This window comes from Melanerpes formicivorus, unplaced genomic scaffold (genome assembly GCF_026170545.1).
Source record: "Melanerpes formicivorus ecotype bairdi unplaced genomic scaffold, bMelFor1.0.p_v2 SCAF_24, whole genome shotgun sequence".
NCBI lineage: Eukaryota > Metazoa > Chordata > Aves > Piciformes > Picidae > Melanerpes > Melanerpes formicivorus.
In genome coordinates this window covers 5948689-6019012 of record NW_027142376.1, presented here as the reverse complement: position 1 = coordinate 6019012, position 70324 = coordinate 5948689, and the positions used below count along the sequence as shown (strand labels likewise).

At 46.7% G+C, this 70324-nt stretch overlaps 2 protein-coding genes across 7 annotated transcripts; one reads left to right on the top strand and one right to left on the bottom strand.

Moving 5' to 3' along the window:
* The first annotated feature begins 22501 nt into the window (after nt 1–22501).
* On the top strand, nt 22502–44174 carry STARD3NL (STARD3 N-terminal like). Of its 6 annotated transcripts, none has more exons than XM_068152721.1 (9): nt 22517–22578; nt 29063–29165; nt 35052–35348; nt 36212–36289; nt 38139–38216; nt 39847–39900; nt 40011–40128; nt 43120–43218; nt 44105–44174. In XM_068152721.1, exons 3-9 carry the CDS (start codon nt 35124–35126, stop codon nt 44155–44157), a joined length of 705 nt encoding a protein of 234 aa, XP_068008822.1. In that variant the 5' UTR covers nt 22517–22578; nt 29063–29165; nt 35052–35123; the 3' UTR covers nt 44158–44174. The 6 variants fall into 6 exon arrangements, with proteins under 6 accessions (XP_068008824.1, XP_068008827.1, XP_068008822.1 ...); XM_068152722.1 differs by lacking the exon at nt 22517–22578 and adding an exon at nt 22901–23196; XM_068152723.1 differs by lacking the exon at nt 29063–29165 and having other exon boundaries at nt 22502–22578.
* A 2360-nt stretch (nt 44175–46534) lies between these two features.
* MLH1 (mutL homolog 1) lies at nt 46535–69810 on the bottom strand. The gene is made up of 19 exons (XM_068152718.1): nt 69342–69810; nt 68514–68604; nt 68281–68379; nt 66470–66543; nt 65087–65159; nt 61776–61867; nt 60455–60497; nt 59249–59337; nt 58004–58116; nt 56478–56571; nt 54424–54577; nt 53013–53365; nt 51690–51838; nt 51266–51374; nt 50443–50506; nt 48623–48787; nt 47812–47904; nt 47431–47544; nt 46535–46933 (listed from the first exon to the last, which is right to left on the bottom strand). The coding sequence occupies exons 1-19, from the start codon at nt 69446–69448 to the stop codon at nt 46766–46768; spliced, it is 2244 nt and encodes a 747-aa protein (XP_068008819.1). The 5' UTR covers nt 69449–69810; the 3' UTR covers nt 46535–46765.
* Between the last annotated feature and the right edge of the window lie 514 nt (nt 69811–70324).

Here is a 70324-nt window from a genome sequence, read left to right as displayed (position 1 = left end):
CCAGCTCCCAGGGCAATCACAGGAGGCCAGTGGGACACCTTGTTAAATAGTCACACGTGTATTTCTCAGCAGAGGTGGTCTGGCCATGGAGATGGTAGTGGAGCTTCATAGCTGTGTCTCCTCAGCAGGGACAGACGATGGTGTTGGATAAAGGGCAAGGCCCTGGCTCTTGAGCATCCACACATAAGCCTGTGCTTAATTACATTCAGAAGAGAGAGAGATTGGATTACTTTTTCTATCACGCGTTTGATGTGATTGCCATTTTCATCTAAGCAACAATAATCTGAGACATTTTCATGGGGATGCTTAAGTTTTGATCAATGGATCATGGTAATGGAAGACTTTAAATCACTCACCAACTCATATACCACTTAAATGCGCATAGCAAATAAAACCAGTGGAGTATGATGTTAAATGCCCCTGGAGAAGACACAGCTAGAGCCCTTTCAGTAGCAAGAGAAAAACATGAAAGGAGTTTGATATCAGAGCAAGCAAACTTCACACGGGTGGAGCAGCAGTAATAAAAGCCTTGCTGTCTATTCATTTGAAGCATGATGGCAACCTTCTAAGTAGCATGAATCTTGACACAAAACTTTAACTGCACCTAGTTGAGGTTCCTTTAGGAGTCTCAGACAGCAGCAAATCCTATTGTGCAAGGAGAGTTTTGCTGTGAGCTGGAGAGGGAAGTAAGGTTCAACAACAGAAAGGAGAAAGTTATTCTCAGCTTAAACAGTTCCTGTTCAGAAACTCTGTAGATCCCAAATGTTCATTATATATATAGACAGTACAACTGAAGGGAGACTTTTCGGCAGTATATCACTAGCTGTGCATTTCTTGCAGGAGATACTTTTCCCTTGATGCTGGACACTGTCACACTGGTGAGCTGAGTAACACAGCTGACCCTGGCACCCTGCCCAGTTTCCTTCTTGAACTGAAATCTGTGCCTTGAACAAGCCTGGGAGCTTGACCCCTGGAATTTCACATACTAAAACATGAAAGGACAATCTGGCTTGATCAAGAGAAACAGAAGCAGTGGCATAGCACAAGGGTCTTCATATATTCTGCCTTATCCTCCAGACGTTGACAAAGTGCTGCAGGATGATTCACACTAACTAGAACAAAAATACCACGGAATATATGAGTACCAGGTGAGTGATTTTTCATCTTTCCTCCCCATCCCGGCCTTTCTTCCCTCCCAGGTCCAAGAGGTTAGCTGATGAGGGACCTGTAGCATCAAAGTATGTAATTTCAACTTCTGCTACAAGAAGTTACAAGATTTACAAATGGCAGTGTAAGCCAGAACCTCGTGGTCCTTTTCTCAGGCTATCTGCAACAAGCAATAACCACACCAGAGTCAGGCACTTCCTTTCATCCATTAATCTGCCTAAACCCAGACATTTTTCTTCACCTGAATGTCTCTTAAATGCCTTTTTTTTCCCCCATCTGTGAAGGTGGTACCTCTGAAGTCCAATGTGAGAAGTACTGAAATATTAATAAAACCCAGGATCACAGAAGGGTCTTGCAAGTACCAAAGGCTCCTGTGAACAACCCCTGTTGTTTGTAAACTCTGCTTTGTGCCAAAGGATTACACAACACTAGAAAGCTCTATATTCTGACTTGCACTCAGGTCTGGCAGGTGGAAGAGTTATAAAAAGAAAGGCTGCAGTGCCTGGAGGTTTCATTTTCTTGTACAAACACAGGAGTACATTGGAGCATGTGGTGCTGATGATCCTGTGGGGACAAAGCATAAACTACCTGGGTCATTAAAAACCCACATCCCTAACCTATGCCACATGTCTGCACAGAATTAAAACCAAGCTTTTTCTTGCTAGCACAAACCAATTAAACTATTTTTAGCTTCTACAAAAACAAAAAACACAGTTTAAAAAAAAAAAAAAGGGGGCAGCCAAACTGGTCACTAAGACAATAAGCATCTCTAAGATTAGTCTTGAAAGCCTCTAAATACATGCACCCCCCCCTTCCCCACCTCCCAAAAGGAAAATCATAGTAACCATTAGGCTGTCTGCACTTATGACTAAAGCCCAATGCAGATGAAAGGGTGAAGTCTTGACTTTTCATGCTGCTGAGCAAAAGCAGTGGGTTTACTCATCTTCACTCACAGAGCAATGATCTCTGTGGTCATGTTCTGTGACTGCATATTTAGCAGTGTGAGCTAATGGATGCCCATATTATTTGCACCAAGCACAGGAAATTGAGGTGTTAAGTCTTCAACAGTCTTTGCACCTGGCTGTCGGCTTCATCACAGTATCATTAAGGTTGGAAGAGACCTCAAAGATCATCGAGTCCTACCTGTCACCACAGACCCCATGACTAGACCATGGCACCAAGTGCCACGTCCAATCCCCTCGTGAACACCTCCAGGGATGGTGACTCCACCACCTCCCTGGGCAGCACATTCCAATGACAAATTACTTTCTCGGTGAAGAACTTTCTCCTCACCTCCAGCCTAAACTTCCCCTGGTGCAGCTTGAGACTGTGTCCCCTTGTTCTGGTGCTGGTTGCTAGAGAGAAGAGACCAACCCCTTCCTGGCTACAACCACCTTTCAGGTAGGGAGCAATGAGATCACCCCTGAGCCTCCTCTTCTCCAGGCTAAACAATCCCAGCTCCCTCAGCCTCTCCTCACAGGGCTGTGCTCAAGGCCTCTCCCCAGCCTTGTTGCCCTTCTCTGGACATGTTCAAGTGTTTCAATGTCCTTCTTAAACTGAGGGGCCCAGAACTGGACACAGGACTCAAGGTGTGGCCTAACCAATGCAGAGTACAGGGGCACAATGACTTCCCTGCTCCTGATGGCCACACTATTCCTCATGAGACAGTTGCCCAAGATGTGCACTGTTCTCTGCTTCCTCTGCCTTTACCATGATATGGTTTTGCTTTTAGACTTTCACTAAAGAATAGTATGCCAGAACAAATCCAAACAAGTACAGAGTAAAGAAAGCAAGCATATCCTGGGTATGCTTTATTTTATTGAGGAACAAGTTAATGTGTGTTTCCTTTTGTGGCTGCATATAGATGTGCACAAGTCATGAATGGGTTAGGTTGGAAGGGACCTTAGAGATCATCTACTCCAAGCTCCCCTCTCTTACCCTGCTGGCTACATTCCTCTTGCTGCAGCCCAGCACACAATCTGCCTTCTGGGCTGCATGAGCGTACTTCCAGCTCGTGGTGAGCTTCTCATCAATCAATACACCCCAGGGTCCTGTGTACGGACAGCAGGACCAAAATGCAAGAACAGGAGACTAGAAAAACATTCTTTCATAGCCTCTGACTGGGCTTAAAAGTAGTCCTGAGTTTGTTAGGGGGGTTGCAAAGCACTGTGCAGGCTCATGCAGTGGTGCCATGATAGTACTCATTAAAGAAACATGACTTGTGGAAGACTTTACAGTTGATTGTCACCTGAATCCCAGAAACAACAGAAGAAAAAACAGTGGGACTTTAGATAGCAGTTGTCAGTGTCCTTTGGGAATTTCCCCTAATGCAGCAGAAGGTGAAAATGCTGTTCCTCTTCATTACCATGCAGTGACATGAGCTGTTACTTCTATGACCTGAAATTTATCTCTGACGATGGCTGTGGTAAACTTTGCAGAAATATAGAGAGAGCTATAGATCTTTGCACTCTTTGCATCCAGCTTCAGCATGTGTGGCAGGTTTAGGCTATGCCTTTAAAACTTAGCTGCAGATTTTGAGCAGAAAAATATCAATAAATCACTACTGGGAGTAAAAAGGAAAACAAAAGATTATTCTAGACAAATTCAGTGGAACATCTCCATTCTGAGCAAAGGCTGAGGCAGCTGGGGCTCTTTAGTTTGGAGGAGACTGAGAGGTGACCTCATTCATGTTTATAAAGGTGTGCAAGGCAGTGTCAGCAGGATAGAGCCAGGCTCTGCTCAGGGATGTCCAATGACAGAACAAGGAACAATGGGTGCAAGCTGGAGCAGAGGAGGTGCCACATGAACATAAGGAAAACTTTTTTCACTGTGAGGATGAAAGAACACTGGAACAGGCTGTCCAGAGAGGTTGTGGAGTCTTCTTTTCTGGAGACATTCAAAACATTTTTGTTCTCTTCTCCCGTGCAACCAGCACCAGAACAAGAGGACACAGTCTCAAGCTGCACCAGGGGAGGTTTAGGCTGGATCTGAGGAAGAAATTCTTCCCAGAAAGAGAGATTGGCCATTGGAATGTGCTGCCCAGGGAGGTGGTGGAGTCACCATTACTGGAGGTGTTTAAAAAGAGCCTGGATGTGGCACTTGGTGCCATGGTTTAGTTGATTAGATGGTGTTGGGTGATAGGAAGGACTTGATGATCTTGAAGGTCTTTTCCAACCTGGTTTATTCTGTATTCTGTAACATGCCTGGATGCATTCCTGTGTGAGCTACTCTAGGTGATGCTGCTCTGGCAGTGGGGTTGGACTGGATGATCTCTGGAGGCCCCTTCCAACCCTTAGCATTCTGTGATTCTGTGTAATATCCTTTTCATATCCCTTGTTAGCAAAGCTGTTTTGTCAGATCCTTGGCTCTGAAGTCAAATTTCACAGTAGCTAAGCAATCACTTCCTTAGCAAAGGATGGTCAGAGATGGCAAAGGCCAACAGCCACTCCACTGAACACTGAACACTGAACACTGAATCTTGTGAAGATGCACAATACAATTAAAAAAACAATAGTTAGCCAGTTGCTTGAATGTTTTTCTTTGGCTCAGGATTTTCAGTTAGCTGTGCTTATCTGCAGAATTTTACTCTGGTGAGTTTCAAGTCTCCCTTCAGTTCATGCCAATATTCATCCCAAATCCCTGCCCTCCCAATTCCTACTGCTGACGCTAGGGAAAACAGAGCTGCTTACTTTAATTAAAAGAAATTATTCTATGATCTGAGTTAACAATTATTTTGGAAGACCACAATTTCATGGATTTTTATCTGCCTTCTGCTTAAAATTTAATGATGACTTTGCTGTCTGTCTTCCCACCTCATCCTTCAACAGCCTGCTCCCTCAGTGAGTCATTTCAGAAAATTCCCCTGCAATTGTCTGGTGTCCTGATTTATGTGCAACCAAGGGAGCAGCTGCCTGGGCTACTGCTCTCTATCACACAAACACAGCACATATGGCAAACTGACCATAGCACAACAGGTCAGTTGCACAGGAATCACCTCTAAACTCAGCAGCAAATTGCGGCCAGCAGGAGCAGGGAGGTCATTCTGCCCCTGTACTCATCACTGGTTAGGCCACACCTTGAGGACTGTGTTCAGTTCTGGGCCCCTCAGTTTAGGAAAGATGTTGAGTTGCTGGAAGGTGTCCAGAGAAGGGCAACAAAGCTGGGGAGGGGTCTGGAGCACAGCCCTGTGAGGAGAGGCTGAGGGAGCTGGGGTTGCTTAGCCTGGAGAGGAGACTCAGGGGTGACCTTGTTGCTCTCTACAACTACCTGAAGGGAGGTTGTAGACAGGCGGAGGTTGGTCTCTTCTCCCAGGCAGCCAGCACCAGAACAAGAGGACACAGTCTCAAGCTGCACCAGGGGAGGTTTAGGTTGGATGTTAGGAAGAAGTTCTATACAGAGAGAGTGATTGCCCATTGGAATGGGCTGCCCGGGGAGTTGGTGGAGTCACCATCATTGGAGGTGTTTAGGAGGAGACTTGATGGGGTGCTTGGTGCCATGGTTGAGTTGATTAGGTGGGTTGGATGATAGGTTGGACGTGATGATCTTGAAGGTCTCTTCCAACCTGGTCTATTCTATTCTATTCTATTCTATTCTATATCAGATCCTTATGGGGTTTATAATGTTAAATAACCCTTTTGTATGAATCCCATAATACTGTATGTCATTGCTGGCACACATTTTCACAGGAAAAGGTACTAAAAAATGTCATTATATGTCACTGAACAAGAAAATGGCTACAGAAAATGTTTAGTTACATTTGGTTGTGGGGTTTTTTTGGTAATTTTATGAAACAAAATCAATGCATTTATGCATAAGAATGTTTCAGCAGATAAGGAAAATATTACCTTGCACACTGTTGTATACACAGGCCATACCAGCTCTATGAGTTATTCATCTCCCTTTAGTGACCAAAGTCCTCTCAGAAATAGTAATCTGAATTTTCAATCCCCACACTGACCACTGGAAAACAAAATCTATCGATTTCACTCCTGATCATTGTCCAATTTCCCTTCTTCTGTGATGTAAATGTAGCAGCAATAAGCAGCCCAAACCAGCAGCACTTCATTAACAACACTCTGTGCACTTCATTTCTTCAGAGGGACCGGTAGCAGCAGTCCCCAGACCTCATCTGTCCCACAGCACTTCTCTTGCAACTGGAAAGAGAGGTCTGCTTTACTTCTCAGCCCACACATGAGCAAGTAAAACTCTCCTCATCATTCCCTCCCCTCCACATCTGATATTTATTCACAGTTCAATGGGGTGAAGCAAACTCAGCAGCCCAAGGGAGTATTTGCTGTTCCTAGATACTCCTTCCATGCTCTCTGGAGATGATATGTCACCCTCCATGGTGCTGCACTTAATGCTATGAGTAGCATGGCTGGCAAAAGATGACAGCTGCTGGCATTTATATGGTAACTGAAGCACTGGTAACAGTTTGCTCCTCTATGATGGTAGTTGAACTACCTGCAGCTGGGTTTAACTTTACTTTTCAGTGGTTCCTTTAGTTCCGCTGTGGGTGCTGAGGCTTGTGTAAGCGCAACAGAAATGCAGCTGAAAGCCTATCTGCCCTTTGAACTCCTCGCTTGCTCTTCCCAGAAGATCTGTCTTATTATTTCTGTTCAAGGATACATGAAGTTGGCTGCAGGCCTAGATTTGCATCTGGTGTCTAAAAAGAAAAATAACAATTTGCTTCCACATTATATTGAGAGATGACAGAGGGCAAGAAGAAGCTGAGGCTGAGAAACTGACCCACTGTCAGGGAACTGAGCAGCCACATGCATCTTGCTTGTAGTTTGATGATGTTCATCCTGGGCTTAAGAGCAGGGGACAGGGAATGCAACTTTTCCCTTGTATATACATGAGTGCAAAGGATGAGAAACTAGAATGTGGTATTTTCAAAGCCTTGCCAGCTTCTAGTTGTATTTTATGATTGCCTTACTTGTAGAATCCTCCAGAGAGGTAGAGCAATGCTCATCCTCCACACACTGAGGAAGATTTGTGCCAACTTGCCACTCCTACTCTGAAAATTTCTTGAGAGCATAGAGATAGTCTTTTGGCACCAAAGCTCTGCAGGAGCTTCAGAAGTGCATGGCAACACTAAGGTTCTTTAAGACTTTAGGCACAACTAGGAGGGAAAATTGACCTCACTCTTCAAAAGTGTGTAAATAGCCTTAATCATGAAAAAACCCACCAAAGGTCCACCAGGCTCTCCACTTTCCCTTCTTCTGTGATGTAAACAAATTAAAAAATGATGTCTCCAGCCTTGGCAGAGGAGTGTATCCAATTTTGTCTGCTTTACCAATCACTCACAAGGTTGATTTTTGGCTGATGGCACTTTAGAGACTGCATCAGCCCATAGCCTGCTGTCCAGTTTTTGTCAATGGGGTTAGCAATGCCTGCAAAATTCAGTGCCCAACATGCAACTGCTGTTCCAGAAAGATCTATTGCTTCCAGAAGTCTATTGCTTCTACTTAAAGATGACACCTCTGGTTGCAGGCCAAGTGTCTCACCCCTACTGCCTAAACCATGAACCACTACATCTCACTTGCATTTTAGTATTATAAGCACTTCTACCCTGAAAAGCAGCTGAAGAAAAGGTTCTAAGGTGTCTAATCTCTTAGACAGCCAAGTCAGCATGAGGAAAGTATGGACTTAACTGGTCCACAGATGAAGACTTACTGCAGCAAGAGTGTTTTGTGTAGTGTCAGCATCTTGGCTAGCTAAGAACTAACCTGTAATAACTATCCTGTTCTTACCACAGGATGTGCAGCCTCTTAATTTTTGTGGGCTAGATGATCAGTTTTTACAGTGATGAGCACTTCTGTGGATTGGATCCTGTTTTGCTGAAGTATGCCTGCGTGAAGAAAAACTCAGTCCTTTCCCAGCCTTACATATCTTCACTCAACAGGAAGACAGCGTTCCTTCTTCTGAGACTAACGACCAAGTGAACTTCTCTTCCTTAAGAATGGAAGCACCTCTCCTGTGAAGACAGACTGAGAGAGTTAGAGAGTTGGGGCTGTTCATTCTGGAGAAGAGAAGGCTCCCAGGAGACCTAATTGTGGCCTTCCAGTATCTGAAGGGGGCTACAGGAAAGCTGAGGAGGGACTTCTTAGGCTGTTGGGTAGTGATAGGACGAGGAGGAATGGAGCAAAACTAGAAATGGGTAGATTGAGATTGGATGTTAGGAAGAAATTATTCCCCATGAGGGTGGTGAGACACTGGCACAGGTTGCCCAGGGAGGTGGTGGAAGACTCATCCTTGGAGGTTTTGAAGGCCAGGCTGGATGTGGCTGTGAGCAACCTGCTGTAGTGTGAGGTGTCCCTGCCCATGGCAGGGGGGTTGGGACTGGCTGATCCTTGAGGTCCCCTTCCAACCCTAAGAATTCTATGATTATTTACCCAAGACTATGGGTCTGAGTCTTCAGTCCCTCTCAGTCCAGCATTACTTGGGATGCCTCTTTAGGGAAATCAGTGTTCATATTACTTTAAACATATTTCAAATGTCATCTGTGCGTTGTGGCCACGATATGTTGTGGATGTATTTCTATAAATGTCTTCTAAAATAACCCAGAGAAAGAACAGATGGAAAAGATTTTTAAAGCCTTCATAGCAAATCTCAAGCAATTTCCAGAAACTCTGTGAGTTAGCATAACAATAATTGCACCCACAGTTCTTCCTTCTCAAAAGATTTGATATTGTATGTATAGGACTTCATAGTCCTGTATTACGTTTCTACAGCTTTTGAAGTCTCATTTCAAGTTTGGAAAGCGAAGCTATTGGAAACTTGGCTCTCCCCTCATCGTTGATGGCCAACCAAAACACTGGATATGTCTTGTCAGATGTAAATGATAGGACAGTATGTTGTGATGTGTGTGTTTTAGAGACCAAATCCTTGTTTGTAGAGGTTTTCTGTTGACATGGGAATCATGCGCCACTTCATCAGTAATTTCACTCTCAAACCAAGGTAATTATAACAAAACACAATAGAGTAGAACCAAGCCACAGATGAAACATCAGCTTTCTATCCTGTCTCATCACTTGTGAAGGAGATGTGAAAAGTTCAGGCTTACGGTAACTTTCTGCTGGTGCACAACACGCAGGATTTCAGTTGGTAAACCCAAGAATTGTCAAGTCCTTGCTGCTTTGGGATATATTCATTTCTGAGGCTGTAAGCAGAACAGTCTATAAAAGCACTGCCATAATTCTCCCAATATATGGCTTGTTTAGCTTAATCTGCTTTGCCATTAGATAACTATAACACATCCAAACAGAAGATACTTTTCTGACTTGGCCATTTCTTGCAAAGCTTCCTTTCCTGATTGTCGTTTCGTCAGGCACCTGTCTGGTGGAATATGCTTAGCTGGGTTTACTAAAGCACCTGTTACACAGAAACTTTTTAGACACGTTTCCATTGTTTCTCCACTGATGATTTGCTGATTTTTTCTTTTACCTGTGCTTCTGGCAAACTTGCCATCCTTAACCAGTCCCTCAGTCATACTAACCTTGTGAAATTAGGGTGCTATAATGCTGTGATGCTTTTATTGTTAACATCAGGATGGTCCTAACAATAATCTCTGGGAGATCTGCAGCCATTAAGTCAGTTGTGAACTGATTTCAGTATTGGTTAGTATCTTGCCCTTGCAGTAGCAACACTTGTTGCTGACTGGTTTTCTGTTCTTTATGCTTCATCTGCACTTTCACAGATGCTGTTGTCCTCTTTATGTGTCTTGGCACATACATGGTGCAGTCTGATCCCCCATCACAAAGCAGCAGCATTGCTGTGTTTAGGATCACAGCATGATAGCACAGTTTGACTTGGTAGGTACCTTAATGATCATCTAGTTCCAACCCCCCTTGTCACAGGCAGGGATATCTTCCAGTACACCAGGTTGCCGAGAGCCCCATCCAACCTGGCCTTGAACCCTTCCAGGGATGAGTCACCCACAACTTTTCTGAGCAATCTGTTCCAGTGCCTCACTACCCTCACAGTAAAGTTATTTCTTCCTTATATCTAATCTACCCTCTTTCAGTTTGAATCTGTGACTTCTCATCCTATCACCACACTCCCTGATAAAGAGTCCCTCCTCACCTTTCTTAGAGGACCCCTTTAAGCACTGAAAAGATGTCCCCAGAGCCTTGTCTTCTCCAGGCTGAACAACCCCAACTCTCTCAGCCCTTCCTCACAGGCGGGGTGCTCCAGCCCCTTGATCATCTTTGTGGCCCTCCTGGACCCATTTTGAGGAGGCAATTGCCAAGTGAGCTGTCCTTGACTTTCAGAATTATGCAGAATAGTTCAAAGTGCAAGAGAACTAGTTTACAGTTCACCAGCAGGTCAAGGAATTAGAATGTTTCTCTAACTAGCCCTAAATGTATGAAATGATGTCTTCAAAAATTAGCAAGAGGAAAGATTTTGTTTGCATTTGTGGCTTAGGTCACAGGAACATCAATTAAGCTTACTTTGGCCCTGATAACATGCCCTTGTTTTAGTACCTTGTTACTGTTTGCTTCTTTCTGAAGGCAGACACTGCTTCCATTACCTGTACATGCTAAAAAAAACCCTTAGATCCCAAAGGCTAGGAGGAAAGCAAACAAACCAGCCTTAGTTCTTCTTCAGAGAGGCTCAGGCAGATAATACTTTTAAAACAAACATTTGTCTGAGACAGTCATTCTGCTTTTGAAGCCAAGATCTTCCCTTTGAAAGCTGTAAGTTGGTGCTTGGGACACAAGCCCCTGCTTCTGCCTGCAGCCTTGAGCTCTCTGCCACCTTCTGCACAGGAGCACATCTACAGATATTTATGAAAGCACTTACCAGTAGAGCTGGATGTACATCTCTGCACCTCTCCATTCACATGTCCTATAAAAAGCTGTAAGGTGTTTAAAGCAGTACCATTTATTGCACAGAAATTACAGCTGAATGCAACTTCTGCATAAAAGGGAACAAAATTCGGTCTCTGTGTGCTGCTTACTTGCTGTTTGTATATGGACCTGATGCCTATTAATTTGTCTAAGCCTCTTTTTGCATTCTCCTTGAACTGCCCCTCTGCTCTCACCTCTCACTTTCTGTCCCAGAAGCATGTACAGTGTGACTTTGCAGCCTTCATATGCAGACTTCAAAATTCATCTTTTATTTGGTCCTCCAAGAGTAAGTTAATTATTCTCCCTTCCATTTGGCACCTCACTTGCTAAATTATTGTTTCAGGAAAAAGCCACCTTTGGTAGTCTCTGTTCCAGCCCCCTGAAATCTAGCTTTCAACATCTTCAAACACAGTAACCTTGTCTTCACTTTTAACAGCTCAGTGAAATGACTTTTAACTCCTGTATCCCTGAAGAAGGTTTTAGAAGTGTTCCCTGCCACAACAGTGATTAACAAAACAGAGGTGCAGGTGGTTTCCAAAGCTTCACAGAATGATAGGGATTGTTAGGAACCTCTGGAGATCACCTAGCCCAACCCACGAATGACCCTCCACATCTGTTCACTGGAGCCACCTCCGAACTGAATAACCACCCATTAATTGTATGCAAGTTTCTCCCCCTCAAGGGCAATCACAGAAAGGGAACAAGACACAAGACAACATTTGCCAGCAAGGAAGTGCCAACATGTAACTGTGAACGCACCTGCATGATAATCACAGTGTGGTCCTATCCTAAACAAGAGGAAAGAAGTCAACAGAGCCTTTTCCCTTGGTCCACACTCTAGGTGCCACACTCCTTTCTCATCTCCCCTGGCCTCATGGTTTGTAGCAAGACAGGAGACTTTCAAGAGAAGTTCCATGAGGTATTCCTGAGCAAAAGAAGCTTTGTGGGAATGAAGTCACAGCCCTGGCAACAATGCCAATTGCTAATAAGGTGCAAGCTCAAAATCAAAGCCTGTCCCCACAGGGGACACAGTTCCATGGGCTCTGTGCCACGAGATGACGATTCCAGAGTCTCTCCTTCATCCTGGAAAGGGAATTAGCTGTGTTAACTAAATAAACTACCAGAGAAAACATATCTTCAAAATCAAATCCAGCCCTCACAGAGCCGCCCACAGCTGCCCGTGTTGTTCTGCACTCGCTACCTAGCGGGTGGGATTTCCCACCATCAGGAGGGATGGATTAAGGCTTCCATATCAGACTGAAAACCACAAGCATTTCCTTCCCCATTTCTGTAGCCCAGGGCAGAGTTCCATACAGCATTAGAACGGCAGCTTCTCTCCCTTTTTAAGGAATGTGTCGTTTTGCAACTGAAAGAATTAACATGAACAGTCTCAAACTGCCAGCACTTTATGTTTACAGCCTCTTTAAACTCGAAGCAGTTCCTTTTAGGAATTGTATTCATCAGGCTCAAGAATTCTTGTTGAAAAATACAAGCTAACATCAACCTTTGCTTCAGTTCCAGAAAAGCTCCATCTTCTAAAGCTAAGAGAGTGTTGCTTGTTCAACCTGGAGAATACTCTGGGGAGACCTTATTGCAGCCTTTCAGTATTTAAAGGGGACCTATAGGAAAGCTGGGGACAGTCTTTTTAGCAGGGCCTGTTGTTGCAAGCCAAGGGATAATGGCTTTAAACTAAAAGAGGGGAAGTTTAGAATCGATAGAAGGATGACTTTTTCTAGCTGAGGATGGTGAAACACTGACCCAGAGTGCCCAGAGAGCCTGGTAACATTCCAGGTCAGGTTGGATGGGGATCTGAGCAACCTGATCTAGTTGGGGATGACCCTGCTCACTGCAGGGGGTGTGGACTAGATGACATTTAAAGGTCCCTTCCAACCCAAACCATTCTGTGATTGTATAAAATGTCTCCTTGTATGCCATAAAGCGCCACGGCCGAGCCGTCCCTGGGCTGTGCGGGCCGGAGCAGCCGGAGCAGCCGGAGCAGCTGGAGCAGCTGGAGCAGCCGGAGCAGCCGGAGCAGCCGGTGCAGCGTGCCGCTTGCCCAGAAGATGGGGCTGGCTTGCCGCCCCCGAGGCGCTCCGAGCGCCTTTCCCCGGGACAGGCGGAGCGCGGCCACGCCAGCCCCCGCCGGCCAGCGGCCGGGCTCCCATCGGAGACCAGAGACCTCTCCGTTGCTAACATGCGTTCTTCATCAGCCTGGGTGATTCTTACTGCGATAAATGTCTAGAGAGATGGTGACGAGCAGTATGGTGTAACAGCATTGTACGGTTCGAAGTCGGTTGGGGTCGGAGTGGCTGGAGAGCTCCCAAACAGAGAGGGACCTGGGTGTGCTGATCGACAGCCACCTGAATATGAGCCAGCAGTGTGCCCAGGTGGCCAAGAAGGCCAATAGCATCCTGGCCTGCATCAGGAATAGTGTGGCCAGCAGGAGCAGGGAAGTCATTCTGCCCCTGTACTCTGCATTGGTTAGGCCACACCTTGAGTGCTGTGTCCAGTTCTGGGCCCCTCAGTTTAAGAAGGACATTGAGACACTTGAACGTGTCCAGAGAAGGGCAACAAGGCTGGGGAGAGGCCTTGAGCACAGCCCTGTGAGGAGAGGCTGAGGGAGCTGGGATTGTTTAGCCTGGAGAAGAGGAGGCTCAGGGGTGACCTCATTGCCCTCTACAACTACCTGAGGGGTGGTTGTAGCTGGGAAGGGGTTGGCCTCTTCTCCCAGGCAACCAGCACCAGAACAAGGGGACACAGTCTCAAGCTGCGCCAGGGGAGGTTTAGACTTGAGGTGAGGAGAAAGTTCTTCACTGAGCGAGTCATTCGGCATTGGAATGTTCTGCCCAGGGAGGTGGTTGAGTCGCCACCCCTGGAGGTGTTCAGGAGGAGATTGGACATGGCACTTGGTGCCATGGTCTAGTCATGGGGTCTGTGTTGATAGGTTGGATTCGATGATCCTCGAGGTCCTTTCCAACCTTAGTTATACTGTGATACTGTGATACTGACCCCAAAATCAAACCTCCTTGAGGTACAGACATCAAACTTTGCCATGCTCCTGTATTCCTGTATTCTACTCAGCTCTGGTGAGACCCCACCTGGAGTACTGTGTCCAGTTCTGGAGCCCCTGTTACAGGAGGGATGTGGAGGTGCTGGAAGGTGTCCAGAGAAGGGCCACAAGGATGATCAGAGGGCTGGAGCACCTCTCCTATGAGGACAGACTGAAGGAGTTGGGGCTGTTCAGTCTGCAGAAGAGAAGGCTCCCAGGTGACCTAATTGTGGCCTTGCAGTATCTGAAGGGGGCCTACAGGAAGGCTGGGGAGGGACTCCTCAGGATCTCAGGTAGTGATAGGACTAAGGGGAATGGAATGAAGCTGGAGGTGGGGAGATTCAGGCTGGATGTGAGGAGGAAGTTCTTCACCATGAGAGTGGTGAAACCCTGGAATGGGTTGTCCAGGGAGGTGGTTGAGGCCCCATCCCTGGAGGTGTTTAAGCCCAGGATGGATGAGGCTCTGGCCAGGCTGATCTAGTGTGGGGTGTCCCTGCCCATGGCAGGGGGGTTGGAACCAGGTGATCCTTGTGGTCCCTTCCAACCCTGGCTGATACTATGATACTATGATACTATGATTTTCCACCAGGTACACCCGGGCCTTTATCCCAGAATCACAGACTCAGCTGAATTCAACATTGCACGTGGTCTGTGTATATCATTTTAGAAAACAAACCTAAACCTCGTGGGAATTTCACAAGAAGCTGCAGTTGTGGGACCAGTAGAAGAGATGGAAAGGAGCACACAACAGCTTTCAGATAGGAGTGGCTTAACAGAATAAACAAGCCTCATTGAAGTTGATTACAGAAAATCAAAAGGTGGATTCTGCAATTTATTCTGCGGGGTTTGTGTGTGGTGCTTTGGGAGAAAGGACTGGAATTCAGGCACATGGTTTAGTGTTGAACCTTCAGTGCTGGGTCGAAGGTTGGCCTGGAGGATCTTTGAGGTCTCTTCCAACCAGATATATTCTGTGATTCTGTGACTGTAGATACCTTAAAATCTCATACTCAGTTCTCTGGTCATATGCTAAAGCATGGAGAGAAAAAAAAAGTAACCCCCCCACAAGTACATGTTGTAGTAATTTGAATTTTTCAGGTTTCCTTGTGTAATTTTGCTTGTCTGATTTTTTATTGAGATGATTTAGTAGTTTTTCATCCACTTACTCAGAACTCCCCACAAATGCTTTGTTTAGAATAATATTTGTCATGTTCAGACAAGAACAAAGTGACAACATTAATAGATGAGGGGCGAGCAACTGATGTCATTTACCTGGACCTGAGCAAAGCCTTCGACACTGTCCCGCACCACATCCTGGTCTCCAAGCTGGTGACACATGGGTTTGATGGGTGACCACTAGATGGATAAGGAACTGGCTTGATGGCCGCACCCAAAGAGTGGCTGTCAATGGCTCCATGTCCCAGTGGAGGCCAGGGACAAGCGGAGTCCCTCAGGGATCAGTCCTGGGACCAGTTTTGTTCAACATCTTTGTGGGTGCCATGGACAGTGGCATTGAGTGCACCCTCAGCAAGTTTGCTGATGACACCAAGCTGTGTGGTGCAGCAGACACGCTGGAGGGAAGGGAGGCCATCCAGAGGGACCTGGACAGGCTGGAGAGGCGGGCACAAGCCAACCTCAGGAGGTTCAACAAGACCAAGGGCAGGGTCCTGCATCTGGGTCGAGGCAATCCCAGGCACAAATGCAGGCTGGGCAGTGACTGGCTGGAAAGCAGCCCTGAGGAGAGAGACTTGGGGGTGCTGGTGGAGGAGAAGCTCAACAGGAGCTCTCAGTGTGCACTTGCAGCCCGCAAAGCCAATCAGATCCTGGGCTGCATCAGAAGTGTGGCCAGCAGGTCAAGGGAGGTGATCCTCCCCCTCTACTCAGCTCTGGTGAGACCCCACCTGGAGTACTGTGTCCAGTTCTGGAGCCCCTATTACAAGAGGGATGTGGAGGTGCTGGAAGGTGTCCAGAGAAGGGCCATGAGGATGATCAGAGGGCTGGAGCACCTCTCCTACGAGGACAGACTGAAGGAGTTGGGGCTGTTCAGTCTGGAGAGGAGAAGGCTCCAAGGTGACCTCATTGTGGCCTTCCAGGATCTGAAGGGGGCCTACAAGAAGGCTGGGGAGGGACTTCTCAGGATCTCAGGTAGTGATAGGACTAGGGGGAATGGAATGAAGCTGGAGGTGGGGAGATTCAGGCTGGATGTGAGGAGGAAGTTCTTCCCCATGAGAGTGGTGAAGCCCTGGAATGGGTTGTCCAGGGAGGTGGTCGAGGCCCCGTCCCTGGAGGTGTTTAAGGCCAGGCTGGATGAGGCTCTGGGCAGGCTGATCTAGTGTGGGGTGTCCCTGCCCATGGCAGGGGGGTTGGAACTGGATGATCCTTGTGGTCCCTTCCAACCCTGACTGCTACTATGATACTATACTATGATTTGACATTAGCAGTGTTCCTATTAGAACATCCTTAAAGCAAAACAGAAAGGAGGGAGAGGGGGGAGGAAACAAGGGTTACAGAGATACCAATTTGATCTACAGCCATTTAAGATGAAAACAAACAAACAAAAAACCAAAACCCGGGCAGCAGCTATTTCAGCACTCCTCTGAAGTAGTTTCCAACAGCTTTTGTCAAAGCAGCCTTGTAAGTAACCCTTTAGCTGAAGCAACATGTCAGCATTTACAACCCTTCTAGAAGTGATGGTGGTGGTTTAAATATACATTATTTCCTTAAGAGTTCTCTGTGTTCAGAAAATGTTGTTAAATGTAGCTGGGACAAAGGGCCTTGCACATATGCAAACTGTCCTAGAAACAATTACTCTCTTGTTAGGATTGTTAGCACTGTTAACCAGGTAAATCTAAAATCTGAGAGGGACTGACTTGCCTGCTGGGGTGATGACAGTTACAGTGACAATACCATAACTTGTTTATTGAAGGCTGCAACTGTTGGTCTGCTGGCACAGGCTTTGTAAGAATGAGTTAGAAATACTTCTTGGGTAAAGTCCAGTTTGGTGAAATCCCTGCCTTGCTTACAGGGCAGTTTCTGTACAGTAATCTGGATACCCTTCCTCTTCTGGCAGAATAAAATGCATCAAAGGGTCACATTTCTGGCCTAGAGTGGTGGAGTTTTTTTGCTTTTCTAACCTTTACTTCTCCTTTTTTTTCCACTTAAATGTTTTGATTTTGGTAAGTCTGGTCACAAGAATGACAAAAATAATCCTTTCCTTTTAAAGCTTCATGAAACTACCAGACATATATTTGGTTCTACAAGAATATCCTCATATTCTAGATATATTTGTATGCATAAATGCCCTGGGCTTTGCTGTGACAGAATCCTTGGCCAGCCGTGGGCCTAAAGGCCATTAACAGTTTCAAATCAAGCAGGGCAGCTGACTCAATCGGATACAGGCATATCCCATGCTGAAAACAGGGGAATCTCTTGCTTGAGCTCCATCTCTTCTTGGGCTCTTTCTGCCCCTGCTCCTTTTCCTGCTCCTGGGGATTGCCTTCCTGCTTATGGGGACTGCTGTACCTTTTCTGGGCTGAGTATAACTTTGTATACTTTCTATGGGCATTGGTATTAGTTCTGCTGTTTCATTAAAATCCACTTCATTTCAACCCACCTGTGGCTTCATCTTTTCCCAATTCCCTTTCTCTTCCTCAGGTGATAGAACAACTGCTGTAGTTTAGCCCCAGACAGGGGTTGCAGAGACAATAATGGAACTTGTTTAGGTGGAAACCATGGACAGTTAAGCCCAGAAATGCATTAAAACACATAGAAGCAGATTGACTCTTGAGTGTATATGTAGTAGCTTATGCACAAAAACATAGCTAAAAAGTGCAGGGAAGTCATTGTGCCCTGTACTTAGCACTGGTTAGGCCACACCTTGTGTCCTGTGTCCAGTTCTGGGTCCCTCAGTTTAAGAAGGACATTGAGACTCTTGAATGTGTCCACAGAAGGGCAACAAGGCTGGGGAGAAGTCTGGAGCACAGCCCTGTGAGGGGAGGCTGAGGGAGCTGGGGTTGTTTAGCCTGGAGAAGAGGAGGCTCAGAGGAGACCTTACTGCTTTCTACAGCAACCTGAAGGGAGGTTGTAGCCAGGAGGGGGTTGGGCTCTTCTCCCAGGCAAGCAGCACCAGAACAAGAGGACACAGTCTCAAGCTGTGCCAGGGGAGGTTTAGGCTGGAGGTGAGGAGAAAGTTCTTCACAGAGAGAGTTGCTGGCCATTGGAATGTGCTGCCCAGGGAGGTGGTGGAGTCACCATCCCTGGAGGTGTTCAAAAAGGGATTGGAAGTAGCACTTGGTGCCATGGTTTAGTAGTCACAAGTTGTTGGGTGACAGGTTGGACTTGATGGTCTTTGAGGTCTTTTCCAACCTTATTGATTCTGTGATTGATTCTGTGGAGAGTTTATAACCAGTTTCTAGGGAAGAGAAATGATAAAAATGAATCCATTCAATTTTCAAAACTGCTGTTTGGTTTGTTTTTTTTTTGCTCTCATTGAGCTCATAAATTGTGGGTGAAAGAACTTTTCCTAGGGCACAGAAAAAGGTCAACAAAAAAAGGAAGCAAAATCTGAAAACCTTATATATAGAAACAGGGCTTCTGCAGATTGAATGGAGAGGAAGTGATGAGGAAAAATTAATACAAAATAATATGAGTAAGAAAGTTAAGGCAATGGAAGTGGGAAAAGTAAAGATTCTGCAGAGTGATAGAATGTGAATCTGCATGGCCATGAAAAGAAAAATCAGCTGTGAAAAGGCCTGGCAGCCTTCTGTGTGCTCAAATAACTTCCAAAAGGCAGCAGAAATTCAAAATGGTCTTTTGTTTACAACCAAAGTACAAGCATTTCTTTCTTCCTCTCAAGTAAGTAAGCTCTTAAGATAGGCTTTGTCTTGATTTGATGACAAGCAAGAGCTCAGAGAACATTTCTGTCTCTGAGCTGACTAGTAAAGTGCTGAGGGTTTCAGCTCCCACGAACATTGCAGAGAGTGGGATTTTGAGGAAGAGAGAATTATAGAATGATTCGGGTTGGAAGGGACCTTTATAGGTCATCAGGTCCATCCCCCTGCAGTGAGCAGGGACATCTTCAACTAGATCAGGTTGCTCAGAGTGCCCCAACCAAGCTCACCTTAATGTTTTCAGGAGTAGGGGTTCTGCCACTTCTTTGGACAACCTGTGCCAGGGTTTCACCAACCTCATTATAAAAGGTGTCTTCCATCTCTCTAGTCTAAACCTCCCTGCTTTTAGTTTAAAAACACTACCCCTTGTCCTGTTGCAACAGGCCCTGATGAAAAAGATTGTTCCGATCTTTTCTTCTGGGCCCCTTTTAAGTACTGAAAGGCCACAATAAGGTCTCTTGGGAACCTTTTCTTCTTCAGGCTGAACAATCCCAACTCTCTCAGCCTCTCCTCACAGCAGAGGTGTTCCAGCCCTATGATCATTTTTGCGTACTCCTCTGGATCCACTCCAACAGGTCCATCTCTTTCCTGTGCTGAGGACTCCAGAACTGGACACAGCATTGCAGGTGGGGTCTCACCAGCGTGGAGTAGATGGGTAGAATCCCCCCTACTTCAACCTGCTGGCCATGCTGCTTTTGATACAGCCCAGGTTGGCCCTCTGGCTGTGAATGCACCTTGCCAGCACATGTCTAGCTTTTCATCCAGCAGCACCCCCAAGTCCTCCACGGGGCTGGTCTCAATTTTTTTCATCCCCTAGCCTGTACCAGGATTGCCCCAATCCATGTGCAGCACCTTGCACGTGGCCTTGTTGAACCTCATGAGGCTAATGGAGGGCCACTTTTCAAGCTTGTCCAGGCCTCTCTGGAGTTTCTCCTCAGAGCACAGGATTATAAAGTGTGATTTGTGCACATTAGAAATCTGGGGGCTTTCAGCATTTGAGAAAACAAGGGTAGCTGGGAGTCACCTAACTTCATGGCATGCAAGAGCTACCTGCAAGAGTGGCACGTCAGCCTTTTGATATGGTTTGTTATGAAATATGCTGAACAGTGCTGCTAAGCTACTGCACTGAATAGCAAGCAGCAATTAACTGCTTGCACTAAAACCATCACATACAAAAGAACACATTTTATTTCAATGCCTGACAAATAGTGGGAGTTTCACATGAGACTTTTTCTTGCCACAGGGTGAGCTTACAGTTCCTGCACTGGGTGGTTCCTTCACTGAAACTGAACCATGCCATGGAAGAAACTATTAATATCAGCTTTAACATCGAAGTGTGACAGGTAAGTTATATGAGAATTCTTCACTCAACACTTGCTTTGTAATTTCTTAGTCAAGAGATTTTTCTTCTCTCTGCTCTCTTGTAAAAATACTTCATCCCATCCAACCCCTATTATCTATCTGAGAGGCAATTTGGTCACCACCAGTGAAATTTACTTCACTTTTCTTAAAGCAGTAATAAGACTTGACCAGCTACAGAGGCAGAGGTGTTAGCTCCACAGGGATATCTTTGGTCATGGTTTTGTAGCTTGAAGTGTGAGAACCAGTCATGCACAGCAGTATCAACTTCCCATCACATCCTTAAATATATTCAAGCAGATCAGTTCCTTTGATTTCATAGGAGATTTGGGGCTGTAATGATTTTGTGCCTCTCTGTGTCTATCTTCAGACACCACATTTAACTCCAGGAGTAGTCACATATATGTTGTTGTCAGAACTCATTGTTGACTCATTTCAGCTGTTTACCTCTGTATGAAAGAGAATACTTAAGACAGGAAGTGGCTCACCTGACACTGATGTAATGAGGCATATTAGAGATAACTGTTGCAACTTAAGAGCATTAGCTCCTCTGAGAACAATTAACTGATGTCCCAAAGCCAGTGCAGACAGCAAAGAGAAGTATCCTGCCTAAACTGGGACGCTCTTAGACTTGCAGCCTTGGGTCACACTGAAATGACAGCCCATGTTTCAGTTCCAGCACAGGCTAGGGAGCTCTATACCCATTCCCTGAGAAAGCCAAGTGACAAAAAGGCCTCCTTGCTTCTTCCCAAAGTCTTGTCCACCAGTATTGCAGTGACACATCCACTTTCTCAAGAGCAGCATTAGAAAGAGTTCAGGCATATCTGCCTCAATTTGGCATCCTTATTGTCACAGTTTAAGGCTAGGGAATCTTTAGAATGAAATTCATAAGCAGTGGTTTTAATTAGAATGTACCTATTACTTGTCAAGTAGTGATAACACTTTCAAATATGGACTTAGGATGTATTCAACCCTTCAAAGAAGTACCAAACCCTAATAGTCTTTCACCAGAAATAACGAATATAAAGCTGAGAATAAGTATATTGAGAAAAACATACACATTTTAACCTGTCCTTGTGGCTGGCTACTTAATCTGTCAAAGAACTACTATTGCCACATGGGTTCCTTTCAGAGGGAGCAGACCTAAAAACTGAAAATAAGAATGCAAACAGAAGCAGAGGAAAGCCAAATGTGGGAGGCTATAGGATGTGAATTATGAGTCATGACTCTGGCTTCTCTTTCCATTTTCCTTGCTCCAGATTATAGACACTCTTTCCTTAATGCCTTGTAATAGGCACACATGAACACAGTCCAAGGTAACAATTTAAGTGGAATGTTGTCCAAGACCTATGTGCAACCTGCTCCACGCCTTTGGGAGGTGGAGCAGGCACTTCATTACCTGCACACAGAACTCGAGTTGCTCACATTGAAACCTCAGTGTCACCAGAGAAAGGCATGCCTGGTAGTAAACTGCTTTAAGAAACTGCAGAGTCTTTCTTCCTCCGTTTCACTGCCCTAATGCTATAGCTGGGAGGAATTTCAGCTTGTTCTTTTCTTTGATCATGTACAGCAGGGCATTATTACCTCCATTCATTTTTTTGTTAGAAGAGATGTATCCTGGATGTAGCCTGCTGCACTGACCTGCAGAAAAACCTTATGACATATGTAACACCGGAGGAGCTTTGGGCTTCAAGAAGGATGCAGACCAGGCCTGCCCAAAGCAAAGGATAATTTTCTGAGGCGGCTGGATAGTTCCATTTCTGTTCTATTTTCACTAGGATGCAAATCACGCTTGGGTTTTCTGGTGCTAAGCTCTGTAAATGTAAGGACCGTGCTACGACAAGACACAGGAGCTTAAGCGGAATTCAGGCCAGCGACAGCTGATCAGTCTCACTGCACCTTTTGACCAGTCCATTACAATTCGGGGTGTCCCCATGCAAAAAGATGAGACCCCACCGCAGGGCACATGGCCCTCCGTGGGCCAGCCCCGCTCTGCCTGGCCTCTGCCCCCGCCCAGCGCCGCTTGTGTCCTGACCCCCTCGCACCGCCACCCGGTCGATCCGGCAACCGGCGGTGACAGCGGCGAGGAGACCCCGGGACCACCCCAGCGGCCCAGCCCTGTCTCTTCCCCAAGCTGGCAGCGACGCAGGGGGGCTGAGCTCCGCCCACTCCGCGCCTGGCCCCGCCCCGCCGGTCCCCGGGGCCTGCGGCGCTGCCTGCCCGCCGTGCGGGCCCTCTCTCGGGCCGGAGCGGCGCGCCCGGGGTAAGCGTCGCCGCCGCTCTTCGCCCGGCAGCGGGGAAACCGAGGGGAAGGGGCGAGAGGAGAAGGCCGAGAGGGCTGCGTGGCCGGGCAGCTGGCGGAGGGGAAGCCCGGACGCGCCTCCGGCGGGGGCCGGCAAGCCGGCGAGGAGGCCGCGGCTGAGGATTGCGGTGCGAGGGGCGGCCCCTTGGGCGGGAGGGGGACAGCGCACGGCGCCGCTGTGATGCTGTCCCTCCGTGCTCCGCTGTTACCCTGTCCCTTCCCTGCCGGGGCCGCTTCTCTTTCCGGGGAGGGGGCGGCCCGCTCCGTCAGGACTGTTTTGTCCCCTTGCTTGGGGGGGACGCGGCAGGGCGCAAGAAAACGGCGTTTGGTAGGGATGGGGAGAGGAAGAGGAGGAGGAGGGAGAGGAGGAGGAGAAGGAAGAAGGAGGAGGTCACGTGGCGGAAAGCGCCGCGGCGGGGGTCCTGGTCCCGGAAAAGGGGGGCTCGGCAGCAGGGCTGTGTGTGCTGCCGCCCCTCCGCCCCGGCGTCGCTGCTGCTGCTGGCAGAGCCGAAGGCTGGAGGAGGGTCGCATTCCCCTCTCTTTCTGAAATCCTAGTTCAGCAAATCCGTGCTGACGGAGGTACAGCGGCCTGCTTGTCCTGCTGATGACGGAGTGAACTACCCGGGGCGAGCAGGAGGCTCGTTTTCGCGGAACCAACCAGAGGGTGCTCCCTGTCGCGGGAAAACGATGCTAAGGTTGAAGTGTAGCGTCTGTAGGGCTGATTCGGGGCAACTTTGGAAAGGCACTGCCCGATTTCAGCCTCCCAATGGGAAGTGTGTCGTTCAGTCTTGAAGTGTAGCGTTTTGCCTGTGTCTTGAGGATAACCTTTTACCTGTATCTTGAGGGCTATGCTGGAGCATCCGCGGAGGGGACTGGTTACACTTAGAACAGTTAACAGTGCTAGCAGTTAAAGTTACTCCTTGATGAAGTGGTGATTTTGAGTCAGTTCCCAGTTGTGTGGCAGTCGGGTGCAAATTGGTTTAAACGTGGACAATATTCACCACAAATCCTAAACTTGAAGGTAGAGGGTTTAAAACCCAGACAAGTTGGTGTATTTCTGCACAGTATGCTTTATTATGCACGTTGGTCGTCTTGGCGTTTGCAATGTGGTGTAGGATTGCATGGAGCAGTTGTTCCTAAGAGAGCTGGCATTTTGTTCTGGAAATTTTAGGTGTTTGGGGGATTGTTAATCCAGCAGGGCAAGAAGGCTCTGTTCTATTTGTAAGCAGCTTGCTGTTGGTTTCGGTAGATGGTTTTCACCAGCTTTGCAGTTTTGAGGACACCAGACGCAGAGCGACCCGGGGTTTGTTTTAATATGTTGGTGATGTTCACGGCCAGATATTTTGGGCTAAATACACCAACAGGCCTCTTGTTATGACACACATCCTTCATTTCAAGTGTTTTTCTGTTGTTTGTCATGCTTTTTCAGGATGAATGCTGTTCTTTGTAGATTTTGTGTGTTGCAAAACAAACGCTTGACCTTTTTACCAGTGCTGAAATTTGTGAATTGCTAAACTCGTAGTTGAGGGGGGGGGGGGGTTAGGCATTCTTTTCAGTGCATTTGGGCTAGAATGTGGCTTTCTTGACACGGTTCATTCTAATTTTCATAAATTCTCAAGTGTTTAGCCAGGAGTTTTTCCACATGAGCTCAGCACAATAGTCCTGGAACTTTATCCACACAAAAACATGTATTTAAGCTTTTCCACTTTAAGCTTTGTCAGACCATGCTAGTTAAATACATCTTAACTGTGTTTGTGGAAATGTTTTACAGGGCCCAACCTCATTTCTGGTACGGAAGATTAGGGGATTTCATTCAGTGAATTAAGTCAGCAAACGCAACATTATCAGTTCCTTTGCAGAAGAAACTGGTGAGATGGTAGTGGTACATCACACTTGTGACAGCAGCAACTCTGATTTTGCATGGTTACCCAGCAGCATCCAGCTGAGTCACTTCAAAGGATCACAGATGTCTTGCTTCCTAAATGCTCTTTAATTAAACCATATCTGCTAAAAATCTGCCCATAGTTTGGAATCCTTAGAGATCAGGTTAAAAGACAACTTGGCTGTTATGTCTCTGTCTCACTATGAATTCAGCTAGGGGTAAGATTGAAAATGAAAGGTTGAAAGAAATAAACAAAAAAGGAGAAATCTTTGTAAAGAACCAAACAAGCCTCTTGTAGTGACATCGTGCTCTTCGTGTTAAGATCACCACTCAGTCATCAGCTGAAGCCGTAACACAGCAGCACTTCAGACATTCCAGGAGGCACTCTCCATGTAGCACTGACAGAAAGACTAGACAAATCATGTGGAGAGGTCTTAGGGTAAATATTTTATGCTGAAGGCTCTTTGCTAGCATTTGCTGCTGCTTGGATTGGGTAATTGTTTCCTTGCAATGTCCTTGAAACTTTATAAGGGGAAAAATTCAGGCGATATGTGAACCCTGATACTTCCTTTTTGTTTGGAAGCATCTTCAAGAAGTGTAAAAGAGGAATTAAGAGTGAAAAACCTCACAGAACTTAAGCCTATATTCTAGCAAGGATGCCACTTTCTTAAAATACTCTGTTTTAATCTTAAGAGCTGTGAGGAAATCCCAGGGCTTGAGTTTGAGTGGAGAAAACCTTTGCACCATTTTGCTGAAGAGTTTTTCAGGGAGCAACAGGATCCTGGGTATTTCCCACTGCTGCATAAAATAACTGACATATTGCAGGAAGAATCCCACAGTTCTGTGATAGCAAAGGAGCTTTTCTTGTCCAAGTAGTATCTGGCTAGCAGCCCTGGGGTGTTGAATTGGAGAAAACAAATGTGTATGAATGTCGTGTGTAGTGAGCCAGAATTGTGTGCTTGATGTTCAAGGCAACCACTAAGCTACTTGGTCTCTTTAATGAATTGTATTCTGTATGGAGAGAAAAGCTGACATGATAAAATAGATATGCTTTTGATACCTAAAAGGGTTTTATTTGCCTTACAGTTGTTTTAACTCTGGCAAACTACAGGGATTATAAACCCTTCTTGCTTAGTAGTTAGAAATTTGCAGTGAAATCTTCACTTTTCTGAGCTGATGTTGGGTGTGCTGCAAAGTCAGCTTCAGTGAGCCAGGTAAAAGCTGTGAGAGAATACTTAAGAAGACTTACAACCAGATTTGGCTCAGATTTTTCAATTGTCTTTGTATCACTTCCTCTTTATGCCTACTTCTCCCTCCCTGCTTTCACAAGAAAGCAGTGGCTTATTTTTCTTACTGTTTTTTATTGTATGTAACTTGTATGTTACTGGCATATGTACCTGTACATAAACCATACAAAAATACTGTGGACATGCATTTATGGCTGTGGGGAGCTGATTGCATTTAACCTTGAAATCATGATGTAGTTTCAGGGCTTTTAACAAGTCCAAGTGCCAGGTGCTGCACTTTGGCCACGGCAGTCCCATGCAGAGCTACAGGCTGGGGTCAGAGTGGCTGGAGAGCTGCCAAACAGAGAGGGACCTGGGGGTGCTGATTGACAGCCACCTGCACATGAGCCAGCAGTGTGCCCAGGTGGCCAAGAAGGCCAATGGCATCCTGGCCTGCATTAGGAATAGTGTGGCCAGCAGGAGCAGGGAAGTCATTGTGCCCTTGTACTCTGCATTGGTTAGACTGCGCCTTGAGTCCTGCGTCCAGTTCTGGGCCCCTCAGTTTAGGAAGGACATTGATACACTTGAATGTGTCCAGAGAAGGGCTACGAGGCTGGGGAGTGGCCTTGAGCACAAGCCCTATGAGGAGAGGCCGAGGGAGCTGGGTTTGTTTAGCCTGGAGAAGAGGAGGCTCAGGGGTGACCTCATTGCCCTCTACAACTACCTGAAAAGTGGTTGTAGCCGGGAAGGGGTTGGCCTCTTTTCCCAGGCAACCAGCACCAGAACAAGGGGACACAGTCTCAAGCTGTGCCAGAGGAAGTTTAGGCTGGAGGTGAGGAAAAAGTTCTTCTCTGAGAGAGTGATTAGTCATTGGAATGTGCTGCCCAGGGAGGTGGTGGAGTTACCATCCCTGGAGGTGCTCAAGAGGACACTGGACGTGGCACTTGGTGCCATGGTCTAGTCATGGGGTCTGTGTTGATAGGTTGGACTCGATGATCCTTGGGGTCCTTTCCAACCTAAGCGATACTGTGATACTGTGAATGTTAGCAACAAGTTCTTTACCATGAGGATGGTGGAACTCTGGAACAGGGAGGTAGTTGAGGCTCCATCCTTGGAGATATCCAACAGTGGGCTTGGCACATGTCTGAACAACCTGATGTAGTGGAGGATATCCCAGCTTACTGCAGGGGGTTTGGACTAGATGCTCTTTGGAGGTCCCTTCCAACCCAAACCATTCTATGACTGTGTAATGCGCACACTTCAGTTTTGTAGTTTGCAGTGGCTGACTGTCTTGGAGCGTAGCTCAGATCAGAGGCATACCTTTGGAATGTGTTATGGTGCATGCTTTTTGTATGTTAGTTTTTGGTATGATTCTTAAAATACAATATAGTTGCATATTTAAGATCATGTTCTTGATCAAGCAGAAGCTGAACTCCACACATTTTGAGTTCTGGCAAGTGTGTTTCAAGTGTCAGGAATTCATCACCGAGTACATTTGCAAAGTCGCTTTGGTTTAACTAAGGAACTGCTCTGTTTCTCATATCTGATTTGAGCTACCTCTGTGGAGGCACAAAGTCTTACGTGCTTATTTTAGAAGAAAAACTCTGGGATGTGCTGTGAAGAGGGAACCCGGAGGGGAAAGTGCCAGTGGAGATAAAAAGAAAGGCAGTGCGGATACAAAATTTGCAAGCTCTTTGCTTTAGTATTTTCTCAGCCCTTCTAGAACAAGTGATGGTGAAAGGACAACAGCATCCTGCAGGGCACTGCTCAGCAGCAGGGCTGCTCTAGCTGCAGGGAAGAATGAGTCCAGGACTGGAGCACTTTGATTTGACTTTCTGAATCTGTGAGTCTCACTCCTGGGACGGGGGAAGGTGACATTGCTGTCCCCTCAGATGTCCTACTGACCCAAAAGATTGACTGACTTATTTTTTTCTTTCTCCTTTTAGCTTGCACACTGTGTCCTACGCTCTTCAGCACCTTCTTCCCATGCTCTGAGAAAAATACAGTTCAGTACAAGTGTGGGATGTGTCCTGTTACTTTTGTTAGGTCACTATTGAAGCATGGGAAATTGAGGAACCATCTTTCTCCAGGAACCTTGGGGGGGGGAGGAAAAAACCCAAACCAAAACAAAAAAAAGAATTAAGTGGGTTGGGATTTTTCTGCATGAAGAAGTTAGCTAAATGTAGTTCATAAGTAAATTGTGTGACTTTAGAGTTATGTAATCACTTTGCAGAGAATAAAATTTAGCCCCCCTTCCCCCCATTAAGGAAATAAGAGAGTAGGCAAAACAAAATAACATGGATTTGCCAGCAAAAGCCCAAATCCTTCCATTTTACACTCACTTTCTAACCCTGGCAAGTTAATTGCTCTTCTTGCTTTGTTTTTTGGCTGACATCTAGCCACCTGCTTGGTGGTGCAAAGTCTTGGGGTTAAGTTGTTTCAGGGTTCACTGGTATGGAACCAGATGTGCATTACAAGTAGAATAATTTGCGTGCTGTACAAGCTGTACTCAAGTAGGTTTTGTGTGTGAATCTTGTGTTTTGGATGAGAAATCTTTTGGCCTCAGGGATAAGTAAGAGCTGATACTTCAAGGTCAAGGAGAGCTGCTGTAGTTGTGAACCCTCAGATAAAGCCAAACTCTGTGTAAGGAGCTCTCTCCAGTATGCTGATAAGTCTTCCCACTCTTTAAATGTATTGCATGTTTATAACTTGTAATTCCTGCTGTGTTGCTTAATTGACAATCCAGAGTATTGCCAAAGAGCTCCCCATAGTGTCTTGTGTGAACAGAAGTTTAAGGAATTTTGTGGGTGGGCATCAGTTTGTGTTTTTCAGGCTTGTTTTTATTGAAGTCTCTAGTGCCTGTCAGATGCAACACTAGCTGCATCTTGTTGTTCAGTGAGTAACTGACTAGGAACTCAGTCTAGAGGATGCACTGTAAGATAGGGTGTATCTTAACTGTGCAAGTAAATGGAAGTGAACGTTGGAGCAGCCTACTCCAGAGTCTCACCACCCTCACAATGAAGAACTTCTTCCTCAGATCCAGTCTAACCCTGCTTTCCCTCAGCTTCAAACGATTCCCCCTTGTCCTGTCTCTAGACTCCCTCATGAAAAGTCCCTCTGCAGCCTTCCTGTAAGATCCCTTCAGGTATTGGAAGGCAGCTATGAGGTCTGCCCAGAGTCTTCTCTACTCTAGGATGAAGAAACATGGCTCCCTTAGCCTGTCCTCATAGCAGAGGTGTTCCAGCCCTCTGCTGTGAAGTAATTGATAGCAAAACAGATCAGTTGGGTGAATTTGAATAAACACAATGTAAAATATCTTTATTTTAATCCAATTCAGGGTTCAGCTGTGTCTCTGATCTAACATCTCAAGGAGCATCAGGGGTTTGAACTAAATGATGACTGAGAGGATGGTCAAACCCTGAAACATGTTTCTGGGAGAGGTGAGTGATGTCCCAGGCCTGCATTGCTTAGTGTTTGTTTGCCTTCATTGTAGATGGACTTGATTGTTCTTGTACCTGAATAATGAGGAGCGTCCATAGTGATAAAAGGGAGTGCTCACAAGGGCTTTTCCCAGAGCTTGCCTTTCCATGGAACATACCACACGCACGGCTCATAGTCATCCTGTGACTTAGTTGTGCCTCCAGGAACATTTGCCTGCTTTGGAAACATTTGATGTTTCCAAACTGTAGCAGAAGCTCGTGGTGTCCTACTTGCTGTTGTGTTACCCATTCCTACCTTGCAGTTCTTTATGTATGGTTTACTGTTACAGGGGATGACTCTTCCATCAGAGCTTCCCGTGATAGGGACTGTGGCTCCACACAGATTTACCAGGAGGTGCAGCTTCTGCTGGTTTATGGATACCATGATATCCAGCATGGGATGTGGACAAACTACATGTATTGAATGATGGTTCTGTGCAATTTGAATTCAGAACACCTGACCATAAACTTTGCTGTTTCATACATCTGCCTCCTAGGGAAGAAAAGATCCACAGCCAACATCAACTGGGCTTCCACTGTGGAAGTTTCATTAGAGAAAGTGCCAAATTAGCTCTGATGCTGGAAAAGCTACAGGAGATGAAACACTGGTGGGTCAGTGTGATGCAGAGCATGGCACTGCTGTATGTGGGGATATGCTGTGGTCTCCAAGAGTGTAAGTAAAGTTTGCTGCTCATGACTTCTAAAGTTGAGGAAGGTTGTTGCTGGTAATGCTGAGATGGGTAAGGAGGTGGCTGCCGGGTGGCCATCTGACCCTAAACAGCAGCTGCCTCTCTTTTAACAGTCCCTATGTGCCTGTGGAGCCTCAAGGAAGGGCTGAAGAGTTTGCTTTTCATACAGCCACCTGAAACCACCTGCAGGTGCTGGTGTGCTGAAGTTCCAGATTGTGTCACTGAGGTACAATGGAACTTTTCATTTGTGATGAATGAAAGAAACTATGGAAAATGACCTTCTAGCACACACTTGCTTCAGCAGCACATCCTGAAACAATTAGCTCTACTGCACTAATTGCATTCCTGTACTGTGCTGTATCCAGCAGCAATCCAGGCTGAGAGTATCAAATTCCTAGCTAATTGCACTGCTTGCCACATCAGAAAGAAAAGATAATTCCTGTAGTCAGGTGGGGCTGGAAGGTTTCTGGGCAAGTGCAGGTGTTGCTTGGCTTTCTTCTTCTTGAACAATTCCTTGGCTTCTCTTTCCCTTGAACCAGGACAGCCTGACCTGGGCTTTACACCCCATCCCAAAGGTTTTCCTGGGAATGCCTGCTCCACAGCAGGGCCCTGAGGGTGTTTCCAGCACCCAAGGGCAATGATTCTGCTCACAGCCTTGGGTTCAGGCGGCCCAAAGTTCACCATAGTGCTGGAGACACCTGACCAAACACACATCACAGATGTCTTCCTCCTGTAAAGCCTTTTGACAGCCATGTAGAGCTCCAGGAGGAAGCTTGAAAGATGTTGTGCTTGGCCACCCTTGCCTGGTGCTTTTGGCTGGCTGGGACAGGACTTGCTGTGGAGGCAAAATCCAACACTCCCTCCTGCTCTTAAAAAAGATAGAATAGAATAGAATAGACCAGACCATATTGGAAGAGACCTTCCAGATCATCGCATCCAACCCATCAACCAATCCAACCCGCTCAAACAACTAAACCATGGCACCAAGCACCCCATCAAGTCTCCTCCTGAACACCTCCAATGATGGTGACTCCACCACCTCCCCGGGCAGCCCATTCCAATGGGCAATCACTCTTTCTGTATAGAACTTCTTACTAACCTCCAGCCTAAACCTCTCCTGGTGCAGCCTGAGACTGTGTCCTCTTGTTCTGGTACTGGCTGCCTGGGAGAAGAGACCAACATCCACCTGTCTACAACCTCCCTTCAGGTAGTTGTAGAGAGCAATAAGGTCACCCCTGAGTCTCCTCTTCTCCAGGCTAAGCAACCCCAGCTCCCTCAGCCTCTCCTCATAGGGCTTGTGTTCCAAACCCCTCACCAACTTCGTTGCCCTTCTCTGGATACGCTCCAGCAAGTCAACATCCTTCCTAAACTAAGGGGCCCAGAACTGGACACAGGACTCAAGGTGTGGCCTAACCAGTGCAGTGTACAGGGGCAGAATGACCTCCCTGCTCCTGCTGGCCACACTGTTCCTGATGCAGGCCAGGATGCCGTTTGCACTCTTGGCTGCCTGGGCACACTGCAGGCTCATGTTCAGCCTACCATCGACCAGCACCCTCAGGTCCCTCTCTGCCTGGCTGCTCTCCAGCCACTCTGACCCCAGCCTGTAGCACTGCATGGGGTTGTTGTGGCCAATGTGCAGAACCTGGCACTTGGATGTGTTAAATCTCATGCCCTTGGACTCTGCCCATCTGTCCAGCCTGTCGAGGTCCCTCTGCAGAGCCTCTCTACCCTCCAGCAGATAACTCCTGCCCCCAGCTTGATCTTCCAGAGAGGGAGATTTCACTGCTGAGCAACACCTCTGACATCATGCAAGAGCTGCTCTAATCCAGATAGCTCTGGCCCCTGTCTTTGAAGTGTGAGAGCACTTTGCTTGCCCTGCCGTGGTTGCTGTGACTGCCTGTCTGGCCAGTGCAGCTCAGGTGGCTGGTGTGATGGGAGAGGCAGCAGGTGCCTGGGACGTGTCCTGCCTTGGTTCCCTCTGGGCTTCTGCCTCTGATGATTTGTCTTACTGCTTCCCACAGGGACCATCTGTCCTTCCCATCCACATCTGTGAGAGTGAGACTGTTGGAACAAATAATCCTAAGGGCAACATCCTTCTGGCAGTGTGAGCTTGAACAAGGTGGAAATGAAATGGGGGTTAGGGGCTTTTGGTGTCCAGGTTCAGCACTAAGAAGTTTGGGAAGGAAGGAACAGGGTCATAAGCACTGGCTGCTGATTGCCACCAGCTTGAGATGACTTTGTGCTCAAGTTATCCACTTCAGCTTGAGGTGCAAATGTTTGGTGCTTCCTTGGAGTGGCTCTGAAAGGTCAAATGCATCCAATCCCTCCTCCCTTCTATGGGGCACCTGAAGGCCCTGCACCAGTCCCCATAGGGCCATTGTGTACTGAGTGAGCAGCATGATGGCCAAAAGTTAGGTAAAGAAAAAGATGAGACTGAAAGGTAATGAAGATGGTGAGTTGTAAATCTTGAGAAGCTCTTGAAACAAGGGGGAGAGCAGTACAGGAGTTTCTCTCTTAATTCTGGCTAATGATGAAACTGATTGTCTCAATGTTACATTCCTACCACTTGATGTCTCTGGTTATGTCTGCTCTGCCTAACACTGGGGTACATTAGAAGGGGTGTGGATAGTAGGTTGAAACAAGTTCTTCTCTCCCTCTACTCTGCCCTACTGAGCCCATATCTGGAGTATTGCCTCCAGTTCTGGGCCCCTCAGTTCAAGAAGGACCTCAGGGAACTGCTTGAAAGAGTCCACAAAGATGCTGAAGGGAGTGGAACATCTTCCTGCTGAGGAAAGGCTGAGGGAGCTGGGGCTCTGTTGCTTGGAGAAAAGGAAGCTGAGGGGTGACCTCATTCATGTTTGTAAAGATGTGCAGGGCAGTGTCAGGAGGAGGGAGCCAGGCTCTGCTCAGGGATGTCCAATGACAGGACAAGGAGCAGTGGGTGCAAGCTGGAGCTGAGGAGGTTTCATGTGAACATAAGGAAAAAGCTCTTCACTGTGAGGGTGACAGAGCCCTGGAACAGGCTGCCCGGAGAGGTTGTGGAGTCTCCTTCTCTGGAGGCATTCAAAACCCACCTGAATGCTTTCCTGTGTGACCTACCCTGGGTGATCCTGCTCTGGCAGGGGGGTTGGACTGGATGATCTCTGGAGGTCCCTTCCTGTGGCAATGCCAGCGAGGAGCAGTGTGAGCAATCTGGCAGCGCAGGCCTAGAGCCTGACATGGTGGTAGGTCATGCTCAGCATAAGGGCAGAGCCAGCTAGCAGTGTAGCAAAACAGTGCTGTGCCTGCAGCATGTAACTAAAACAGGGCACTGGTAGCTATAAACATGGAAAGTTATCTTGGGACAACAGGACATGCACCTGCATCAACAAACCCAACAAACCTCATTGTGTCGTTAGTAGTTGGACCAATAATCTGTAATAGTGTGATGGGAACCAATGGAGCTATGCCAGCAGGGCACCCCAAGTTTATACAAGTTGTAGCAGTTCCCTTGCTACGCACTTCTGCCTTTCCTGTCTCTTCTTCTACACTTTACTGTGCTATACCTGCACCTCAGGCCTGCACCATCGGCCTGCAACACTGGAACAATAAAGGAACAATACTCGATCATATTGGTCAGCTGTATTGATTCCAATCTCCATCACCCGATACCTTCCAACCTTAATGTTCTGTGATTTTGTAACAGCTCTCTAGTGGAGATCAGGCCCAGCCAAAGACCCGTCAGCTTTCCTGGTCCCATGTCTGATGAGTGAGAGGTGGGTGGTTTTGCAAAGCTATAGGTAGGAGTAGGATGGCAGCAACCCGCTTGTGCTTGGCCTCCTGCTTGGTTTGGCCCACCCCTGGGTCCCAGAACGAGATGGTGATCGCTACTAGCTGGTTTTGCCTCTGATCACTTGCTGCCTGCAGGCAGAGACTCAGCTGTGAAGGTGGTTTCTGGTCTGTTACTGTTCTCATGACGTAGCCTGAGAAAAGCAGACTTTGAACTACCAGAATGCCGTTGTGTGGCTTCACTTAGACCTTGGCCATCCGCTGCTGCCCTGCCTCTTCCTCGGTGTGACGTATGCGCTGGCAGCTGCCTGCCCCCTCGCCCTTCCTCCTCCCTGTGTCCTTCTATCCTCCTGTTTGCTGTGCTGTGTTGCAGATGCCCTCTCTGCTTCTCCTGTTGGGCTTTGCCTGACCATGTTTGTGCAGGCTTGGAAGTGCAGCCCTTTGGGGAATACAAGAGTGGGAAGGGAAGTGTCTTGTGGTTTACTGGAAGACAGCCCACAGAGGAAGAGACAAGTGTTGTTCTTCAGTTTCCAAAAGCAGTTCCCCCAGCATCACAGGGGCTTGTCTGATGGGATTTGTGTTGCAGGATCTGTAGCTTCATCTTCTGAGTCTTTTGCATAAAATTCATTTCCCTGTGTGCTTCCTTGCAGTTTTTGTATCCTCCTTAGTCAGCTCTGTCAGGCAGCCTTTACTGGAAGAAGGCTCTCGTGGAGTCGTGTAGTGAATCACACATCACACTTCTGCACTTCTGTGAGAAATCTAACCTCAGTGTTTTGCATTTTTTTCAAGCCTTGTAGCCAGGAGAGACTCGGGGTACTTTAACCACTGGGTTGAATGCAGTCTTTTCAAAGAAACCCTGTGTGGCAGTGGAAGTGTTCATAGCAGCTGGATTTATCTAAGAGCAAAGAGCAGTGTATTTGCTCTAGAGAATGATTACTGCAGAATTACAAGGTTTTAATGACCTTTTAATTGTTTTGCTGTGTCAGCTCTGGATGTGCTGGTAGCTAACACTGCTGGTTTTCAGGAATTGCATGTGGAACTTCCTTTAAGTTGCCTTCCTGCTGAGAGTGTTTAAATGAGATTTGGAAAACTTAAAGGTGCACAGCTTCATGCTTTTTATTCATTCCCACTTATTGGTCTCATGCTAACAACATGGAGAACAGAGCCTTTGAATCTAGACAGACTCAACTAATTGCACAAAAATCCTCTTGTTTCACAAATCCTCTGAAGCAAGCTGAGGTATGGCTAATTATAGAAACAATTTTTAGAGCCTACTCGCCAATTTCTCTTCCTTTTTAGCCAACAAGAAGTGAGGTGGCAAGATGAAAATGCCTACTGGAGCAGTGGGGGTTTGGTGACTTACATGTTTTCCTTCTCTTCATTTGTTTAGAAAGTCTTCCTATATGGATCAGCCTTCTAGTGATGGTGAAATTGGAAGAAGACCCCTCTAAGCAAACCCAGAATGAATCGGGTGCTAGGTGATGCAGAGAACGCTCACAGTAGCAGTGTGGAGTCCTGCCCTTCCTTACGGGATGTCCACTCCATCAACCCCACGCAGCTGGTGGCAAGGATTGAGTCCTATGAAGGCAGAGAGAAGAAAGGCATATCAGATGTCAGAAGGACTTTCTGCTTGTTTGTTACTTTTGATCTCTTATTCATAACCTTGCTGTGGATAATAGAGCTAAATGTGAGTTATCTTTTGATTTATTCACTTCAGGAGTGGTTAATGAGTTGCTCTTTTCTATTCCAAATTATATGCTGTTTGTATCTCTTTCAAGCAGCTGCTTGCTTTTAAGCTTTCATGAACATAGAGTCTACTCAACTGCAGCTCCCTTATGTGATTAGTATACATGGCTTATTACCTTCTCATCATTAAACCTTTTGATGTTCCTGTAGTCTGTCAACCGTGCTGAAGAAACCATTGGAAATCCAGTGACCTTTTCAGGCAGCAAGTAAACAAAAATGTTACTGTACACCTTTGAAATTTGGTAAGCTTGAGTTTTACCAGGATTTGAGAGTTTGCCTTGTGAGTGACTCAGTCAGTCATATGTCACTGAGGTAAGGTTTGTCCCTGCAAAGACCTCCAGTGCCCAACCTCCTTCTCTTACTGGGTGTATTTTATTTTTTGAGGCAACTTTCACATGCTATACCTTGCTAAAAAATGAATTCAGTTACTGCCTTGTTTGTTGTTTGCTAGTGTGACTAAGCAGAGCTAGTTCTGGGTGACTTTTTGATCAGCTGTATTGATCCTTCTCACAAGACATAAAATGCTCAGACCTCACATTTAATAACTTCTTTTTCCTTCAATAACTTGTTTACTTTTGTATTTGGGCCACTCTGAATGGAGCTTGCATAGGCCAAGTGAGATTCCTAAATGCTTTGACTTTAAAAATGTATATAGTCATGAAAAATAAGGACAGTGGTCTTGAAATGGATATTTTTAGCATACTTAGTACTATGATCTCGTTGTACATCATTTCACCCTTCAGATTTGTGTCATTTGGCTTTGCTAACTTCTGTTCTAAAGCTCTCTGTGTTGTTTCTTTGTAGGTTAAAGGAGGCATTGAGACTACCTTAGAGAAAGAAGTCCTACAATATGACTACTCTTCTTCATATTTTGATATATTTGTAAGTGTTCTTAAACAGAGAACAAACAAAACAGAAAGGAAGAAAAGGCAGCAAAAGTATAGTTTACCCACCTCCTTCCCTCGAAAGATGTTCCCTAGTTTGAGTCCAGGGAAAGTGGTGTTTGTCTTTTCTTGATAATTTGAACCAGAAAGGCTTCTGTGGTTGTCACCCATGTAGAGAGGTTGCCCACTCCTGCTTTGGCAGCAAGCTGGTGGAGCCTGAGGGTAGAGATGCTTTGGCACACTTCAATTGCATCTTCTGCCTTCACTGCTGCAGCAAAGCAGATGAGGAACTCACTCAAGACTGTGAGACTGTTGTAACATAAAGATAATTCATTAAAGAGACAAGACCAGCTGAAAGATCAGAGAGCCTTGTTCAGACTTTGCCCTGTATAGGTCAGGTCTTTTTGTAGATTTCAGTGTTTCAACTCAATCAGTTGTTAACTTCAAACCCAGATGATACAAAGTGTGATTCTCCTTCACTATGTATAAGCACCTTAAGCACAGGGGAGGAACTCTGCTGCAGAAGGAAGTTTCTCTGTCTTTCAGCAGGGCCACAGCCCTGCACTTGCAATGCGTTTTGCACTGCATGGACAAACCTACTGAACTCAGTGAAAGCTGTTTGTTTATGGCTCCTGAAAAGAGCCCCATGTTTTTGCAGCACCATTAATTCTACCAGTTTCTGTTTTCCTGGCAGAGATGGTTTGCTATGAATCATTTTATGTTAATGGCTAATATCCAGAATCCCTTTTTGAAACTGATCTAAAAACCCATCCTTGCTTCTGCATTGGATCATTTGCTGTGTCAAATGGAATGGAATACTGGATGAAACAAATTCTAAGCTAGTAAACTGCTACTATTTCTGCCTTTCTCTGTCACTGTTTTGCTGACAGGTTCCCCCATGATATACCCATGCTACATATAAACCTTGGTGCTCTGGAAATTATTTTGTCCTGTAGTTGAACCAAGAGTTAAAAACATGTAATGCAGAATAATGGACTTTTATTCCCTGGGAAAGGACTAGGTCATCAAATTCCACAAAATGATTTGTGGGCTTATACAGGATTCCTCCTGGCTGTGCTATGCATCCCTGAAATATATATTTGCATGAGATGAGAAAGGTTCATTATACCTCTGGCCATGCCTGTCCTTGATTTCTTTTCACTTTGAACATTTGTTTCACATTTTTCAGATCCTGCACACATCTTTTAAAACAAGTTGGAGCCTTGTCCTATCAAAGAGTAAACAGGGAAATGGAAGGTTAGGTTCCCTGCCTCAGAAACCTTGGCTGTCTGCTATTTCATTACTGCAATACATTTGGAATGGTTTCCTGTTGCTGGCATCTCCATAGAGAGTAATCGATTGTTGCAGTGGTAATATTTCAATAAGTACCACAAATTCAGCAAGCAGAAAATGGGTTTTAAAAACTCTTCCCATGTTGTGCTTGCAGCTGTGAAGTCTTTGCAGTGTTTCATGACATTCTTGCACAGTAGCACACCACTAAGATCAGCGAGATGCAGTGATGCTCAGGGCGTTTCCTGGGTTATCTGCAGCTAGGTCTAACTGCTAGATGCCAATCTGATGTAATGGTCACAGCCAGAATTTGGGTAACTCGTGGAATTGCACGTGCTTGCCATACTTAAGCCTCTGCAGGCACGTGAGTGACGCCATTTGCTTCCCAAAGGGGAAATTGCTTTCTGTTTTATATGAGCACATCCGAATTTCTCAGAACGTGGATCGCCCTGTTTCAGGTTGTTCTGTGAGCAGTTAGTATTTTCAGTGAGCTGAGAATCTTGTGGTTCTTCTGTGTTCTGAATTAACCAACAAATATTTTTCTCCTTTCTCTATAGCTACTGGCAGTCTTTCGATTTAAGGTGTTAATACTTGCATATGCAATGTGCAGACTGCGCCATTGGTGGGCAATAGCTGTGAGTAGTAGCCAAGCATAATGGAGTTTGAACTACAATGGGGCAAAACAGACAAAAGTTAGATGCCTCTTAACGTTTGTCTGTTAAGAATCATCTTGATGCTATATGTAAAAATTCACTGTACAGTAAGAGATGAGAAATTTCTGTGCTGGGAGATGTTCAGCCTAAAGACAAGACCTGAATGGCAGAGCGGGTTGTGGTCCTTGTTAGTATGATGTTAATACACGCTGAAGAGTTATGTTGAATCCAGTATGGATGGCTAATTGTAACTGCTCCTGATCTCTGACCTGTTAATTAATGTTGGATATATATTTGCATTTGAAACAGTGAACTGTGTTGAAAAAGAAGAATTGGCATTATTGTACCAGAGATCCAGCTGCCCATTGACTCCCACATTCCTAGATTTTCAAGCTGTAGGTGCCACCCACTGAGCACTACTAGCCCCTGTCTTGCTTCATGCTCCAATACAAACTGTTGAATACAACTGTCTTCTTAGAAATGAAGTTCTTGAGAACTAGCAAATCCCAGTGGACAGAAGCAAGTATCTTTAGTGCAGCTGTACTGTGTGGTTGAGAGAAAGAGCAACACTTGATGACAAATTCATATTTCCACTGGTCAGTGCTAGAGATTGTCATCCAACAGGCATTTGCTGGCTGAGCACTTTGGAAATCTTAGAGCTAGGTGCATGTAGAACATGCTCAGGTATAACTTTCTTCAAGTGAGTAGCAAGCAGTTTGTTCAGTAGTGAGTTACCTGCCGTGATTGCTTTGAAATTGTGCTGGCAGCAGGCCACAGGCATAGAGAGCAGCAGTTTCGATTCTGTGTAAGTGCATGACTCTCTAAAGCCCTTACCCCTAGTTGTGTAACTTTAAAGTATTTCTTCCAATGACATCCTCCCATTAGATGCAGTTGTTTGTGAGATGGTGAGAGTGAACCCATTGTGGGAGTAAACAAACAGGTAGATAGAGCTTCACTGAAGTTTTTGCAGAAGCCATCCATCTTAAAATTCTACCTGTGCTTACCAGAAGCTAGTGAGGTCCTGCTGGTTAGTTACAGAATTGCTGGACCCAAATGTGAACAATACTTGTCCACTGCTGTCTTTTTCCTTTTGTTCTGTGATTTGGAGGTTTTTTCCAGACACTTTATTGTTCAAAGGGATTAGATTGTCACAACACCACATGAATTAAACTGTTCGTTCAAATTCACTCCTCCAAAGATTAACGTTTGTTTTATTTGGATGGTAGTGAAAAGCATTTGGAGCAGTTGCTCTTTGCTTTTTCCAAAACACAGAGGTACATTGTTTTCTTTAAGGGACTTGGTGAAGAAAATGCTGCATCTTTATTATAGTGAGAGAGCACAATTTACAGAGCTCAGAATCTGTGTAGCATCTAAACTGCCTTTCTGCTGTGTGGAGCTCCGTATGTAGAGGTGTTCATATTAAAGGCTGTCTTTATTAAGGAGTTTTCTGTAGTACCACTTTAAGTTAAATGTGTCATGCTTGTTACCTTTTATTAATCTATGATCTTGCAGTTGTTGGTAAATATTTTAATTTGCAACTGATAGATAATGGCAGCAATGAGAAAGTGAACCTGTTTATTAGCCTTAACTGTTCTCACCCTGTCTCTTTCAGTTTACAACAGCAGTGACCAGTGCCTTTTTATTAGCAAAAGTAATTATTTCACAGGTATATATTCTCAACTACTCAACTGTTTGTTTTACTTTGCTGTTTTTTTTCTGAAAACAAGCCTCTTCAGACTAATTTCTACAATGCTGTGTGGTTTGCTTCCCTTCAAGCTGTTCTCCCAGGGTGCTTTTGGCTACGTGCTGCCCATCATATCCTTCATACTTGCCTGGATTGAAACTTGGTTCTTGGACTTCAAAGTGTTACCGCAAGAAGCTGAAGAAGAAAACAGTAAGTTCTTGATCCTTCCCCTCAGCTGCTGCAGCTGGCAACATTTGTTCCCATGTTATCTGGCAGAAGAATGAGTCTTTCAGCTCCTCAACCGTGGGAAGCATTTGGCATATCTTTTCCTTTTCTGAGAAGGAATATGTGCTTTCAAATAAGCGGCTTGCAAGCAATAAAGTCAGACAGAGGATAGGCACATTTGGATTGTGTTGTGGGGTTATACTCACATAGTGCCTTAGTCGCTTCTAAATCTGAGGCAGATAATGAAAGCAGGTATCAAAAAGCTTTACTCTTTGACCAGGTGTTTTTCTTTCCTGTCTGTAGTGGGAGTGGAGGCTGACTTTTTATGGCTTATTCTTTTGTGGAGAACGACCAAACCAACCCCAAAAGTGCCTCCGCAGTAGTTTTCTGCCTAATGCAGCAGTGCTCAAAATTCAGAGAGGTTTCATTTGTAACTAAACAAAAGAAAAAAGGGCAAAACTGTGGTTCCACAGAAGAAGATTTCCAGTTCTAGATGTTTTAGAATAGAATAGAATTAACCAGGTAGGAAAAGACCTTCGAGATCATCTAGTTCAACCTATCACCCAACACCATCTCATCCACTAAACCATGGCACCAAGTGCCTCATGCAAGGTCTTCTTAAACACTTCCAGTGATGGTGACTCCACCACCTCCCTGGGCAGCACATTCCAATGGCCAATCTCTCTTGCTGGGAAGAATTTCTTCCTCACCTCCAGCCTAAACCTCCCCTGGCACAGCTTGAGACTGTGTCCTCTTGTTCTGGTGCTGGTTGCCTGGGAGAAGAGACCAACCCCCACCTTCATCCTGTGTGCAGGATTTAAAAGTAAAATCCAACCAGCATGTGTCTTGTGGTATGAAGCCTGACCTTCTTTTGGACAGAGTGGAAATAGAAGTAAGAGATGTCTCCTTTGGGAGATTTTGAGCTGGTTTATAGAATAAATTGGTATGTAGGAATAGTAGTTTGAGTTGGAAAGTGATCTTTTTAATAGCTGCTGGCTACCTTAGCTTTCCTGATTTAGTAAACCATCTAAAGCATCAAGAGTTTGGGTTTTGGTTTGTTTCCTCCTATCAATCTTCATGTGGCAGAGAGTAAAGGATGGGAGTTCAGTAGCCATATGTTGAGCTAATCAGCCATCCATGCCCTGTTTTCAGACCCATTGATGGCAGTCAGGATGAATTCACTTCTCTCCCAACCCCTTTTGTTGTTGGTTTGGGTTTTTTTTTGCCTTGCATTAAACACACTAAAGTAGACCCATGTCATTTCCAAATAATTTTCATAGTATCATAGTATCATTCAGGGTTGGAAGGGACCATGAGGATCATCTAGTTCCAACCCCCCTGCCATGGGCAGGGACACCCCACACTAGATCAGGTTGGCCAGAGCCTCATCCAGCCTGGTCTTAAACACCTCCAGGGACGGGGCCTCAACCACCTCCCTGGACAACCCATTCCAGGGCTTCACCACTCTCATGGGGAAGAACCTCCTCCTCACATCTAGCCTGAATCTCCCCACCTCCAGCTTCATTCCATTCCCCCTAGTCCTATCACTACCTGAGATCCTGAGAAATCCTTCCCCAGCCTTCCTGTAGGCCCCCTTCAGATACTGGAAGGCCACAATGAGGTCACCTCGGAGCCTTCTCTTCTCCAGACTGAACAGCCCCAACTCCTTCAGTCTGTCCTCATAGGAGAGGTGCTCCAGCCCTCTGCTCATCCTCGTGGCCCTTCTCTGGACACCTTCCAGCACCTCCACATCCCTCTTGTAATAGGGGCTCCAGAACTGGACACAGTACTCCAGGTGGGGTCTCACCAGAGCTGAGTAGAGGGGGAGGATCACCTCCCTTGACCTGCTGGCCACGCTTCTCCTGATGCAGCCCAGGATCTGATTGGCTTTGCGGGCTGCAAGTGCACACTGAGAGCTTTTCTGGATTTCAGAAGAGGCTGAGCCCAGGGGAGCTGTTGAAGGTGTTGAGCCAGACAGGTGAAAGCAAGCCGTTTACAAGGAATCTCAGACTGGTGAAGCAGGAATTTATTTGGTTGTGCATCGTAGCTCACTGATCATAAAAACATATTCCAAGAGTTTCATTTGGCCAGTGGATATTGATGAATTCACATATGGCATCCTAACCATGCAGTCAGGAAGGATTCCATAACCTCTGTTTTGCTAGAGTGTGTCTCCTTACCTGCCTGAAGTTACACAGAAAATGTGAATGTTCAATTCCGACAGTTTGCTCCTTATTTGTAGAAGTGAGGTAGTTGCAGTGCAAATGAAGGCCAATGGCATCCTGGCCTTTGTTAGGAATGGTGTGGCCAGCAGGAGCAGGGAAATCATTGTGCCCCTGTACTCTGCATTGGTTAGGCCACACCTTGAGTACTGTGTCCAGTTCTGGGCCCCTCAGTTTAAGAAGGACATTGAGACACTTGAACATGTCCAGAGAAGGGCAACAAGGCTGGGGAGAGGCCTTGAGCACAGCCCTGTGAGGAGAGGCTGAGGGAGCTGGGATTGTTTAGCCTGGAGAAGAGGAGGCTCAGGGGTGACCTTATTGCCCTCTACAACTACCTGAAAAGTGGTTGTGGCCAGGAAGGGGTTGGTCTCTTCTCTCCGGCACCCAGCACCAGAATAAGGGGACACAGTCTCAAGCTGTGCCAGGGGAAGTTTAGGCTGGAGGTGAGGAGAAAGTTCTTCACTGAGAGAGTCATTTGTCATTGGAATGTGCTGCCCAGGGAGGTGGTGGAGTCACCATCCCTGGAGGTGTTCAAGAGGGGATTGGACGTGGCACTTGGTGCCATGGTCTAGTCATGAGGTCTGTGGTGACAGGTTGGACTCGATGATCTTTGAGGTCTCTTCCAACCTTGTAGATACTGTGATACTGTGATGTCATACATCACTTCTTAAGATACTTGATCTTTGAGATGCTATATGGTAGCTTTGAGCAGTTGCCTGGTTTGGTCTTGTTCTCTTTTCTTTTTTCTTTCTAGGATTTTTAATAGCACAGGATGCTTCTGAACGAGCAGCTCTGCTTCACTCAGGAGTGCTCTCTGATGGGCAGTTCTACTCGCCTCCTGAGTCTGCAGCAGGTAGTTCTGGTTTACATAGGGAATGATTTTATAGCTTATTTCATAAACTTTTTAATGTTTCTTTAACTTTTTTAATTATTTTTTTTTATTTTACTTTTATTTTTACTTTATCTTTTACTTTTGTCTTGTGTATTTTGTATTTTATCTTGTGCCTTTTTTTACCTTGTGTATTTTATTTAATGTGATTTAATTATGTGTTATTTACATTAAAATCCTGCCTACTTCATCCCCTCCAGAGGGCAAAGTGAGGGAAGGGTGGAAAAAAAATAAATCATATCTTTTTAAATGCAAGTTGTGCTTTACCATCCAAAATTGAAGATGCCTTTTTATTCAGTAATTGAGTTTAGTTACTACCTGTCAGTACACACAGCTGAGAGCAGGCAGAGGATGAAGAGGAGAGAACTGGGCAGGAAAAGGCAAAGGGAGCTGTTTGATTTCTGGCTTAGTGAGACAATCTCTCACAGAATGCTAGCTACAGATATTAGTAATTTGTAAAGCCATATTTCTGACTGCTTTGAAAGCATCTACTGAAGTTACCTTCCCAAAGGACAGGATGTAGCCAAGTGGGACAATCTGCTAGTAAGGGAGCAGTGTGGAGCTGATTGTCCTGAGCATGTTGTAGTGAAAACTTGAACCTCTTGCTAACCGAACCCATTGACAAGGTTGGTATTCCAAGGAGGAGCCCAGTGATGGCTGTTGGGTTCGATCACTGCTAAAAAAATCCTTCGACATGAAACAGCTGAAAAGAGAAGAAATCTAACATAAAAAGTAACTGTTTTTAAGGGCACTAGTTGCTTTGGACAGCCTTTTGATAAGCCATTACCACTGGTTGTCTGCTTTGTCTTCCCCCCCCCCCCCCCAATGGATTTCTTGTCTTCCTTGTCAGGATCTGATGAAGAGTCTGAAGAAAAACAAGACAGTGAGAAACCAGTTGTATAGCAAATGGAAGAAAGCAGGTAAGCTCCTTTCCATAGAACATCATAGTGTCATAGTATCAGTCAGGGTTGGAAGGGACCACAAGGATCATCTAGTTACAACCCCCCTGCCATGGGCAGGGAAACCTCACACTAGATCAGGCCAGAGCCTCGTCCAGCCTGGGCTTAAACACCTCCAGGGACAGGGCCTCAACCACCTCCCTGGAAAACCCATTCCAGGGCTTCACCACTCTCATGGTGAAGAACTTCCTCCTCACATCCAGCCTGAATCTCCCCTCCAGCTTCATTCCATTCCCCCTAGTCCTATCACTACCTGATATCCTGAGAAGTCTCTTCTCAGCTTTCATGTAGGCCCCCTTCAGATACTGGAAGGCCACAATTAGGTCACCTTGGAGCCTTCTCTTCTCCAGACTGAACAGCCCCAACTCTTTCAGTCTGAAATATTTCTCTCTTCATAGTTCTTCCCAAGTGATTGGAAGAGTGCTCTAACTCTTAAGACTTCATAATCCTTGAACCCCATCTGTCTGTTTTAGCAACCTTCAAGCAGGAAATCCTACCAGGCTCTTGAGAGCTTGTTGTTGGGGCGAGTTCTGGTTAACCTGGGTGTAGCAGTCTGAGTGGAGCACAGAGTCTGTTCTGGAGCAGAGCTGCAGTCAGGATTTATTTGTGTATTTGCTCTGGCATTTGTTTGTTGGCTGTCTTGGGAAGGACAGTGGTGACTCAGATGTGTAATAGCTCATTTTGGGGAAGTAGCAAGATCTGTTTCTTTGGAGATGGCAATGCAAGAGTGCTAGGAAGAGATTCTCCTTAGGTTTAGGACAGATATACTCATCTTGAAGACTGTATGGGCAAGACTACTGTGATAATTTCTTCTCCTTGGTCTTTCTAATGCTACTAAATGGGTTACATCAGAGCAGCTGTGTCTTGGGATCCTTGTAGTGCACTTTGGTTAAATAGGAGAGAAGATTTCTATATTCTGGAAATCACTGCAGTTACTTTTGGAATTACCTTGCCCTGTGCTTTCACTTCATCACACATGGCAAAGCTCAGGCTAGGGGAGGCATGATGTTTTTATAAGAAGATGAAGCTTCCAAGCTGAAATCTTCTAGTGCATGTCTGAAGAGTAGATGACTTCCTTTTCAGCCTCCCTGTTTTCATTCTGTTCTCTTGACTTGCATCTTCCTCATGAGTTGTGTGATCTGTTACAGAAAGAAAATCTCTGAGGGAAGTTGTTGGGGTTCAGAAACTGGCGTCGGAGTCTGTGGCCGACTCGCTGGTGGAGCTGCTGACGTGAGAATTTACTCATTAGAAAGCAAAGGGAACAGTTCCCATGTACTGTAATACCTCATGAAGATGTACCTTGTTGACATATGTATATTAGATTGCCTCCCAGGTGGTATAAAAATATTTGTCCATGATGTATTTTATTATTCAGTGATTCCTGAAGTTGATCTTCTAATGACTAGGTAATTACTGAAAGTGTTGTCTTGTGTACCTAATCAAAAGACTGCTAATATAATGAAGTAAAACTTCTCAGTGGTGGAAGTGTATTTAATGATTGTTGGGACTCACTAGGTAGAACTCTTTTATGTTGTGGCAAATTTGTCATTTGTTTTTATGTTGTTTTTTTTAACTCCATGCATTTTCTTTTTTTAATGGTTATGTTCACTTTCTACAATAAAAATGTTAAAACGTGGGTCATGCATTAGGATAATGTGTTGCTTTACTGACTGGAAGTCCACATGGACCCTCTCATTTATGTCTCGTGGGTTAATGAGGGCTCCAGTTGGCACAGTTTATTCTAAGTGGGTTACAGTGCTGTTTGGCTGCATGCAGGGATGCAGTGGAAGTGGAACACCTTGTCATAGGATCAGAGAATGGTCTGGGTTGGAAGGGACCTCCAAAGGTCATCTAGTCCAACTCCCTCTGCAGTCAGCAGGGACATCCTCCACTAGATCAGGTTGCCCAGAGGCCTGTCCAGCCTCACCTTGAATATTTCCAGAGACAGGGTCTCAGCCACCTCCCTGGGCAACCTGTCTTTGTTGCATGCATGATCTCAAAAGGATGCAAGGAGCTTTTGGAAGTAACTTGGTTCCCACTCCTGTACTGATGGTGGTATTCTTCAGGTTCAAGGAGAAAACTGGGGTAAGGGAGCTTTTGCAAGCACTAGTGTTACCCCAGTGGTGAAAGGAAGGTAGTCAGTTGTTCAGTTTAGGTGTACAGATCTTAAGGAGTCAGCTTGCTTCTTGAAAGCACTGAGATAAAAGCACTCCCATTTCAATTAACTTAAGCTTTGTCTTTTTGCAATTACTTAATCCAGTTAATGTTCTTCAGTAGAACTTGTGTTTTGTTAGCTTATTGCTTAATAGTGAAGCTCAAACTCTTAGTGGAGATTTTATTTCAGGAACTTCAGTTGGGTTTAGACACAGCTAAGACAATTTATTCTTTGATCAAAAGGAAAACCAGACCACTTGCTCTCATGTTAGCATAATACTAAAACTCCCTCTTTTCCTTTGCTCCATCAGGATTGCAGCTTTATCCTTCACTCAGGGAAAGACCATGGAGCATGAATGTGTTTTTTTGATGTGCACCAGTCTGTAATAACTGCTTGGTTAACACCTCTCAAAAACTTTATACAGGTCAGGCAGGTTAGCAAGCTGCAAAATGTTGCCATCTTCTGCAAAGTGTTTAGGAGGTAAAAGGTAAGTCCTAAAAGCTTTGTACAGCACATGTTCCACAGTCCACTTCCATGTTGTTGAACCACAGTCAGCCTCTTCATTCTGAAATGCAAGGGGGAAAAAAGGACAAACTGAAATTCTCTTTTAAGTAGAAGACAACTCTGTTGAAGATACTTTCTTACTGTAAAATTCTGCTGGTATTAGAGAAGTTCATTCTATAAGGTCAAGTTAATAGAAAGCTTTGGAAAGTCACCTGCAGAAGGGGCTAGCTTAACTGATGAGATACTTAAAACAGGCTATTTTTAATTTATATCCACCCTTATTCTACAGAAATCTATCACAGGTCAGCATCCCAAACCCAGAGGCCAAGGACTGCTGTAATATTAAGCAGACTACCATGCCCAAAGTCACCAGGTTCTCTTAATAAATAGAATACTTCAGAAAACTCAAGCCACTTCTTTTGTTCAGAATCTCACCACACTGCTACTTGGTTTACTTCCTTGGCAGGAGAGTTGAGACTGGAAGTCTCTCATTGAAACAGAAGTTGCCTGGGTGTTAGTTTTTTGTTCATGGGACTGCTTAGTTCCACTCCCTCATACCTGAGAGCTTGTGGGGTTGGCCTCATCTATTATATATTGCTTTCTAAGGGAGTAGAACAGAGCTAATTCTTTGCTCAGGCTTTCAAAACACTCCTTTTCTTCATCCCAGTTTACCTGTAACAAGAAGAGAGTCACTTACTAGGAGAGCAGCCAGAGACTTAATATGGAAAAAAGCAGAGAGAGATTCTTTCTCTATCAGTGCAAGATACAAAAAAGGCAAAGCAGAACTGATCAGTAAGCACAGCAGATGAGGCTGGAGCATGTAACAGTACATTTAAGCAACTGCAGCCTTTCCTGTGCAGCTTCTGCTGAATGAATTTGGCTGACTCCATTCCTTCCTGCACTCTGTAGTGACCGAGTGAAGTCATGAGGAGAGCTCACCTCCGTGGCCAAGCGAAGGATGAACATGGGCAGGCCTTCCAGCGGCGGGACGTAGTTCTCTATCAGGAGTGGCAGCCCAATAAGGTTTCCTTCCTGCAAGGCAATGTTGCTGCTTCAGTAAAAAAAAAAAAAGGGTTCTTTCTTGCAGAAAAATGCATCAGAGCTGACCTGCTGCAAGCTTAGAGGGGTTAGGGGCATCTCAAGTTACAAGCTTTTAAAGCCTGATGCCAGGCAGGCATTGCAGGAAGAGGGTTGGGGGGTGAACTTCACAAGGTTACTCGCCTCAGGAAGACTGAATTTAGCTTCCTCCTCTATCTCTAGGCAGGCTACCACTGACTACACAGATCCCACTTCCCAGGGGAATAGCCAAGTGTCTGGGTTCTATGACTCTTGATGAAGCTGTTCAGCTTTGGATAGGGGATACATTAGACCACACCAGAAGACACAGAGATGGTGATGCTGTAAGGGCCTCTCTGCCTGCCTAGAGGACTGGCTAAGCTGCACACCTTGTTGGGTAAGGGATCTACATGGTAGTTATGGAAGCAATGACTGCTTTATTGGGTAACTAAATGTAAATTGAAATCAGCATGAGTCCTGAGCATTTTTAATGGAAGGGGTAAGCCAGTTCAGTCTTATTGGAGCTAGTTCTTAGTGGCTGTAAGCACTGCAAACAAACCACTGCAGTTCTGTGTCACCAAAAAGCAGGAACGTTTACTTTGGAAAAGACCTCTACAATGAGCAAGTCCAACTGTAAATCTAACACAGCCAAGTCCACCACTCAGTTCCTGTTATAAGTAATGGCAGCAGTCACCTCATCAATTTCAAGAGAAAAATAATCTTTCAGCATTTCAGTCTTCTTTTTCAGAAACTCCACAATGTACTCAGCAAGGCCCTCCTTGGGGCCATCTTCTTCTGTCCAGCCGCTTTCAGGATCCTCTAAAGCAAGCATTGAAAGCTCATACAAAGGAGCTGGCTCCTAAAAATACAGGAGGCAAACCTGTGGTTAATGATCAATGCACTCCACTGGAAACCAATAGCTTCGTCCTTCACCTATAAACTAATTGTAGTATGTGATTTCTGGCCTGCAAACAGTTCCGCTTATCATAACCAGTCTAAAAAGTACCAAGATTCTTCCTGATGTCATCCTGTGCAGCCCACAGTCCTGCAAAGTGCTGTGATATTTACAGGGCGAACACTAGCAGTCAACACTCCACTTCTGACAGATCACAGAAGTGTCAGGGTTGGAAGGGACCCCAAGGATCATGTAATTCCAATCCTATTGCCCTGGGCAGGGACACCTCACACTACATCAGGTTGAGAGCCACTCAGAGCCACTTCCAGCCTGGCCTTGTATTCAGATGAATTACTTGTCCCAACACATCACAGTATCGCCAAGGTTGGAAGAGACCTGAAAGATGATCAAGTCCAATCTGTCACCACAGACTTCATGACTAGACCATGGCACCAAGTGCCACATCCAATCCCCTCTTGAACACCTCCAGGGATGGTGACTCCACCACCTCCCTGGGCAGCACATTCCAATGACAAACGACTCTCTCGGTGAAGAACTTTCTCCTCATCTCCAGCCTAAACTTCCCCTGGCACACCTTGAGACTGTGTCCTCTTGTTCTGGTGCTGGTTGCCTGAGAGAAGAGACCAACCCACTCCTGGCTACAACCACCTTTCAGGTAGTCGTAGACAGCAATGAGGTCACCCCTGAGCCTCCTCTTCTCCAGGCTAAACAACCCCAGCTCCCTCAGCCTCTCCTCACAGGGCTGTGCTCAAGGCCTCTCCCCAGCCTTGTTGCCCTTCTCTGAACACGTTCAAGTGGCTCAGTGTCCTTCCTAAACTGAGGGGCCCAGAACTGGATGCAGGACTCAAGGTGTGGCCTAACCAGGGCACAATGACTTCCCTGCTCCTGCTGGCCACACTATTCCTGATGCAGGCCAGGATGCCATTGGCCTTGGCCACCTGGGCACACTGCTGGCTCATGTTTAGGCTGCTGTCAACCAGTAGCTCCAGGTCCCTTTCTGCCTGGCTGCTCTCCAGCCACTCTGACCCCAGCCTGTAGCTCTGCATGGGGTTGCTGTGGCCAAAGTGCAGCACTCGGCACTTGGACTTGTTGAATGCCATCCTGTTGGACACTGCCCATCTGTCCAGTCGGTCGAGGTCTCTCTTCAGAGCCCTTCTGCCCTCCAACAGATCAAAATCTGCTCCCAACTTGGTGTCATTTGCAAATTTTCTGACGACTGTCTCAATCCCCTCATCCAGATCCTCAGTGAAGATATTAAAGAGGATGGGGCCCAGCACTGATCCCTGGGGGACACCACTGGTGACTGGTGTGAATGTAAGCAGCAACAACAAAACTCTGTATCAAACTGATGCCAACAGCAGGCAGCCAAAATGACAACTTAGCTACAAGATTATTGCTTTTTCTACATTCTGTTCTTCCTGTAAAAACAAAAAAACACCACACCAACATTGTTCTTGTGGTGGATAAAAACCAACCCATGAAACTATATTTTTGTCTGAAAGGACAAGATTACTGTGAATACATCAAAAAAAACAAGTAGTGTAAAAAATTACATAGTTATATATATAGAGAGAGAGAGGGTGTGAAATTATACTTACAGACAGCCTTAGGACTCCAAAGTTTGCAAAGTCATAGATAAGTATCTGGTAGAAGAGTTCCTGGCTAAATTGAAGTGCAAAAATTAGCTACATAGGCAAGATCACACATCTTCAAGTTGCCATAGTTAAAAGTGTCCTCCTGGAAAAATCAGCTAAACATCTTCCTTTGTGCTCACAGAGACCTTTAACTGGACAGTGGAAGATTCACACGCACTCTCTAGCTGTGTACTTTTACATCTGGTTCCTGACCTCACCAACCACGTGGGTGCAGAAGTGTTACAGACTGCAGCATGCATGCACCATCACTTCATTCCCAGACACTTCATAGTTCAACATCTTTACTGCTTTGCTGCACTGCAGAAAGTGCACAGGAGCTTGGCACTTGATGGCCATGTCTGCTTGAAGTGCCTGCTCTCACTGGTTACAAAACTGAGAGAGCTGTCTGGGTAAGGCTGCATGTGCAAAAACACCAACCTTATATTATAGTCATCTCCTGCAGCTTCTCTGAACCCAACTGGACACAACATTTTACATTCATTTTTTGAAGCTTCTGCTTGCTCATCTTTATACAGTGTGGTGTAGATGATCATGAAGCAGATGAAACTCCTTCCCCTTCCTCTGGCCTGTGAACACACCATACAGTAGCTACTGATTCCCTGCAACTTCTTCCACTGCACTGAACCAATTGCTTCATTTTTTCCTCCTGACTTTTCAGATAGGCAACAAGAAAACAGTAACAATCTTGCTTTTCCTGTCATTTCCTTCCTCCTTCTGCTTAGCTTGGTAACTGGTACTTATTTCAACCACCAGCAAGCTGCTTTACCTGAGTTTTGTTGTGTTGAGAAGATAGAGTTTAGTCTGATACTGGGCCAGAGCCCACTGAGGACTGACACAGCCAACAAATGAGTGGTCACGTAGCATCTCCTGAAGCCCTGAAACAGTTGAAGGGGGTAGAGGGAAGAAACAAAAGGATATCATTTAGTATTTGCAACCCTGCCCTACTTGATTGAGTATTTTGAATGTTGTCTTCAAGTCTCAGACACCTCTTCAATCACTGCTGCTTCTTACAGCAAGAATGTTTTGCAGCATTCCTCCTTTGTGTGTATGCACAAATCCTGCTCTGTTAAAGCCTAAGTGAGAATAGTTTATGTCATAGTCAAACTCCAAATACCTACTGGAAAAAAATAAAAGCACATATTGAAAAACATCTAAGGCCTAACAACCACTTGGAGAGGCAAAAGGCTTACTGGCATGTGCTTGGTTACTGATTTCCTCCTGCAGAGTCAGTACGCTGGTCAAGTTGATGATTCTTCTTCTAGGGGTGCAGGCAGCAGTCATGTCCTCTCTGCTGGCCTCTTGCTCCATTTCTATGTCCACATCTTCCCGTGGCCTCTTCCTACAATACCAAAACAAAAGAAATTGTGTTCAGTTCACAAAGATGATGAATGTGCTGGAGCACCTCTGCTAGGAGGACAGGCTGAGGGAGCTGGGGTTGTTCAGCCTGGAGAAGAGAAGGTTCTGGGGGGGACCATAGAGCTGCCTGAAGGGATCCTACAGGAAGGCTGCAGAGGGACTTCTCATGAGGGTGTCTAGAGACAGGACAAGGGGGAATGGTTTGAAGATGAGAGAGAGCAGGGTTAGACTGGAGCTTAAGAGGAAATTCTTCAGTATGAGGGTGGTGAGACTCTGGAATAGGCTGCCCAGGGAGGCTGTGGATGCCTCCTCCTTGGGGGTGTTCAAGGCCAGGCTGGATGAGGCCTTGAGCAGCTGAGTCTAGTTGAGAGGTGTCCCTGCTCCTGTCAGGGAGGTTGGAGAAGATAACCTCTAAGGACCCTTCTAACCTAAGCCATTCTATGGTTCTGTCACTCATGCAGAATAGACCAACAGGTTGGATGCTCAGTTCATGTGCTCTGTGGTAGCACAGGAAATGCAGAAAGCCTCCCAAAGCCTCCCAGAAGGACAGACTTCTACTTTCAAGGCATCAGTTGTTAGAAAAAGGTAATTCATAGAAAATTTACGACTCTAATACCAACCAGATCAGATATCTCTTGTTTAAACACCAAGAAAATTGGGCTCTAAAGGACATACCAAAAAGTGTTGATACTTCTATTGACTGTTTTCATGGTAATTTTTCTGTAACACTAGGACAACAGGAGGAGCAGATTCCTTCAGAAGACTTTGGCCTCTTAACAGCTCCTGCAGGAGCTCTAAAAACATTGAAGCACTTTAACCTTTTACTAGGGTAATGTCTGTAAAGTTTGGACCCCCACAAAAGGAGGGCCTCCAAAACCAGACAGACTAAAGAGTTAATGTCATGATTTCCACTGCTTCCTGCCTTTCAGTGTGCACAGAAATCCCACTTCATGCACAAAGTGACCACGAGCAATGTAACCTGCAGGGCAGAGATGAAGCTCAATTTCTCATTAAAATGCCACGGAAGGTTATTCTAGGAAACATTTTCTTTCTGAAAAAGCAGGAGTTCAAAGAGGTCAGGAAAAATCTTCCTTTTCAAGGCCATGCCATGAAATCCAGAGGTAGCCTTGCATGGCCTCAGGAAGGGTGAGACTTACCGGGAAGGCACCGGAGATGAGCATCCACTCTCGCTCAGCACCCCAGGCATCACTGTGTCCTCCCGCACAGCACCCATCTCAACCGGATCGCCGACACTCTCCATTTCAGCATCCTGTGGCCTGACCACAGCCTCTGGAGACGCTGCATTAACTTCTGTTGTAGCTTCCATGGGAGCTGTACTTAGGGGGTTGTTTGCTGGCTGAAGAAAAGCATCCAATTTCTGCTCTCGGGAATCGGTGCGGACCATCTGATGAGCGTAAACTTTATCACTGGCTCCTTTGCTAACAGCAGAAGAGTTTGCTACTGATTTTACCACCTCACTGGAAGAGCAGTCAGCTCCTGGAAGCAATGTCTTCATGCAGATATGGAAAGACAAAGAGAAGAGATTCAACAAGGTAAGCAAAACCCCCCAGAGCTCAGCCATGCTTCTCACAGTACTGCTCAGAGGCAAGTAGCTTTCAGACCCCACACACAGCAACAGGCCACCAGCTTTCCACTTGCTATCCACACAGCATGAACATCAATCTTGGCAGTTAATGAGGTCACTAATTGGCATTCCTTTGTCTCACAGGGAAAATGATTAATGTGGAAAAAAAAATAACCACAAATCTGGGTTTTTCTGAATAGGTTCTGGTTATAATTCTTACACTAAACTCTACCTAAAGAGATTAGGAAATCTCCTCCTGATTATTTTTTTCCTGGTTAGATTAATTCCAAAAGGTTGTCAAACAGACAGAAGAGTTTCCTCAGTGTCATCTTTCACATAAACCAGGGGGAAAAATAATTAACAAAAAAATGAGCACACCTGAAGGCTACTATGCTTGTAAAATCACAAAGACTGATCAAATACTTGACAGAAAGACCACAAGAAGAGGACAGAGTCTCAAGCTGTGCCAGGTGAGGTTTAGGCTGGAGGTGAGGAGAAAGCTCTTCCCAGAAAGAGAGATTGACCATTGGAATGTGCTGCCCAGGGAGGTGGTGGAGTCCCCATCCCTGGAGGTGTTTAAAAAGAGCCTGGATGAGGCACTTGGTGCCATGGTTTAGTTGATGAGATGGTGTTGGATGATAGGTTGAACTAGATGATCTCAAAGGTCTTTTCCAGCCTGGTCTGGTCTATCCTATCCTATCCTATCCTATCCTATCCTATCCTATCCTATCCTATCCTATCCTATCCTATCCTATCCTATCCTATCCTATCCTATCCTATCCTATCCTATCCTATCCTATTCCATTCCATTCCTCTCTCTTTTGTCACCTTGTTAACGTTGGACCATTAAAGCAATTTCATCCCTGGAACAGAGAGCAAAGATCTTGGCAGTGCAATGCTGCTGACTGTCAATCGGTACAAGTGGTACAGGGCAAACAACAGTTTGAGTGATCCAGAGCTGTGGTCATTGCAGATGTTCCCACCTGAGTGAAGTACATCCTTGAAGAATTGGAGCCCAGTAACTTGCTCTCCACATGCTGCTGCACACGCTCTAGAATGCTGTCTTCATGCAGGAAGTGGACCTCATGCTTTGTGGGGTGCACATTCACATCTACATTCTGGGGAGATATTTCCAGGCTGTAAAACATTTTAGAAGAAGTGAACCTAAAACTTCCCACGGCTGGCAAAGAGCACACAAATTGGTTCAGTACAAACTAAGACAGGCTTGGGGCCATTGCTCCATGCAAAGAAGTCAAAATGTTCCTGAGACATGCTCAGGTTACACTAGAGTCAGATTTATTTGGCATACTAAGGAATACTTGCTGTGAAGAACTCTAAACTCACCAAAATCAGCTTACATGGCTGGGCTTAAGCCAGTCTCCATAAAAGAGTGTTAAGAAATGTCTTTTATTGCAATGTCTCCTAAGCCAGTGGCATCTGTTGCCGTGTCATTTAGCAGGGGTTCAGTTAAATGCTGCAGTGCAAGAACTCTGGTTGGGAAGCACTGGGTGTCAGTGACTTTCTCTGCTGAATGGCAGTACTCAGTCACTTAGGAATTACAGAGCCAGGTTTCCTTTCTAGAATAGAATAGAATAGAATAGAATAGAATAGAACAGAATAGAATAGAATAGAATAGAATAGACCAGGTTGGAAGAGACCTTCAAGATCATAGTGTCCAACCTACCACCCAACCAACTAAACTATGCAACCAAGCACCCTGTCAAGTCTCCTCCTGAACACCTCCAGTGATGGCGATTCCACCACCTCCCCAGGCAGCCCATTCCAATGGGCAATCACTCTCTCTGTGTAGAACTTCCTCCTGACCTCCAGCCTAAACCTCCCCTGGTGCAGCCTGAGACTGTGTCCTCTTCTTCTGGTGCTGGCTGCCTGGGAGAAGAGACCAACCTCTGCCTGTTTACAACCTCCCTTCAGGTAGTTGTACAGAGCAATAAGGTCACCCCTGAGTCTCCTCCTCTCCAGGCTAAGCAGCCCCAGCTCCCTCAGCCTCTCCTCATAGGGCTGTGTTCCAAGCCCCTCAGCAGCTTTGTTGCCCTTCTCTGGACTCGTTCCAGCAAGTCAACCTCCTTCCTAAACTGAGGGGCCCAGAACTGGACACAGGACTCGAGGTGTGGCCTAACCAGTGCAGCATACAGGGGCAGAATGACCTCCCTGCTCCTGATGGCCACACTGTTCCTGATGCAGGCCAGGATGCCATTGGCCCTCTTGGCTGCCTGGGCACACTGCAGGCTCATGTTCATCCTACCATCAACCAGCACCCCCAGGTCCCTCTCTGCCTGGCTGCTCTCCAGCCACTCTGACCCCAGCCTGTAGCACTGCATGGGGTTGCTGTGGCCAATGTGCAGAACCTGGCACTTGGATGTGTTCAATCTCATGCCCTTGGACTCTGCCCATCTGTCCAGCCTGTCGAGGTCTCTCTGCAGAGCCTCTCTACCCTCCAGCAGATCAACTCCTGTCCCCAGTTGGTGTCATCAGCAAATTTACTGATGATGGACTCAGTGCCCTCATCCAGATCATCAATAAAGATGTAGTCTAGTCATATTCTCCAGTTTTTAAAGGACTCTTCCTGTTCAATTTTAGCTACTACTTGACTTTTAAAACAGGATTATTTCCTGCAATCAGTATGCAGTTCACTTCTTTTTGCTGCTTTAGCATCCCCAGAACAGCGACTGTTACAAACAATGACACAGACATAAATCCCCGCAAGGAAGAACAAGTTTGCAATGCTTTATCTGACTGCTCTTAAATGTGCTGCTGTATTCCTCGTGTCATCTTGCTAAAGGGAAGCACATCCAGGCCATCAGAGCTGAAACTACAGGCAGTATTTCTTAAAATAAGGCCCATTTCTTGAACGTGATTGGCTTTTAGACCATTAAAGATGCACAATGACTTCTCTGTCTGGCAGTGAAGTACCCAAGTGCAGCACTTAACACTTCCATCAGGACCACAAACGTCTTTTTAAACCTTCCCACCCTAGCTGTATCCTACCATAAAAGGCTACTGCTTGCTGTTGCTTTACCTGAGGTAGAGGAAGGGATGGGTGCCTTTGGGCAGGTAAGCAGCATACACAGTTTCGATTGCTTTGCGCAGGGCAGCCGACTCTACCAGTCGATCTGAAACACAATGAGAGGCTGTTTCCACCGGGCCCTGCTGAAACACACTGCAGAGTGTCCCGCTACTCTGGCACACCAGCTTCTGCAAAGTGCATCTGTTGGACCTGGTTTTCCCTCTTTAGCCCCAACAGAAAACCAGGACCAGGCAGCATCTTCCCAAGTACATGTGGTATTTAGAAGTATTCTGTTCTACAAATACTGAAATAATCGAAGGATATATCTGGTTGGAAAAGACCTCACAGATCATCCAGGCTATCTTTCCACTTTGTACAGCCAAGGTCTGCTACACCTCCTACCCATGTCTCTAGAGAGCAGAGAATTGAAGGGACAGAATAGAAATGGAACGGAATGGAATGGAATAGAATAGAATAGTACAGAATAGAATAGAATAGAATAGAATAGAATAGAATAGAATAGAATAGAATAGAATAGAATAGAATAGAATAGAATAGAATAGAATAGAATAGAAACAGGTTGGAAAAGACCTTCGAGATCAAGTCCACCTTATCACCCAACACCATCTAATCAACTAAACCATGGCACCAAGTGCCTCATGCAGGCTCTTCTTAAACACTCCAGGGATGTTGACTCCACCACCCCCCTGGGCAGCACACTCCAATGGCCAATCTCTCTTGCTGGGAAGAGTTTCTTCCTCACCTCCAGCCTAAACCTCCCCTGGCACAGCTTGAGACTGTGTCCTCTTGTTCTGCTGCTGGTTGCCTGGGAGAAGAGACCAACCCCCACCTGGCTACAACCTCCCTTCAGGGAGTTACAGAGAGCAAGGTCCCCCCTGAGCCTCCTCTTCTCCAGGCTAAGCAACCCCAGCTCCCTCAGCCTCTCCTCACAGGGCTGTGCTCCAGACCCCTCCCCAGCTTTGTTGCCCTTCTCTGGACACCTTCCAGCAACTCAACATCTTTCCTAAGCTGAGGAGCCCAGAACTGGACACAGTACTCAAGGTGTGGCCTAACCAGTGCAGGGTACAGGGGCACAATGACTTCCCTGCTCCTGCTGGCCACACTATTCCTGATGCAGGCCAGGATGCCATTGGCCTTCTTGGCCATCTGGGCACACTGCTGGCTCATGTTCAGCTGCTGTCAACCAGTACTTCCATGTCCCTTTCTGCCTGGCTGCTCTCCAACCACCCTGACCCCAGCCTGTAGCACTGCTGTCTAAGTTGGCAGGACACAGTTGTCATCTTCATACTCCACAAGCTCACTTTTCTGTTGGGCGCAGGCTTAGCCGAGTGTAAAGCAAGGCACACATTACAAATAGGAAAACCCCTGAAGATCTGCATTTAACTGCAGTGCTTACTCTTCCAAGTCTTTGAAGAACAATCACACATTTTGTAGTTCTTCAGGAAGGTCTTTTGCAGTTACTCTTTTCTGTACAAATTGCTGTTGGGTTTTAGTTTTGCTCTTTGAAAAGCACTTACGGTTTATGAAGAGTAAGAACACACACTTCTTCACCGAGTAGTTTGCATTGGTAATGTAGCCTTTCATTTTAAAGGCCAGACTTGCATCCTCACAGCCCACTTCTATCAGTTCCCTGTTGACAACATCACAGAAACAACAACAGATGAATTATTGTGTTGATCATAGAATCATAGAACCATTAGGGTTGGAAGGGACCTCAAGGATTAGCCACTTGCAACTCCCTTAACCCCCTTGCCACGGCCAGGGACACCTCACACCACAGCAGGTTGCTCACAGCCACATCCAGCCTGGCCTTCAAAACCTCCAGGCATGAGGCTTCCACCACCTCCCTGGGCAACCTGTGCCAGTCTCTCACCACCCTCATGGGGAACAACTTCTTCCTAACATCCAATCTCAATCTACCCATTGCTAGTTTTGTTCTATTCCCCCCAGTCCTATCACTCCCTGAAACTCTAAAAAAGTCCCTCCCCAGCTTTCTTGTAGCCCCTTCAGATACTGGAAGGCCACAATTAGGTCTCCTCAGAGCCTTCTCTTCTCCAGACTGAACAGCCCCAACTCCCTCAGTCTGTCCTCATAGCAGAGCAGCTCCAGCCCTCTGCTCATCCTTGTGGCCCTTCTCTGGAAACCTTCCAGCACCTCCAAATCCTTCCTGTAACAGAGGCTCCAGAACTGGACACAGTGCTCCAGGTGGGGATGCAGATTTCAACAGTACCCACAAGCAGCACTATACTGCTCTATGTTCTATCACACTAGAATTACCTGAGAGTTCAAACATTGCTGAGCCATAAAAATTACTTAACCTGAGCTGCAGTCTTTCCTCTCAAGTTCAACTGTCAACTAGTAACAAGGCATGACTGGAGTCTGTAAAACTATCCACAGTATCTCCATCTTTCCATATCACAGTAGCCATTATAATGTTAACATCCACTGATCATTCTGGGCATTTCATTCTTTAAGTCACCCACAGCAGTAGTCAGGGACCCTTCAGAACTGTCAGCAGACAGGGAAGAACAATTCTTTGTCTGCTTTTGCAACTTCCCTCTTTCCTTGGATACATTTAAAAAGGTCACAGCTGCTGCAAGATGAGGGAGAGCTCTGATTATTTCAACACTCCCTCTTCTCTCTAATTCACCTTGAAGGAAGCAGGAAGAGAGAGTTAGCACAGCCCATGTTCTTTCAAAGAGAAAGGGGAGGGAGATTTACTAGAAACCTTCATGTGAAGAGGAGAGTTGACATCAACAGACCTGCTAACAGCATTTCCAAAGATGGACCTGATGTTGTCCACCGTTGAGGCGTTTGAGACGGTCCTAACATCTGACACGGTATCACCTTGCTGAAGAGATCAGACACAGGCATTGATCAATCCCCAGTTCTGGCTGAAGCTTTAGAAATCCACTGAAGTTCACAGTAACATTTGTAATGCAGAAGAGCAGGGCATAGCGTCACAACCACCTTCTGTATCAGTATTTGTGTTCAGCAAAGCACCAGATGGCTCAGGCACAGGATTACAAGATTTGCTAGGTCACATCAGCCCCACTCAGGCTAGTAACCCTGCCTTGGGCAGTGAGGGACAGCAGCAGTTCAGTGCCTAATTGCCAAGAATGCCACAGAAAGAAGGTTCTCTACCCCATTCTGTCATCCAGTGATCAGTAGCCAGACTCTCAAAAGAAGCTGAAACAAAACACCACACTGAAAACTCCAAACTCCTGGCAAATATCTTGTTGTGTTTACTTTTAACTGGCTTCTATCCAAACTGCATCAAAGTACCTGTCAGCGTTTCCAGGGAAGGCTCTACTCACCATGCCCCTTGCAAAAGATGCAGGGCAAATTTTCTGTATGTATCACAGAGTGGTAGGGGTTGGAAGGGACCTCAAAAGATCACCCAGTCCAACCCCACTGCTAGAGCAGGATCACCCAGGGCAGGTCACACAGAAATGCATCCAGGCAGGCTTTGAATGTCTCCAGAGAAGGAGACTCCACAGCCTCTCTGGGCTGCTTCTTCTAGGGCTCTGTCACCTTCAGTGACAAAGTTTTTCCTTATGTTCATGTGGAACCTCCTCAGCTCCAGCTTGCACCCATTGCCCTTTGTCCTGTCACTGGACATCCCTGAGCAGAGCCCAGCTCCCTCCTCCTGACACTGCCCTGCACATCTTTATCAACATGAATGAGGTTCTCTCTCAGGCTCCTCTTCTCCAAGCTACAGAGCCCCAGCTGCCTCAGCCTGTCCTCACAAGGCAGATGTTCCACTCCCCTCATCATCTTCGTGGTTCTACATTGGACTCTTTCAAGCAGTTCCCTGAGGTCTTTCTTGAACTGAGGGGCCCAGAATTGGACACAATATTTCAGATGCAGCCTCCCTAGAGCAGAGCATAGGGGAGGAGAACTTCTACACAGCCACACATACAGAGAGACAATCAGACATATGGTGAATTTATGAAGACTTGATGTACCTTTTTAACTGAAAAGCTGATGCCTGAGTTATGGATGGCATACCTGAAACACAAGCAAACAGAAGGCTGCAGTGTATGAAAGAAAGCTTCCTTTCCCCAAACACTGAGAAGCAGCTAGTGATGGGGGCAGACAATTCTGTTTCCTGTCAGACAGTGGACTAGACAGCTACAAAAATGCTTTCCATTTATAACTCAACCTGTGGCCATGTGAAATGTAAGCATCACCTTAGCTTCCTTCTCAGAAATCCCAATCAGCTTCTGCAGACCTGGTTAGCTCAGTGTCCTTGCATGGGTTTAACAAGAACAGCAGCAAAAACTCCCCACTATCATCAAATCAAGGCTCAACTACTCTGGAGCAGGAGCTGAAAAATGGCTGGCTAGCCTGTCTAATTTCCCCTGCCCAGATGGTTCAGCTGCCTCTGATCCCAGGACCAAGTTCTCACACATGACAGCCATGTAGCCTTGACTTTAGCTTCTAGGGAAGTTGCTACACTGAGAAAGAACATTCTGTAGACCCCTGCAGCAGGAGAAATGCACAAGTGCAGGGGTTAGAGTCTTGTGACCAGGACAGTTAGGAACTCAAACATTCCAGGAGAAAAAGGAAATAAAAATATGTAAAACCCTAATGGAAAAACAAAAGCAAAACAAAAAATCTCAGTGAGCTGGAACTCTGTAACTCAGCAAGACTTCAAGGTCAGCCTGTCCATGGAGCAGCAGGACCTGGCCCTTCAGCTCCTGGCTGAACTCTGTTTGTCCAGTGAAGGCTCTAAAGCTGCATGCTCAGAGAGCAGGCTAACACTTGGCCTTGGAGTGCTACTCCTTGCTAGCTTTTGTGTTGCCTGAAAGTGTAAAGCTGTTGTTTTGGTTAAATTGTGGAGATCCTGCTTGCAGAGCCTCTGCCCATGGCAAAAGATGCAACCAAGGGACCCAGGAAGGGAACATCTGGTAGCTAAAGTGATAAACAAAACATGAAGATGTGACATCAGCATTCAGCATTTTCATATCCAGCCAGATCTCTATGCTCCTGCACAGCTTTCACTTGGGATTCTATTCAGCCCAGCTTCATGGAGAGCTCACTCCTTTGTTAGCATCATTTGCTTGTTGGAATTCTTACTAATGATAATCTCAGACCACAGCCAGTGCTTCTCCTCTGGACTTTCCATATCAGATTGGACTGCTACCTGGCACAGCACACTACCAGAGAGTTAACCTCCCCCCACACAGCAACAAAAACCCATAGACACTAAACACCCATCTGCCAGCCCCTCTGAAAAGCCCCAGTGCCCAGCAGAACAAATTGGAGCTTCCCAGTCCAGTTTACCTGCCAACAACTTCTAGGATTTTTGCATATTCTTCACTGGGATTTTTTAAAGCTTTCCTCCTTGTATTTACATTGTAGAAGAGATCTTCCACCTGCACAGAAAAACACACAGGCAAAACACAATTAAAAACATCTTCCCTTATGATATCATTCATCTAAATCTTTGGTGATTCTCCCCCTCTGCTCTGCTCTGCTCTGCTGAGACCCCACCTGGAGCACTGTGTCCAGTTCTGGAGCCCCTATTACAAGCAGGATTTGGAGGTGCTGGAAGGTGTCCAGAGAAGGGCCATGAAGATGAGCAGAGGGCTGGAACTGCTCTGCTATGAGGACAGACTGAGGGAGTTGGGGCTGTTCAGTCTGGAGAAGAGAAGGCTCTGAGGAGACCTAACTGTGGCCTTCCAGTATCTGAAGGGGGCTACAAGAAAGCTGGGGAGGGACTTTGGAGGGTGTCAGGGAGTGATAGGACTGGGGGGGATGGAACAAAACTAGAAATGGGTAGATTGAGATTGGATGTTAGGAAGAAGTTCTTCCCCATGAGGGTGGTGAGAGACTGGCACAGGTTGCCCAGGGAGGTGGTGGAAGCCTCATGCCTGGAGGTTTTAAAGGCCAGGCTGGATGTGGCTGTGAGCAAGCTGCTGTAGTGTGAGGTGTCCCTGCCCATGGCAGGGGGCCTTGGAAGTGGCTGATCCTTGAGGTCCCTTCCAACCCTAACAATTCTATGATTCTGTAGGATTCTCTGGAAGTACTTCAGTTTCTAAAGGAACATTTGAGTAATTCCTTCCCTGTTTAGGCTCACCTAACAAAATGCAGCTCCAGAGAAATGGATGCTCCCAGGTATTTGGGTACAGCAGTATCTTTACCAGTAACAACAACAACTCTACAGCTCACCCTGCAGGCAAAGTTTTGATCAGAGGACAAGGGATTCCCTCATTACAGGCAGTTCAGGAGGAGTGGCCTCCTGAGCTGGGTGATGGGGTCAGGGAGCAGTGTAATGCCCTGGAAATCCATGAGGAATTAGTTCGGGACCTGCTGAGCCACTTGGACACTCACAGGTCCATGGGACCGGATGGGATCCATCCTAGGGTGCTGAGAGAGCTGGCAGATGAGCTGGCCAAGCCGCTCTCCATCATTTTCCTCCAGTCCTGGCTCACCGGTGAGGTCCCAGATGACTGAAACTGGCCAATGTGGTCCCCATCCACAAGAAGGGTTGGATGGAGGAACCTGGAAACTCCAGGCCAGTCAGCCTGACCTCAGTGCCAGGGAAAGTGATGGAGCAGATTATCCTGGCGGCAATAACTGCGCACCTGAAGGATGGCCAAGGGCTCGGGTCCAGCCAACATGGATTTAGGAAGGGCAGGTCCTGCCTCTCCAACCTGATCTCCTTCTATGATCAGGTGACCCATCTGGTGGGTGTGGGCAGGCCTGTGGATGTGGTCTACCTGGACTACAGCAAGGCCTTTGACACCGTCCCCCACAGCAAACTGCTGGCTAAGCTGTCAGCTCGTGGCTTGGACAGCAACACTCTGTGCTGGGTTAGGAACTGGCTGGAGGGCCGAGCCCAGAGAGTGGTGGTGAATGGTGCCACATCCAGCTGGCAGCCAGGCACCAGTGGCATCCCCCAGGGATCAGTGCTGGGCCCTGTGCTCTTTAACATATTCATCAATGATCTGGATGAGGGGATTGAGTCAGTCATCAGCAAGTTTGCAGATGACACCAAGTTAGGAGCAGATGTTGGTCAGTTAGAGGGTAGAAAGGCTCTGCAGAGGGACCTCGACCGACTGGACAGATGGGCAGAGTCCAATGGAATGGCTTTCAACAAGTCCAAGTGCCAGGGGCTGCACTTTGGCTACAGCAACCCCATGCAGAGCTATAGGCTGGGGTCGGAGTGGCTGAGAGCTCCAAAACAGAGAGGGACCTGGGGGTGCTGATCGACAGCCACCTGAATATGAGCCAGCAGTGTGCCCAGAAGTCCAATGGCATCCTGGCCTGCATTAGGAATAGTGTGGCCAGCAGCAGCAGGGAGGTCATAGTGCCCCTGTACTCTGCATTGGTTAGGCCACACCTTGAGTACTGTGTCCAGTTCTGGGCTCCTCAGTTTAAGAAGGACATTGAGACACTTGAACGTGTCCAGAGAAGGGCAACAAGGCTGGGGAGAGGCCTTGAGCACAGCCCTGTGAGGAGAGGCTGAGGGAGCTGGGGTTGTTTAGCCTGGAGAAGAGGAGGCTCAGGGGTGACCTCATTGCTGTCTACGACTACCTGAAAGGTGGTAGTAGCCAGGAGGGGGTTGGTCTCTTCTCCCAGGCAACCAGCACCAGAACAAGGGGACACAGTCTCAAGCTGCGCCAGGGGAGGTTTAGACTCGAGGTGAGGAGGAAGTTCTTCACCGAGCGAGTCATTTGCCATTGGAATGTGCTGCCCAGGGAGGTGGTGGAGTCACCATCCCTGGAGGCGTTCAAGAGGAGATTGGACGTGGCACTTGGTGCCATGGTCTAGGCATGGGGTCTGTGTTGATAGGTTGGACTCGATGATCCTCGAGGTCCCTTCCAACCTAAGTTATACTGTGATACTGTGATACAGAGTTATAATGAAATGCAAACAAAGGTTGAAGGAGTTGCTGCAATCAAGGCTGCTGATGTCAGCAAACCTGCAGATTAAACTGCTGATTTTCACAATTTATTTGAACAACCTGCAAACTATTTTCCAGCTGTGCTGGGAAATGCAGAAATTTAAAGTTCAGCTTCTTTTTTAGGCCATGCTACCTGCACACCGACGTGGGAAGCTTGCTGTTGAACACAGGTCTGCAGGCTCCTAGGCCAGGCTCCCAGTTTCTACCCTACACTGTGCCACATGCTCACTCTTTTTGTTCCTCACCATCCTAACAGCAGTCTTCATCCCAGCCCACTTTCAGATCTTGGTTTGAGCTATGAAAGATAGGACTGAAAACCAAGCAGCATTTTGGCAATGTCCTGTGCCAGCCCTCACCTTCCCACTCTGGCTCATACAATGTAGGTCACTCCACCATCTTCTGAGCTTCCTCTAGCCCTTAACTGTCCACTGAGGCTTTCAGCAGCCCAGAAGGAGTATGAAATATTTCTCTATGCTTATCCTCAGAAGCAACAACAGAAAACAAGGATCTTCTGAAGTTTGCCTTGCTGTCTTTGGTGACAATAAAAAACCCCAAGAAACCCCCACACCAACATCATTTGAAAAATAGTCTCCAAGGTGATACCTTGACAAATACCAGCAAGTGGTGCAAGCATAAGGACCAGGGGACAGAAAAGGGACAAGAGAGAAGAGGCACAAATACCTACTGTGATCTGAGTGCCTTGGTTTCCAGCACAGGGTTTCGGAGGAGCTTTAATTTTGCCATCACTGTAGGTAGCTCTAGGAGGAAAATCAAAGTCATCAGACACAGAGACACAACAACAAAAAGGCAAGGCCAGAGAAATCCCTTCATTGCCACACTCCTCCCAGCAAGGAACTTGGGACACCGAGAAGCAAACTGTCTTCATTGACCTTGGGAACCAGAGGGGGAGTGGGAGAGTGGGAATCACAGCAGAGCATAAGTGGCAGCTACTGGGATAGGTGTTTGGAAATTGTATGAGACCTTTCCTACAAGAGCAACAGTGCTCTGCTTTATCTTGCTTTAATACCTAGATGTGGGCTGCTTGGTTTGGAAAAGAGGAGACTGAGGGGAGACCTCATTGCTCTCTACAACTACTCGAAAGGACACTGTAGAGAGGCTGCTGCTGGTCTCTTCTCACAGGTAGTTAGTGAGAGAACAAGAGGCAATGGCCTCAAGCTGCCACTGGGTAGTGTTTAAAGGTGGTTTGGATGTGGTGCTTGGGCCTGTGGTTTAGGGGTGACCCTTGTAGCGTGGGGTTCTGGGTTGGACTTGGTGATGCTGAGGGTCTGTTCCAACCTGAACGTTTCTGCAACTCTTCCCTTACACTTTAACATCTCAGTGATAGGAAATTCTTGATCTGTACATCTGGAATGTGTTTCCTTTTTTGGAACAGGACTCTGAGCATGAGGGATTTCTGAGCCACTCAGGTACTTTCAGCAAGCTGCACAGAGGCAGGATTTCAAAGGGCACAGTTTTTTCCCCCTCTGCATACCCTACATATACTTAATGCAGGAAAGACCAGTCACATTATGTTTTGCAACAAGAAGATGCAAGGCTTCTCTTCTTTGTTTCTTCCTTGTGTTTCATAAAAGTAGCTGATACACTAACGGAAAGGCCTGTTTATAATTAGAATAAGTTTCCAGAAGAATACTCAGAACCTTCTTTGGATAGGAGCAGGCACCTTAAGAAAGCAAACTAAGCTCTAAGTTGCTGTGCTCAGAGGCTTAGGAAATCTACAAGCCATGCTGACTGTGTACATAAATCATTTTATCCTGCAATGGATGGAAAGACACAGGCTCATTATTGCCTGCTGAAGCAGAATTCCCTTTAAGAGTCTGCATACTTCCCCCCCCCTCCCCATTTTATTACACTTTGTTTGCCTAAGTCTTACCTTGACACCCTGGAATAAAAAATAAGATCACACAAACTGTATTGTCTTGGTTTTAACCCCAGAAACACCCAATTCCTTACCCCACCCTCCTCCTTAATGAGAGCCCTGCAAAGAGAAGCAAATCCATCTCTTCCAGACCGCATGCAGCAGAAGTCCCTGGGCTCACAGGTGGCATACCTGTATGCACACTTGGCATCAGCTGTTTTAGTTGTTACTGTAACGTGGGCAACGTGGCTGATGCTAGCCAATGCCTAGGGGAAGAGAAAGCACCTTTGTAAAACTTGCCCTGGAGACCACTGAGTGTCCACACTGTAAACAGCAGCACTGTGTTCTGATGTACCACTTGCAAGTAATTAACAAAAGCCCTCATGAAACAAGTGCAGGTCAGTAAAGCTTTAGCAAGTTGTACTGCCTGCAACACTGAGTTTTATCCAGGGCCTTCCTTTTTTGGCTTTTCTAACATTTCACTGCCTCAGACAATGCAAGCAGAAAGCCATGGAACGTCACTAAAAGAAACTGGCCAAGTTAGTACAGTTGTGTCCTTTTCTTTCATGTTTTAAAAGAAAAAGGAAGAGTTTAGCCACTGTGTTCTCATCCCTGCCCAAAAATCTTCTCCTGGCTGTAGGTAGTGTTACCAAGTTAGGATACAAAGGGTTTGCCTAGAAAACTCCCTGGCTGTGTTTACAGAGCCTGCTGAAACCAGCCTCAGGACCACACTGCACTGGCTGTGGAGCTGATGATGTTGAAAACATGGGAGGAAAGGACTCAAGCAGACTACTCTCTGGAGCAGGCAAACTTCTATGTATCTTCTAGTCCATCTGGAGGGGAAAGCAGAACTCCCCTCAGACTGTTCTTTCAGACAAGTTTAGACACAAGCTATGAGAACATGGAGAGCTTGGGTAGCCCAGGGGTCAGAGGTACTGGATTTGACTGAGAGCAAAAGCAAAGGGAGACAAATGCACACTGCAAACACTCAGCTTTAAGTACAGCATTGGGCACATCTCTGATACTGAAAATCTGCTCTTTTGCTCAAGCCTTTGTCTTTTACCTGTAGGTTCCTGAACTGGCATTGAAGAAAACAAGCTTAAAAAAATTTACTTTAAAAAAATAATAAAATAAATCTTACTCAAAAATAAAAAAGGCAGAAAGAATATCTTCCTCTCCCTGGCCATCCATCTGCTCTTGAAAGACATGGAAAATTATTTAAACTACAGTCACATGGAGCACACCAAGTGGTAGACTGGTGGACACCACGTTCTCCATGGGACAGCAATGTGCCCTTGTGGCCAAGGTGGCCAATGGGATCCTGGGGTGCACAGCAGATCAAGGGAGGCTTTCCTCCCTCTCTACTCTGCCCTAGTGAGGCTCCACCTGGAATACTGCATCCAGTTCTGGGCTCCCCAGTTCTAGAGGGACAGGGTTCTGCTGGAGAGTCCAAGGGAAGGCTACAAGGATGCTGAAGGGACTGCAGCACTGCCTGGTGGGGAGAGACTGAGAGCCCTGGGGCTGTTCAGTCTATAGAGAAGTCTGAGAGGGGATCTGATCAATGTCTATAAATATCTGAGGGCTGGGGGTCAGGAAGGAAGGGAAAGGGACAGGCTCTACTCACTTGTGCTCTGTGACAGGACACGGAACAACAGATGAAAACTGCAGCACAGCAAGTTCCACCTCAACATGAGGAAGAGCTTCTTTACTGTAAGGGTCACAGGCTGCCCAGAGAGGTTGTGGAGTCTCCTTCTCTGGAGCCTTCCCAGCCCTGTCTGGATGTGTTCTGTGTGACCTCTGCTGGATTCTCTGCTCCTGCTCTGGCAGGGGGGTTGGACTGGAAGATCTCCAGAGGTCCCTTGCAACAACTAACATGCTGTGAGCCTGGGACACTCCCTGAAAGACCCTGTGAGGATTACTGGCAATGAGTCAATGTGCAAATCCCCCTATAAGAGGACTACACCAAACAGTCAGCAGTTCCCAAACCCCGATGCAGAGCTCACCTCGCCTCTGAAGCCGTACGTAGAGATGCTTGTCAGGTCTTCAAATCTCTGCAGCTTGCTGGTAGTAAATCGCTCACACACGATGTCCAGATCTTCCTTCTACGTGAAAGGGACAAGTAAGAGTCACTTTCTGTTTCCAGGCTTTTTCAGGGTCAGAAACGTTGATAAACTGACATAAAGTTCAAAAGGCAGTGCCAGGCATCAGCACACCGCCGGCAGCTTTGTTTGCTCACCCTGATGCCACAGCCGTTGTCTTGCACCTGGATGAGCTTCAGACCACCTTCTTTAACGACCACCTGGATACTCGTAGATTTAGCATCCAAGCTGCAGAAAGCAAGAAAGCATTCTAGAGAACAGCACCTCATACCTGCCTTCAGTTCCCTCACAAAATCAATCAGGCTGAAAAAGATCTTCCAAGATCAAGGCCAATCATTAACTCAGCACTACTGTCATGTCCACCACTAAGCTGTGTCCATCAGCACCACGTCTACACAGCCTCATAAAGCTTCTGCTCCAGGCCTTTCATCAGCTTTGTTGCCTGACTTTGCTCCTCTTTGGCTCCAGCACTTCACTGTCCTTCTTGTAGAGAGGGGCCCAACACTGAACGCAGTATTCAAGGCGCAGCCTCCCCAGTGCCAAGCACAGTGGCACCATCACTTTCCCTCTGCTGCTGGCCACACTATTCCTGGTACAGGCCTGGATGCTGTTGGCTTACTTGGCCACCTGAGCACACTGCTGGCTCATGTTCACACAGCTTCTTTTCTGCCAGGCAGTTTTCCAGCCGCTCCGTCCCAGCCTCCTGCATAGGGCTGTTGTAACCCAAGTGCGGGACCCGGCACTTGTGGAACCCCATGCCACTGACCACGGCCTATCGATCCAGCAGGAGAATATCTCTCTCTGCATAACCTCTCTCCCTTCACAACGCTGCTCTCCAACTTGGTGCTGTCTGCCAACCTCATACCCTGCCCTCAATCGATTAAAACATTAAACGGGACTGGCTCCAACGCGGAGTCGTCCGTCCCCCCCTCCCCCGTGTCGGGAGGAGCAGACCCCCCGTTTACCAGTTTTCTATCATCTCCTTGATGGCGTTCGCCGGTCTCTGGATGACCTCGCCGGCCGCGATGCGGTTCACCACGGCTTCGTCCAGCCGCCGGATCACGCCGGCCATCCTCGGGGCCGGGACGGGAGCCCGGCGCGGGCAGCTGCCGGGCGGGAACCGGGAGGCCGGCTGCTCGGGTACCCCAGCAAACGGGGCTCTGCGGAACGAGCAAGGGCCTGGGATGCTCACGTGGGGGGACCCGGGAGGAGGACCGGGGAGAACCCGGAAGGGGACCCTAAAGGCGAACCCGGAAGAGGGTACCGGAGAGCCCTCGTGGGCCGTCCGGGAGGCCGATCGGAACCCGAGAGAAAGGTACAAGGAGCTGAGGATGCGGGTGAGGGAAGAGGACCAGGGACCGGCGGGGAGGAGCCGTTCCGAGGCGGGGAGCAGGAGAAGGGGAAGGGAAAACCCTCACGGCCCCGCTCCCGCCAAGCCGCCGCTCCCCGCCCCCCGCGAGCGGACCCCTCTCTGATTGGGCATCGCAAGCGCCAATCACCCGGCCTCCTTCCTTCCCGCGCCAAACGTAAACACGGCGAGGGGGAGAGGACGGCGGTGTGACCCAGGTAACCCGCTGCGATTGGCTGAGGGCACGGCAAGGGGCGGGGCGCGGCGCTGCAGAGGCGCGTGGCGAGGCGTGCGTGCGCGTGCGTGCCTGTGGTCGGGGAGCAGTGCGCCGCCTGGCGGCCGGAGGGTGAGCTGCGCCCTGCATCGCTGACGTAGGCAGCGCAGCGACCTGGGGCGGGGCGTGCGGGGAGAGCCTGCCGCCGTCTGGCAGTGCTCCGAGGAGCCCCGCGGGTAGCATCTTTACCAAGACAGGGCATGATGCTTTTAAACTAAGGGAGGGGAGGGTTATTCTAGGAAGAAGGCAGAAGTGTTTTACACTGAGGGTGGTGAAGCACCGGCACAGATTGCTCAGAGAGGTGGTGGAAGCTCCATCCCTGGAAG

Bases quoted from the DNA above. Each gene is read 5' to 3' on its own strand.
- STARD3NL (XM_068152723.1), top strand. From the start codon at position 35,124: ATGAATCGGGTGCTAGGTGATGCAGAGAACGCTCACAGTAGCAGTGTG. The intron at 40,129-43,119 runs GTAAGTTCTTGA...TTTTCTTTCTAG, and splicing joins AGAAGCTGAAGAAGAAAACA to GATTTTTAATAGCACAGGAT. The intron at 43,219-44,104 runs GTAGTTCTGGTT...CTTCCTTGTCAG, and splicing joins GCCTCCTGAGTCTGCAGCAG to GATCTGATGAAGAGTCTGAA.
- MLH1 (XM_068152718.1), bottom strand. From the start codon at position 69,448: ATGGCCGGCGTGATCCGGCGGCTGGACGAAGCCGTGGTGAACCGCATC. The intron at 65,160-66,469 runs GTATGCCACCTG...TTTTCCTCCTAG, and splicing joins GATGCCAAGTGTGCATACAG to AGCTACCTACAGTGATGGCA. The intron at 61,868-65,086 runs GTAGGTATTTGT...TTTTCTGTGCAG, and splicing joins ACCAAGGCACTCAGATCACA to GTGGAAGATCTCTTCTACAA.